At 50.8% G+C, this 69,963-nt stretch overlaps 3 protein-coding genes across 5 annotated transcripts in view; 1 reads left to right on the top strand and 2 right to left on the bottom strand.

Moving 5' to 3' along the window:
* Window positions 1-8,517, top strand: part of TMEM240 (transmembrane protein 240) — a 17,452-nt gene extending 8,935 nt beyond the window's left edge. For all 3 annotated transcript variants that reach the window (XM_065696650.1, XM_065696649.1, XM_065696647.1), the window contains 2 exons: window positions 2,835-3,043; window positions 5,864-8,517. In XM_065696650.1, the coding sequence (XP_065552722.1) occupies window positions 2,835-3,043; window positions 5,864-6,012 (358 nt within the window). In that variant the 3' untranslated portion in view covers window positions 6,013-8,517. The remainder of the gene's footprint in view (window positions 1-2,834; window positions 3,044-5,863) is intronic.
* Window positions 8,518-14,985: 6,468 nt separating this feature from the next.
* On the bottom strand, window positions 14,986-36,810 carry LOC136022696 (ATPase family AAA domain-containing protein 3). Its single transcript, XM_065696323.1, has 16 exons — window positions 36,516-36,810; window positions 35,975-36,051; window positions 35,743-35,844; window positions 34,456-34,515; window positions 34,119-34,188; window positions 33,139-33,304; window positions 32,339-32,408; window positions 30,300-30,455; window positions 30,016-30,072; window positions 29,022-29,147; window positions 28,140-28,264; window positions 25,821-25,872; window positions 24,888-24,958; window positions 22,069-22,236; window positions 21,380-21,488; window positions 14,986-15,394 (listed from the first exon to the last, which is right to left on the bottom strand). The coding sequence occupies exons 1-16, from the start codon at window positions 36,736-36,738 to the stop codon at window positions 15,215-15,217; spliced, it is 1,812 nt and encodes a 603-aa protein (XP_065552395.1). The 5' UTR covers window positions 36,739-36,810; the 3' UTR covers window positions 14,986-15,214.
* A 2,107-nt stretch (window positions 36,811-38,917) lies between these two features.
* VWA1 (von Willebrand factor A domain containing 1) lies at window positions 38,918-54,945 on the bottom strand. Its single transcript, XM_065696506.1, has 6 exons — window positions 54,784-54,945; window positions 48,346-48,909; window positions 43,812-44,090; window positions 42,773-43,045; window positions 41,819-42,088; window positions 38,918-41,181 (listed from the first exon to the last, which is right to left on the bottom strand). The coding sequence occupies exons 1-6, from the start codon at window positions 54,854-54,856 to the stop codon at window positions 41,141-41,143; spliced, it is 1,500 nt and encodes a 499-aa protein (XP_065552578.1). The 5' UTR covers window positions 54,857-54,945; the 3' UTR covers window positions 38,918-41,140.
* Window positions 54,946-69,963: the final 15,018 nt, after the last annotated feature.

Raw genomic sequence — 69,963 nt, 5'->3', positions numbered from 1 at the left:
GCCTCTGGGACAGTTCCCTGTGCATGGGAAGGGTGCCACAGACACAGAACAAGCGTCAGCCCCTCGCTGCTGCCCTCAAGGTGCCATTCAGCCCAGTGGTGACCAGAGGAAGCCAGGAGAGCTGGAGGAGATCCCACTGCAGTGTGCAGAGTCAGCCCGCACCGGGCAGAGGAACGAGGCAGGGAAGAGGTGACTGTGTCCCTTCCCTCAGTGCCCTGCAAGCAAAGAACAAGAGCTGTGAAGGAAACAGGGTGTGTGGTAGGAAAAACCTCTTGTGAAGCATGTGAGGAGAGTGCTATGGCCCATGGCACTTGCATGTGTGTGTGTCTGCACGTGTACGAGTGCTACAGGCACATCCCTGCTCCCCAGTACTGGGGGAGGCTCGGCAATGGGAGAACTGTGCTCCAGGGCTCTCTTCTGGTACAGACCCTCCATGACAACACCTCATATGGAGGGAGGTCTCACACACTTCCTAGGAATGGGTCTGTCCTGGATGTGTGGGAAGTGTTGCTCTCTCAGCCCCAGCGATGCTCTGCCCGGGGAGGCTTTAGCTTGCGCTGTGGGTTGTGATGCAGCGATACAGAGGAGATGCATCCGGCTCCTGCTCATTTCAGTCTTGTTTTCTGGAGGTGTTTGTGGACTCAGCCCTTAGGCTCTTTCTGTACTGCAAGAAGCAAAAAGGATTCAGTTCAGTTATCCCTGGCGGTGATGGGAAGCATGGCACATGGGAGGTATGTGTGAGGCTTGCCTTCTCCCCTTCCGCGGAGCTGCTTGGCTGTGTTCATTAAACTAATGGGAGCCCTCCCATTCATGAATAAGTGCTCCCTTTTGGGGAGCCTCCCTCACAGAGCCTCTAGATTGTTCCCTACCCAAATTAAGTTAAGAAATCCCTGGTTATAAACCAACCAGCAAGACCAGGGCCTGCCCTAAGCCTCTGAGATCACTTTGAGATGCCATCAGAGCATCTCCTTCCTGCTACTGCCTCGATCTGGTGCCTTGTACTGGGGCCTTTGCTGAATGCAATGGGGAGCAGTACGAGGCAGGCAGGGATGGGTTCCCATCCACACTCCATGGCACCACGTCGTCCCCCAGGCCTGCTCTGCTGGGAGCTGGTGCCTCTGGTGCAGGTGGCCTCCATGAAGTCACTGCTGAGATGAGGGCTGTTTTCAGTAGGTTCCTTTGAGGGGAGGTTTGTTTGTGTAAATATTTGGACGTTCCTCGGGATGATTATGGAGCAACCTGCACCTCATGCATATTCAGAGCCCTCCAGCGATCGCCTCCTCTCCTGCATGTGGGAGCAAGGCTGGGTCCGTGGATGTGGGAGAGGTGTGTGTGTAGGTGATGCTGGTATGGGCGATGCTGGGGGAGCCCATGTCAATGTGCCCTGTCCTTGAGCCAGCCCCTGCCCCGGCAGTGCTGTCCCCAAAGCAGGCAGTGGGAGGAGGTACAAGGGCTGAGCACAGAACCTGGGCAGCCTCATGGCTCCTCAGGGAAGGTTAAGAGCCATTTAAAGCAGATGCAGAAGCTCCAGAGCAGCTTGCTTCCATCATGCTTTGCATCATGCATCCCCCGTCATCTGGGATCCTCCTATCCCCCATGTTCAGCCCACACGGACCTGTCTCACTTTTTCTACTCTACAACTCCCCCACTCCATCCCTGCCATTTCCCTGCTTTTCCCGAGTTAACCAGGGTCTTTCAAGCAGTTCAGCATCATCACAAGCTCGGTCTCCATCACCTCATTGCACAAATGAACCCAAGGGAGGCTTCTCGCTGCTCCTGTGCTGAGATTTCTTGCTGTCTATCTGCTACAGGCAGTAACAGCTGCCTGTTGCTTGACAAGGGTAAGGGACCCACATCCCATCTCTGCTATCTGCTCCCTGAGGATGAGTTCAAGGCATGCTTTTAGGTACTACTTCCATGGCTGTAGACATGTTCTGCTTTAATATAGAGTCGTAGAATCCCAGCCTGGTTTGGGTTGGAGAAGACCTGGACATCACCCAGCTCCAACCCCTGCCACGGGCAGGGACCCCTTCCACTGGAGCAGCTTGCTCCAAGCCCCTGTGTCCAACCTGGCCTTGAGCACTGCCAGGGATGGGGCAGCCACAGCTTCTCTGGGCACCCTGTGCCAGCGCCTCAGCACCCTCACAGGGAAGAGCTTCTGCCTAAGAGCTCCCCTGTTTCAGTCTGAACCCATCACCCCTCGTCCTATCACTGCAGTCCCTGATGAAGATCCCTCTCCAGCATCCTTGTATGTGAAACAGTAGTTAAAAGTGTGTGAAATAACATGTGGAAGACGTGATTCTTGTTTTACCCTGAGGGATGGGACACGAAGCAAAGCAGCACCCACTGGAGCAGCACCGTGAAGTCACCAGCATGGGCAGTGCTGCAGAGAGGACTTCTCTCTTGTGAGGCACCACGTTCCGATGGCACTTGGTGCACGGCTGCCCTCGAGCCTGTCTGTGCTCACGGGAGCAGAGCGTTCCTGACCTCCGCCTACGGACATGAAAGCATTTGTGCCCTTTACATCTCTGCGGAGTGACAGCTCCAGCCTCACGCTGCCCTTAATATTATTTCCCATTTCACAGATGATGGGCTTAGGCACAGGGATGTGTCCGGAATGCGGCACGAGTCCCAGCCGTGATTTCAGGTTTCTGTACTTCTCTGCCTCACTCTTTGCCAATTCCTCGGCTGATTTAAGCACAAAAAAGCCCTTCTGCTCGCAGGGATGCTGGTAGGAACTCGACGGAATGGTGTTAAAGCAGCCCCAGCTGCTGGATGGACAAACTCCGCTCTTCTCCACTGATGCTTTTCCCTCTTTCTGTTCCCCGCAACAGGCATCATGTCCATTATGTTATCCCATACGACGGGGATCAGTCAGTGGTGGACTCCTCGGAGAATTACTTTGTGACTGACAATGTAACCAAGCAAGAGATTGATCTGATGCTGGGACTTTTGCTGGGCTTTTGTATAAGCTGGTTTCTGGTGTGGATGGATGGGGTTCTCCATTACGCAGTGCGAGCCTGGAGAACCAGCCGACGGTATGGTAAGTGCATCCGTGTGGGCTCCCTTCTCCTCCCTCGGTCCCTTGCCCTGTCCTCTGAGGCTGGTGGGAAGGGAGGAGGTCGTCTTGTTCCATGGGGATTTTCCTGGGCAGCCACAACCCAGCCCTCTTTATCCAAGCGGGAATATTTCCATGGATATAGCCAGATCCTCGCTTTGGGAAGTGTGAAGTTTGTGTTGGTGCAAAGGGGGTTTGATGGAAACCAACATCAGCCGGTTGGCAGATGGTGGCTGTGTGTGTCTGCACATGTGGGCAGGGTAGTTTCAGGCCAGACAAAACTTCCCTGAAGTGTGGATTTTTCCATGCATATGATTTGCAGCCAGGCACATCCTTATGGAGTGCAGTCTCTGGTTGTTTGTATAAACTGGGAACAATGTGCTGGCAATGACAGACACTGCTGTGTTGTGGCAGGAACACATCAGCTGTGGTTTTCCCATCCTCATTGCTGTTCCAGATACATCTTCTTTTAAGTAGTGACATCAGCCTCTGTGTTACTGTACTAACATACAGCGTTAGCTGTACTGGTTAGCCTTTGGACCAGTTAGTTGAGCTAACATCCTGGGAATAACCAACAGATGCTCCTTCAGAGGCCCTCTCTGCACCCGCAGCATCAACATCCCAGGGACTTCAATTGTTACAGGGGGAAAAAAGACAGAAAAACTATTAAAATAGCAAATTTCTTGTGATTCCATACGAGCGTACCTACAAATCTCAGCTTCTGACTGACTGATGGTGTCTGTCAAAGTACAACTGAGAGGAAAAGGAGAGTGAGCAAGAGAAAGATGTGTCTGTAGGAAATTCTCTTTATGGAAGGGGACAGTCTCTTTCTAAAACCCCAGCTCAAAACGCTATGAATTCCTCATTAGTCTTCCCAAATCCCCAGCAGCTTGAGCAGCTCCTGAGGCAGAGCTCTCTTGAGGCTGTGCTGCTGTTGTTGCCCAAGCAGAAGGCCCATTGCCAGGGTTTCCAGTGAGATCAAAGGTGTCGGAGCCAATCTTGAGGCCGTGATACCCGGTTGTCACCAGACCACCCATGGCTGTGACCTCATCCCCCTCGTGAAGTCAGTAGGGCCTTGGGTGAGATGCTACAGTGAGCGCAGTGATGCTGCTCCTAAAGACACTAAATGCCTTTCCTTATGGCTCCATCCGTGCTATCACCCTCTAACCTGCCTTCTTGTGAATGGATACTGCATAGACTTTTAGTTTTAATAATTAATGGTAACGCTAGTAATTTAGTGCTTAAGGTGAATGATCTTTCTTGCTTTCTCCCTGTGCGTGCAGGGTTTAAGGGTTTAAGAAGAGGTTGCCCAGTATGCCGCGCAGATACAGCTTTACACAAAGAGAATGCGGTTTCACTTTGCACCCAGCTCTTTCCTCCCTTAACAACCCCGTTGGCAGTGCCCCTGCCATGATGCAGAAGGCTGACACCCCTTCTGCCCTGAGACATTGCCTCTGAGTGCTGTTTTAGGGGTGTTGCACCAGCCACATGGGCCCAGTCTGCTTAAACCACGTTGGTTGTTCCCCAGCTGTGTGCTTGCACTGTCCCCGCCTCTGTTGACAACCCTGTGTCCTCACAATCAAATATGTGGCAGAGGAGACCCAGGAAGCCCTCCTCATCTGATCTGATGGTGAGGTTTCCAGTGGGACATGATGGTTTTTCCCAGTAAAGGGTTTTTAAGGTGCATTTCACTAAAGACAGGCTGAAAAACCACTGGGGAATTTCAAGATAAATAATGAACATTGAAGCATTTAGGCGTTGCCTATTCATTCAGATCAACTACATAAATCCAGCCATTTTAAAGGCAATAAGCAGGAAGGATAACTACTTCTTTGTTGCACAAGTACCTAAGCCAAGATTTCCCTTTAAAGGATGCTTGTGACTGTGAGAGCTTGGGGTAGGGGGAGCACAGAGCACAGTGCTGGTACAGGATGGAGAGCCCTCCCTGAAAGATGTGAGTAGCACTTAGCAATGACTCAAAGTCACATTGTGGCCTCATCAGCTTAAATTTTGGTGTGTTCAAATAACTTATAGCTCCTTCCTGATGGAAGAGATGGCTTAAAATAGAAAATATTCCATAGAAACTTGGGTGTCAGGTTGTACCTCCCAGTAACTGCAGCGCTGGTCCGAGCAGGCACATACCACCTCTTGCTAGTTGAAATAGTTCAGCTTTACACAATCTTTTGCTCTTTGGGACTTGCAAATTCTCCTTTGTGGGTGTATTCCTGGGTGGAATGACCCAAAGCTCTCATGGCACTGAATGGCAGCTGAAACATTGCTATAGGGAAGGGTTTGTAGGCTGAGAGCTGACACAGGCCCTGGGACAGGGGGTTTGTGCTGCTGTTGGGTGAAATCGGCCCATGTTTCAGAGGCCAGAAGCAAAGAGCTGGGGTGGAACAGGGATGCTGATGTGTGTGCTCCCTGCCAGCTACAGCGGTGAGCAGCGATCACTGTGAGGTTCCTGCCTCTGCTGAAGCTCGTTCTTGCTGTCAGCCTGGCGCGCAGAGTGCGAGTGAGGCACGAAGAGGGCTGGAGAACAGGGCTCAATGCAAGGGGTTGGTTCCTACCAAGAGCAGGAAGCTGGGGTTCACCTCTTCTAACTCCCACCCTCCCTGTCCTGATGGGGCCCTTGAAACAAGCTGCTCCTACAGCGGGCACAGCCGTGGCGTGCTCTGCCTGCTCAGGGTCATGTCTGAGGTGTGGATGTGATCATGTTCAGGGCTCCAGCCAAGGCATGAAGCCTGGCTGGAGAAAAGGACCTTGCCATTCCCGTCATCCCTCACCTCCCTTCTTTCTGCCTTCCAGACAATTCCTGGTCTTGGATTCCCAAATTTTGTAACTTAAAGGAGTTCAGGAAACGTCACCACAGGCAGTACGAGGAGGCGACCGGGAACATGGTGCACATCAAACAGAAGCTGTACCACAACGGGCACCCCAGCCCACGGCACCTCTGAGGAATGCCTTCCCCTCCAGAGACTGCAGTGAGCTTTTGAAGAGGACTTTGCTCTTTTTGCAGGGGAACAGCTACAGGTTTGCTCGGCTGTGGAAGCCAGCTGAGAACACGGTTTGACTCATCCAGCCCGTGTGTCCCTGTGGCACACCAGGATGCACAACTGAGCCGGTCCCGGATGCTACGCAGCCAAGACATTGCACTGTGTTCCACGTTTTATTGTCAGACTTGTGTATATATGTAAAAAGCAAACAGACACAAAAGAGAAAAGAGATTTGCATTATACTTTCAGCCCCCCTTTCCTGCCATTCACGGCTGCCCTGCACATCCAGCTACCCGACAAGGAATGTTGGCTGAGGGTATGGAGCTGGGACAACATGAAGAAGATGCAGAGTTTCTCATCCAGGAGTTCGAGTCCCCCCGTTCCTTTGGTCCTTCAGCTTGGTTTTGCTCTGCTCTGTTCCTTCCCTTGCTAGAATGGCTTGGCTGGGCCCGGGTTTGGAAGGGGACTGCTGCCTGCTGGTTGTGGAGGCACAGTGTCCCTGTCGCTTTGGTTCCTGGTCTGGGGAGTTGCTGTAGGGGGGGGAGGAAGTCCTGGGAATATATAACTGATCTGTTGTTTGCATTGCCGTACACTGAAACCTGCCTTAAGCAATCCAAGACATCTCAGTACCAGGGGAACAGCACTATAAGGGATCAGTCTGTCTAATGGGGCTGGTGCTGGCTGGTCTCCACCACTTTTATACTGGTGGTACCTGGCTGATGCCAGTGCTGTTCTTAACCAGTGCTGCAGAGGAGATGCTCCTGATACGGGGGGAGAAGTGTATTGAGTTGAACAATGTTAGATCTGACTCACACCCTGACCGTACCCCTCTGCTCTTTAAACCACCAGCCACCCCTTGCCTGGAGGAAAGGAGCTGCTCTCCCCTCTGCTTAGAGGGTGAGCCCGAGGCCCTGGTTCATACCACCCTAGGAATGAGGATAGAGAGGGTCCTGTTACCAGTCTTCACTCTTCCCGCACATGAACAGCCCCCTTCTTCTTGTGTTACTGCTCCGAGCTGAAATAACCTCAGCACCAGGCTGGGCTTGGCTTGAGGAACAGAGAGAGATGTGGGCCTGGAGCTAAACCCATCCACAGAGCCCAACATCCCCATTATGGGTGGAATCAAAGTGCGAGGATGCTCTAACATGGTTTTGCCTTTGCTTCCCCTGGTCACAGCTTAGGTGTGGGTTTCAAGGTAGCTCTCAAGTGTCTGAAACCAACCTCAACATCTGGAGACCTCCTTCACTTGCAGTAGGAGTTGCCTGAATGTGTTGCTAAAGCCCGTGTGCACCAAGACAGTGTGGTGGTATCGGATTCCTGCAGCGGTCCTGTTCTGCTGGGGGACGGAAGCAATGCCCCCAGCCTGCATTGCTTTGGCACGGGCTGGGCAGCAGACAGCAGTATCCCTGCTGACTGCAGTGGGAAGAGAGGGATTTCATTGAGAGGAATAAGGGAGGGGGATGCTAGCCCCAAATATTGAAGGTGGTAGCCCTGAATCCCAACCATTTCTCCTTCATTCATCGTTCTGTATTGAGTGGGCTTGTGTTTAAATGGGGAAAACATTCAGAACAAAAGGATGATGAATACTACCAGAAACTGCTGTTTTCTTCTATGGATTCCTTGAATCTGTCAGTGGCCTCCTATTGTTGGATTGCTCTGCCCTGCTCTAGCAACTGGCCTTAGCTGAGTTACCCTTAAATACGAGATTTCCATGGTTAGGTCTGATCCACACCAGCACTGCAGAAGAACGGGAGGCTCTGGAATAGCGGGAAGAACATCTGACGCGATATTCCCATTGTTTCAGAACAGATTGGATTTAACCTGCTCTGCCTGCAGCTGTTACCCTCTCTCTTGGTTGCACGCAGTCAAAAAATCAACCGAAACATCCTCTCGGTGCGATTGGATTTACCGGGAGTAATTCACTGGTTCTACAGTCAAAGGAACCAGAAATATCCTCATAGGGCAAGGCTGTCCCAGCACACACTAAACCAATGGGATTAATCCTGGAGAACTGAATAGGGCTTTGAGTCTCATCCTTAATAAATAAGGGGGAAGTTCCTTCCTGTGCAGTAAGGTCAGGTCCTATTCCTGACCCAGAAGATCTGGTGCATCTTCTGTGCGGGGAGGCTGTCAAACAGCCCAATAGAGACCCAAGGTCAGATTCCTGGTGTGAGGTGCCCTTTCCTCTGAGCCTAGGACCCTGCTGTAGATGTGAGCCTCATCACAGAGATCAGAATATGCCTGTTGCTGGGATGGGGTAACCTTATACACCAAGTAAGGCTGCAGTGTTCAAGGCCAGGTTGGACGGGGCTTGGAGCAACCTGCTCTAGTGGAAGGTGTTGGGGTTGGATGAGCTTTAAGGTCTTTTTAACCCAAACCAGTGATTCTATGAGCTCTCCCTGCACAGGGGCAGCCCAGGTCCACCCGTGGTGGTGTGCAGGAGACTGTTGTTCCCAACAGCCAAGTGTCTGCCAATGCCTTCTCCTTGGGGAGCAAAGCCCATGGAGCAGTCGTGTTGGGTACGGCAGAGCCCCAGTACCAGCACTGCATCCTGCTCTCTGCTTCACATCGGCACTGCTGCCCCTAACCCCGTCCTGCTCGAGGTGTGAGCCTCCCCAGCCCTCTCTGACGTGTGGCCTCTTGTGCCTCTGTCCAGGTGAGGCTGCTCCTGTCGCTCGCAGTGCGGTTGTCTGTAGTCTGCCGTCTTCTCCTGTGCATGTGTTCGTCTTGCTTCTGTCTGGTCGTGGGGGTGTTCTCTCCTTGTTTAATTGTCTGAGATGTTCTAGTGTTGACTCGTTTGTTGTCCTCCTGCCTCTGATCCAGTCTTCACACTCGCTCGAAGAGAACATCGACTGAAACGACAACAACCCCCGACCCCAGCAACAACCCCAGACAAGCAGGGTTCAGCTGGGAGGACGTGACTTTGGCATCAGGGAGTTGACACAACAAGGTCAGGGCTAGGCAAGCGCATGGTCAGAACCTGGGCAAGAGACAGCGCAGGGATGCAAAGCATCCAGCTGGCAGCTGTGTCTGCAAAGGCAGCTCCATAGGGACAAAGGAGTGGGAAGCGTGCGCCACGTCTCAGCACTCATCCAACCAGATGCTTTGAGGGAGGCTTCTGCAGCCTCGGGTAGTGGGGGGGGGTTTGTGCCGCCTCAGGAGGGGCTATTTTTAGAGCAGAGATGGAGCTCAGAGCCGCATCCAGAGCTGGGATTGGCACTGGGAATGTTCTCCTGCATGTTCGGTGTGAGGAGCCCAGGTTCGGCTGCCTGCACCCCGGATGGGATGAGCTGCATAGGAGAGGTGTGGGAAGGGAAGCCCATCCTATCAAGCTGTAGATCCTTTTTACCAGCACTGCTGAATGACGCCTTTACCCCTTGGTGCGACCCCTGAGGGCATCATGGAGCTAAACCCATTCCACACCAGCCTCTTTGTGTTCCTGCCACCTCCTTTCCTCCCAGTCCCACTCCGGTGTGTGTGTCCGTGTGTCCAGATCCATGTGTGTCCTCACGTGTTCGCTGCATGGGGCCCATTCCTCCTCTTTAGAGCCTCCCCTTCATTTCACCCATGTCTTTCCCAGCGGGGTTGCCAGTTTCCATCCCCTCTCCAAGCTGAGCCCCAGGACTTCCATGGAGGGGGGCACTGGAGGGATGGCTGCGAGGCACTGAGCACCCGCAGCTCACAGTGACCAAGGCAGTGGGAACCCTTGCAGGGCAGAGCACGTAGATCAGGAATAGGCGTCAATAGTGCTCTGCAGCGGGAATACAAGGACGGGACTCGGGAATGCTGTTTTCCTTGATCCTTCTTTACTTTGCTCTGCGCTCAGACCAGGTTTGCATGCATCAGACAGGAAGAGCTACAACGCACGCTGGTCCTAACAGAGACGGGAGATGATGCTCTGCTCCAAGTCTAATCACAGCATGACCTTTGCTGTGATTGAAAAGCAATAATGGCCAATTTCTCTTACTCAATACACTTGCCCAGGCAAGGGTCACCCGCAGCAGCCTGTGCTGGGGAGGGGGTGAGTGCTGTGCCGAGGCGAAGGGGAGCAGCGGAGAGCTCGGGGTGGCAGGAGGCAATAGGAAAAGCACACTGTGATTTCCCTTGGGTCAACGGGCGAGCGTGTTGGAGCCGTTCCTTCCCTTCCCGTCGGGTTGTGCCATAGAGGAACCGTTCAGCGCCGGAACCTTCAGCCCCGTCCTTCGCTGTTTGTCAGTAAAATCGTTTTTTGCATGTTTTGCATCTGAGTGGTTTTTTCCAGCCCTTTGGGGGGGGAATGGAGGCTCCTGGGGGGGGGGGGGGGTGCTCGGGGCACTGCGGGGCTTTGGGGCAGGGGGGCAGGAGAGGAGGAGGCCCCAGCAGGGCTGGGCTGGTGCAGGGAGAAGCTGTGCCCAGGCGTGCGCGGTGTGCGGGCTCCCAGGTTACGTACGTGACGTTCCGGGACGCTGCCGCAGGTTTTCACCTCACTGGGAGCACCGGGGAGCTCCGAGGTCCGGAACGGATCTAAAAGGAAGGTTTTGCTGTTAAAAGCAGTTCTGGGTGCAGGCTGCCTCCAGAGGAGCGTGGCTCCTCCTGCCTGTTGCGCGCAAGGGCAAGCATGGAAGAAAGGTGCAGGAAACCTGCGAGGGGTTGGGCTCATTTCCCGTTCTATCAGTACCAAAATCTGCCACCAGGAAGCCGTCCTTTAGCATCCTTCATCCTGCTCCTTCCTCCCCTGGAAGGGGACCTCACGTGCACAAACGGATCAAGTCTGACACCGAGGTGAGCTTCAGTCCTTACGCACAAAGATGCTGACGGACGACTCGTTCCACTTGTGGAGATGCTACATGAAAGCAGAGCAGCAACAACCACCCCAAACCCAAGCAAAGCACCCCCCGAACAAGCATAAACCCCACAGCAGCAGCAGGGTGATGAAAGCACCCAGGCAGGGAGCTGTTGTGATGGAACTCATTGACAGCGGCAGAGATGGCATCTCAGATTGTGGCTGGGGGCGAGACATGGCCAGCAAGAGACGATCTGATCCGCTCAGGTCGGACAATGAGAGGGGGGCAGAGGCAGCCTGGGGACTCTGAGCCACCCACGTGCTGCTCCCCTTACAAAGCTGACAACGTCTCACAGGCCGGTGATGCTGCAGGAGCTTCATCGCGGGAGATGTCATTTATCAGGAGGGATCGCCGAGACTGGGGAAGGCTGAGCTGCCTCGAGGAATGAGGGGAAAGAGAAGGAAAAGCAGCCCGGCTGTCCCAGGTCATTCAAAGCAAGATCTGACCCTACCGACCCTTCACCACGCACCCAACCTCTGCTGCTGGAGCTTGGTAGGAAGAGGCGATGGTGGCACCTCCTGAGCATCCGGTTGAGTGAAGTCCTTTGGGTCCTCTTCTGCCGCAGCTCAGGCGGGCAAACGTTGCCTTATCCCAATGCCCGAGTGAATCCAGAGCTCCAGCAGAGCACTGGCTCAGGGATGCCCATCAGGAGAGGCCCGGAGGCCGCAGGAGAAGCAGGGTGGGAAGGGGCGTCCCCGGGCAGAGGACGCACGGAGCTGGCAGGCTGCTCGGGGGAACACGGGGATGAGCACCCCCAGGACATGGAATCTCTGCCATGTTCTTGTTGGGATCCCTCCAGCAGAGCCCCATCGCTCGCATCCGGGTGCCAGCAGTAGATGGGCTTCCATCCGTCAGCAAAGAGCCTCCTGGTGCAGCAAGGGCAGGGGCTGTTACAGAGTGCACAAAGTCACCAAATTTGCCACTTTTAACATAAAAAACCACATGGGGAGAATAATAACATAGCAATACAACGGGAGCAGGCACAGAGAGAGGGTCATAAAAGCATCTGAGTGGTTCTTCTCCATCCAAAACACAAACACGGGCTGACAGTGCGCAGCGGAACCTCCCTCCCAGCCAGAAGTAAATAGCTCAGCGATGGCACGGGAGGATGGATAAATGTCCCCGCTGTAAACCTGCCTCCCAGCTGCAGCGCTGGAGCCCAGAGCACGCTGGCAGTGCAGGGATGGGGGCGAGGGGCACTTCCTCATCCCTCTGCCCTCGGATTTGCTCTCCCATAGAAATCACTGTTCCAGTAAAGTGCTATCAGCTCGTAGCTCAGCGGCTGCCATGGAGAGAGCTTCAGCCTAGGCTTGCTCCTCTGCATCCCTGCGTGGAGCTCGCTGGGTGCCACCTCCACAGGGACATCCTCGATGCCGTGGGCTGACAGCAAAGCGAATGCACTGAGGAGGCTGGCAGGGGAGGCAGGGCCCCGCGCTGAAACCGGTGCTGAGGCCGGAGCAGCGCCGGGTTCTTCCCTGCTGCATTCCATGGGCAGCGGCACTGGCGGTGCCTGGCACAGCCACTCAGCAGGGCATGAACCCCCCCAGCGAGAGGGGCAAGGATTCAGGGCGGGCTTCATCAGCCCAGCGTGGCACAGGATGCGGAGGAAGGAGGAGGGATGCACAAGCAGGGAGAGAATGGATGGAGAACTTCGTTCCCTGTCACCCCTGATTGAAGCAGCGCTTTGAAGCCTGACACCTACGGTAGTTCCAGGCTGTAGAGGTGCAGAGCGCATCAGCTACCCCTTGTTACCAACATTCCCTGCGCCACGAAGCAGAGCACGAGGCTGTGAAGCTCCAACAATGGGGTTATTTGGCTGGAACCAATCCCACCAGCTCCCAAAACACTGTCAGGGAAGAAACGGCACCAGCTTGTACAAGCAGGAGCCACTCCGTGCAGTGGGAAGAGATGGAGACAACAGGGCTGGAGGATGGGACCCGAGCAGAAGTTCTCCGCACAACCTCTGCCGCTCCTTCACCACCGGGGTTTGATGAGGGATGCATCCATAGTGCCGGGCTGGTGCAAACAGGCGTCTCCTGCTGCCAGCGGGAGAACACAAGGCACGAGGAGCACGGACGTGCAAAGCTGGTTGAGGAGGCTGAGGGAGAAGGGAGGCTGAGGCGCACAGCAGCAGCTCCGTGCGTTACAGGCCTGTTCCGAGCAGTGAGCTCCAAGCAGGAAGCACAGAAATGCCTCTGCTCATCCCTGCCCTGCTTTTAAAGGGAAATAAAGAACCCGGGTTTCAGTCAGGAGGGAGCAGCATCCCCCGGGGTGCCCAAGATGGGGAAAGAACTTGACCCCTTGGGATACAAACAGCACCAGGTACCGAGCATCCCATCACATGCCAGAGCCACCGAAGCATCCACGCGCTCCCCAGAGCACCCGGGTGCCTGTCTTTGACGCACCCAATCCCATCCATCACAAGGCCATGAGCAAAGCTCATGTGAGGGCAGCGCCATCCACCCTTAGGAGTGGCCATTGAAAGCCCTTGAAGCCCCATTGGAGAGCAGAGAGCAGCCCTGAGGGCAGCCCCTGCTCCCGCTGTGCTCCCTGCAGGAGCCTGCTTGGCGCTGGTTCCATTCCCGGAGCCGCAGCAGGACCAGCACCGCGCTCCCTTTGCTTCCGCGCCGGGCCCTGGGGCAGGGTGAAGGAAGCATCGTGAGGGACAGCGGAGCCAGGGCTGCCTCTCCCGCAGCTTTCCAGCAGGATTCTCCTTCCCAGCTACCCGCAGGCGCAGCACAGGCGAAGGCCAAGACACCGCTCCCCTCCCTCCAGCTCCTTCTGTGCTCATGGAGATGATTACGGAAGAGAAGGGAACGGTACTGGAGGTGTGCGTCACAATTAGAGGTTTCAATCACATGAATCAAGCTGCTCCCTCGTATAACGCATTAGGAAGGGGTTTTTAGCAGAGAGGGCTTCTGCTTCCCTCCCTTCCATCGCTCGGGGCTTAACAGCAATGTAATTCCAGTAAGATCCCAACAGCAAAGGGGAAGCCTAGAATCCTCTAGTACATCCGTGGAGCGAAGGCCAACTACCCTTCGGCTGAAGGGCAGGGGAATAAAAGGGCATTCAGGTTTATTTCAGCCATTCAGAACGTAACGGGAGCACACCCAGGCTGGGGGATGCCCCCCTAACACAGGGGCAGCTTCAAGGCACAGAACATCACAGCTCTGCCTGGAGGGGTGGTAGCCGGGGACAGTGACCATCGGCAGCCTCAGGGGTTGTTTCATCCTGCCTGTTGTGACCAGCCCTGGTCCGCTGCTGCCAGCGAGCATCCCCCAAGGCTCTGGAGCAGCCACCAGTGGAAGAGCCGCAGCAGAGGCTGCTGTGGGCTCCTGTGGGAGGAGAGCATCTCAGCAGGGTACCCAAGGGCAGGGACCGGGGTCAGGCAAATGTGCTCGCACAGGGGGGTTAATGGCAGACATGGAGATGCCAGAGGCTCACTGAGCACTGCCCCCCCAGCTCCTTCCAGAGAGACATCATTTATGGAGGGAATAAAACACCCAGGGCCATTCCCCGGCTGCGGCAGCAAGGACCAAGCCAACAAAGCCCAGTGGCTTTGTCTGACCCATCGCAGCCCGGGGAGCCACGGCTCCTGCTGCAGCTCAGCAGCGGCTGCAGGGCTACGCAGCATCCTGAGCACTGGGAAGAGCCAGGTCCCCCTTTACGAGACCCAAGCTCACAGAAGGGAAAAGGCAGCGGCCAGGCCCCACCAGGAGCAGCCCCAGCACAAGGGAAGTCCCAATGTGCATCAGCCAAGCCACTGCACAGCTCCAGCAGCTCCCAAGTGCTGAGTCCAAGTGAAGCAGGTGGAGCTGACACCTCCGTAACACAAAGCAGGTCCTGAGTCCGTGAAGGGGCAACAACCAAAGAGCAGGAAGTGATGCTGTACAGAGATGTGAGCAAGGAGGTGGCCATGGGCAGAGAGAAACGGATCTGCTGGAGCCTAAACCCTGCAAAGCTCAATATATGGGAATGAGAGGATTGCACACAACCCCGGCTCCCACAGACCCATGGCACTGGGACACTTCAGTGTCAGACAGCTGAAGAGGATTTGGAGTTCTGGCCTCTTTAGCTGGAAAAGCCACACAGACTAACACAGGCACTGGTATTCCAGCAAGGGGGTCCTTTAATACGCTTCCTTCTGCTCACTGAAACCCTTTTGTTTTCTGGTGCCCTTTAAAACCACGGGTCAGAGGCAGACCAAGGCAGTGCCCCCCTTGCCCCAAGGGACACATTTATCTCACCAATGATTCCACCAAACACTTGCCCCAAAGCCCCTCCCGGGTTTCTCCCATGCCCACGGCCCCACACGTGCTGGTCTGAAGCCTGCAGCCTTCTCACACGGGTGACCCCTGGGGGAAAGGCAGGAGGGGGTTTCTGCCAGGCCCTTTGCTTGCTTCAGCACCCTCTGTTTTCAGCCACTCCATCTTCTGTTTGTGCTGCTGCACAGCATCAGCTACCCGGGCATCGATCATGGCCTCTGTAAGAACCCCATCCTCTGATGCATAAGCTGCAGCCTGCAGAGGCAAAGGCAGAGACACACAAGTTAGTGATGGGACCAGCAATGAGTTCCTGGGATCAGTGAAGAGCTGACGCTGGTCCCTCTCTTGTCTCCTCCATGCACATTTGTCCCCACACGACCCAGCACAACATCCAGTCTTGTTCCAGGTCAGTGCTGGTACCCAGAGTACCCGGCCCATCATGGGAAAGGTGTTCCTTGATGCACTCAAGTCTCTGTCTCTGCGCTACTAACAAGCACTTTTCCCTGCCTCTGGACTTCCTGGGAGACAAGATCTTTGCATTTGGAAGAGACAAGGCCACAGGTTCACGCTGCTGAACGTTGCCAGCATGGGTAGGTTGCAGCCACACTTGGCTTGCTTCAGTTTCCTCTCCTGCTTTAAAAGCACTGCACGTACAAAGCCAAGAAGGTAAAGAGCAATAGGGGCATGTGGTGAGTGAGTGACTCCATCCAAGACAATGGAAAATACTTAAACACTTACACAGGAGAGGTAACATCAGTGCCAGGGGGAGCATGGGCAATGTGGCACCTCTAAAGCGAGGTCTCAGATGCACTCACCTTGGTTTCCTGGCTCATTCTGCTAGGAACCAACCCTGCACCACTTCTTGTGCTGTGTCAGCTCCCACCCCACACTTACCTATCTGTGGGACCTTCCCTTTCCTCCCTGCCCCATTCATACCCCAGCTCCTGTCTCTCCAGTGCTGTTGCCAAATCAACACTGGGTTGAGAGGCAGCACAAATTCATCACAGTCCCTTGCAGAACGGGCTGAGAGCTCCCTCCGTCCTTGCCAAGCAGCCACAGCACTGCCAGTGGCAGCTCAGGGGAAACAGGACTGGTGCCATTGCTCTTGAGCTGCAGCAAAAGGGTTGTCACCATCGTCCAGACGCACAGGACAGGCAGGGCTCAGCCCATGGCCATTCTGCAGATGCCAACACAAGCAGCAGTACCCTCCAGGCAAGGGAGGATGCTTACGCTGTGAGCTGTTGCCCATCTCCAAGGTAACACAGCAACTCCAAGCTACAGATTGCTAAATCTGGTTCCTCCCTGCGCAAGGGCTCCTGAGCAGCTCAGTCCTGTGGTTCCCTCTGCAGCTACGCTAAGGAGGGAGCTTGATGCTCATCAGGGTGGGATCCCCTGCAGCTTCTCTCACCCATGCTGCCTGCACCAAGCAGCCCCACACTTCTGTCCACAGCTCCATCACATCCCAGACTGGTTTGGGTTGGAAGGGACCTTAAAGCTCATCCAGCTCCAACCCCTGCCATGGGCAGGGACCCCTTCCACTGGAGCAGCTTGCTCCAAGCCCCTGTGTCCAACCTGGCCTTGAGCACTGCCAGGGATGGGGCAGCCACAGCTTCTCTGGGCACCCTGTGCCAGCGCCTCAGCACCCTCACAGGGAAGAGCTTCTGCCTAAGATCCCATCTAAATCACGGACTGTCACAGGCTGACCCTCCTGTCTGCAGGGCATTCCCCAAATCCCAGCTGGGAATATGAACTGTGGCTTTCATGACAGGCTGAAGTGTGCTTCTAAGGGCTCCATAAATCATTAATGGTGCAAAGCATCAATTACACCAAGCAATGAGGTTTCCTGCAACTGCTCCACAGAAGGAAACTGTAGTGTGACCATTTTATGCACCAGCTGATGCAGATGGAAGACAAACCCAGGGTAAGCTCTTGCACTGACCTGTAGCATCATGGTACTGACTAGCCCAGCACAGTGGGTTATATCTGCCTGTTAGATCAGTGCTGCCTCACTGCAGGAGGGATAATCACGTCAAGAAAGGAGTAAAGGGTTACCCTGGTTGGTTTCCAGCCTCCTTTCCAGCCCCTGCTTGGTTAAATCACAAGGGGTCTCATTGCACAAGCCACACAGACCCACAGAGCTGGCAAGCACTGGTTTTTACTGCAAGCAGCATCACATCCTCTGCCCAGATCTTTCCCTTTCTAATCCTTCCCTAAGGCAGAAGTGACAAGTTAAGCTAATGCTCACACTTCAAGTTCAGAGCAAACACTGGCTGCAGGCAAGGAGAGCAGAGAAATAGGTCTGCAAATAGAGAATTCACTTTGCATAAAGACACTTGTCCTCTGTAGGCAGCAGCAGAGCAGGAGGCATCCTGAATGCAATGAGGCAGTTGGTCCCCCAAGCAGCAGAACACTGTTTCCATCACCTGCCTGCTGCCACCAGCATTCAACACAACACGACCTGCCTGCCCTCACCACAGTACAAATGGCAGGGTGGAAAGGTCCTGTTCAGCTGAAGCATCCTCTCTGACCGACCACCATAACCCACCCGGTCCCCTTTGTGTGTTATTTCTTCTTCAGGGCATGACTGGGCACTTCAAACTAAAAGCATCCGGCACCCTTTTGTCAATGCATCCCTCCAGCCAGCAGGATTTGGTGGTTTATAACGGAGCGAGCGCTTTCCTGGGATGTGTTATGTGGCTCCATGGAACAGAGACGATATCTTCCCTTCCTCCTCCCACTGCATAGCCCATAAATTCCACTGTGGAAACTCCTGCAAAGCTGTGCAGTTCACGCTCTGTTGATTTTCTCAATGACTTTCTATTTATAGCAAGCCTTAGGCCCTCGCTGTCAAGAAAGCAAATGGGAGAAGCAGCTGCCCCTTCTGGGAGTAGCTGCACACACAGAGAAATGGTTCTGAGCTTCATTTGTATTCGGACCTACACCTTCTGCACGGCCACATTTTAACCCATCTCCTCCAGTGCAACTCTTCATGGTTTATAACTGAATCCAATGATGAAATAAGCTGAAAGCAAAGAGGGAATAGAGGGTTGGAGCAGAGATGAGATGTCCGGTCACTGAGGCTGGACTTGTCATTTCAGCCAGGAGCCATGGTTTGGTTTAACTTGGCCAACTGATCTGTATCATTTGAACCACATTTATAATGAAACCAGCCTGCTCCAACCCCTCACTTATCTATGCTGCCCTTCAGCTCAGCCCACTGCAGGAACATTAAATTCTTCCCATAGCTTGCTCAGGCAGGTGAATTGTTAAGTACAAGCAACGTTCAGGGAGCAAAAAGGCATCCGAGTCAGTGGCACAAAAGGCAAAGCCTGGCAGGAAACTCACCTCTGGCATTAACACTGGGCCATAAAACTCCTGGGAATTCTCTTCAAGTGTTGCCAAAACAGTTTTCCAGAGATTATAGCTCGGAACAGGGAAAAGTTGCTTTTCTGGTGTTTTATCTAAAGCATATCAATGGGTTTAAGGACAAGGTGCAGAACTAGGAAGTCTGCACATGACTATGAACAGATCTGAAGGGAATGTTTAAGTGTGTAAATACATCTAATCCATGCTGTATTCATAAAGGATTAGATATGGGAAATGGAAAAGCACAAGGACAAAAGGGAATGCTCAGTCTTCCACAGAAGGGATTAAAATGGATTTCCAGCACACAGACTCTGAGCTCTGCCAGGCAGTGATGTTCTCCTCAGCACTGGAGGTTACACCCTCTGCTTTCCTGCTCCTTCTGTTTTCTGGTTGGTAAATCCAGGACAAACTGAGCCAGACTGAAACGACAGTGAACTGAACCTCATGGTAATGACAAGCCACTGATTTCAAACCCAGCTCAGAGTGGAATTAGGCCTCTGAAAGCTGCAGCTATTGCTCAGGCTTCTACTTTAACTGAGATGCTTTTGTTAAGAGCAATACAGGCAGAGCACTCAAACACCTTCATGGGAAAGGATGTGAGGCCATGGGACAGCAGAGTGGCTGTACGCTGCCATTCCAGGTTACTCTGGCAAGAGCCAAGAGCCGTGGTGGCTTCTCCTCCTGCTGTTTCAGCACTTTGCTTTTCCCCATACCACCTCTGAGGTTCAGCTCGGGCCATAAGAGATGACCCCAGGCAGGCTGAGCAGAGCTGATGAGGATCCTAGCACCAAAAATCTCCATCAAGCCAACACCTTCCTGAATTCCCTGCCTGTTCCCCCCAGCAATCCTGCAGATTCAGGAATGGAAGTAGGAGTAGCAATGCAGATTCCCCACCGCTTTCCCCACTACTACCTGTGCTTCATGGGTGATCTGATTAGCTTTCATCTCACAGAGGTTTAGGGCTAAAACTGCAAGCAACAAGGCTCCAGTCAGCTTGAGGTAACAGGACAGACATCACAGATGAAGCCTGCCCCTCTGCATTTGTGGCCGTGACACAATGTTCCTGACACTGGCTGAAGAGTTGGTCCAAGATGTGTCTACAGAGGTACAATGCACACAGACAGCAGCACTGCAAATGGCTGTTGGAAGAATAAACTAATTAAGCAAACACATTCAAAGCTGAGGGGAGTTAAGTGACAGGCATGTTGCAATTAAGCCTACACTTGGAGGATGAGCTCCAAGTCATGCCAGGGCACTGTGCAAACTGTGAATGCTCCAGCATTCCCCGCCTGTGGTTTTCATCAGGCCTTTGTGCTGTGATCTTCCTCAGAATGGGTCAGCCAAATTCATTTATTAGGCAGAGACCTCAGGCACATTGCACTGCAGCAGCTGTAGTGATGAGCCTACCTAGAACAATGTTGGAAGCTTGAATATCTCTAGACATAGTTGTTTCAAGTCTGCTTTAAGAACTTCTAAAGCACACTGAGCTCACAACATCTCCTGTTTACCTGCTCTGCAAAGGGCCACTAAGATCAGAAACAGACTGTTAAAGAGATACCATGTTTATCCCTGCCCTTCATCTCGACTTACATACACATCATCTCTTAACTCTTCCTGTGTTGTTAACTTGACATAATGCTTTGGGTGGAGAGAGGTGGGGGAAAAAGAAATTGCAAGCAGGGAACTGAGCAGGAAGTCCTGATGTCCACCTTAACTAGAGCCACAGAAGAGGCTCCCTAAATCCTCAGGTTAAGCCCTTTTGTAGCTTCCTTATAGCTCTGCAAACAAGGTGGACCAAACTGTAGCTTACAAACTGATTACAACGCAAGCGTGCCCTCATAAAGGTGCTGCTCACATCCGGTTATTGCCCACATCAGCCACCTTTGGCATGCAGCATCTTGAATCAAAAAGTTTAAGAGGAGTTTAAAAGACCAACAACTCAAGAGTTAACAGTCCTATCTGCAGGATGTAACCACTTAGAGCTGTTGCATCCAGCTGAGGGAAGGCTGATAAGCATTTTCTTGCGCCGGTTATGCTGGTTCATACAGCCCCTACCTCTCCTGATCCACCCCTCTGATGTGCCAGCCCAGCAGTGCAGCTCTGCAGTTAATGTGTCTTGCCAAGCTATTTTTAACTCTGACCAGCCCCCTGACCCAGTTCATACTCCAGCCATACAAAGAGGTGTACCAGTGCAACAAAAGCATAGCAGCAAGGCAGGAATATGAGGCAGGACTGATACTGGTAGAAATGCTTGTCGAACTGCAGCATTAATCCTCCCCTGATCAGAAGGATCACTGCATCAGCTACAAAGCTACACACAACAAGCTGTTAGTGCTGATCCAGACACAAAACACCAGTACCACTCAAGAGATCAACCTGGGTTAAGAGTACTTAAAACCTATGTGCTTACAGAGAGGCTCTTAACCACACCTACTGAAGTACCATTCCCTTACTGCTTTACATAGGCAAAACCAAAAGCCATTGTTAACAAGTCTTGCTACAGTTGAAAGGCAGCGAGATAAAGATGTTCTAGTATCCTAATGCTGACATTCCTAGGGGCAACATCAGGCATCAATTCTACTGAGCTTCCTGGGCTGGAACATGAGTAACGGCCAGAATTGATTTGCCCAAACCCATTCCTAACTCACTTGCTCTACTTAAATTCCATAAGGGATTTCCCATTAGTGCTGATAAAAACTGCTCCTATTTGTGAGATGAGGAATTATGCTGATATTCTGACCCCCACCTCAGAGCAAGCAGCATCCTAATACCACACTATGGACGTAATGAAACTTCCAAAGTGAGACAAGATCACTCAAACCTTTGAGGAAGGGAGTAAGAACCAAGAAGCCCTGTGATAAAAGCCCTGCTTACCTGCCATGCCACAGCAAGCTGAGAGATCTCTCGGCCAGACATGCCCTCTGTCAACCTGGCAATCTCTGAGCACTTCTTCCCATAGTCAAACTGGGCCAGCTTCAAACGTCTGGAGAGCAGAACAAGGACTGGTTTACATGGCAGGACAGGAGGGTGAGGGAGTCAGGAGTAGGCGTTGTAAAGACCAACACTTACAATGAAATCAGAGATCAGATTGGATCAATCTCTGCAGAAAAGATCCAGTCTGAGCAGAAAAGTTGCTCTCCTGGGCCCAGAAAGCCCAATTCAGTGGCACAAAGAAATGTGCATACCTGGGTTAAGACCGAAAAGTACACCACTGCACAGCAAGAAGGAAATGAGTCACTGTCTGATTTGTCTCTGTTAAGCCAAGCAAAGACAAGCGCTTGGATATGTGGAGTTCCAAGTGTTCCTACTTGCATCATTGCCTCCAGTACAGTAACTGGTCTCCTAAATTTTAAGGGCACAATAAAGCATGGCATGCAATTCTAGGACGGCATCGCATCCTGTTACAGGATAGCCAGAGGCATCTCTCCAACTCTCATCTGTACTATTTGTTTAAAGTGGGTTTATAGATGACGTGGCAGAGTACACAGAAAAGGAGATGAAGAAAAACCATAAAGGAAAGAGAACCCTATGTGGTGGGAGAGCTGTGCAGGGGGTATACTCACTGTTTGCCCTCTGTGGCTGGCTTCAAGACATGCTTATCAAAATACATCCTCACAAGCCGCTCTCGCTCTTCTAACTGGGGCAGATCGAAGTTCACCATCTCATCTATCCGGTCATTGATGGCCCAGTCAAACTGCTCAGGCTGGTTGCTTGCTAAAACAAGCATAAACCTGGAAGCAAGAAATGAGGGAAAGACTGAAACCCCATAAAAATAAAATCCATCAACCAGTCTGAACACTGGGAATTGCCATGGCCAGTACCAATGACATTTCATCACCAAAGACTCCTTAGAAACAGCTTTGTAAAAGCTTCACAAGCGACATGCAGCGCTGATAAAGCTGTTTAGAACTGAAATAAGTTTAACTCAGTACTTAGCTTTCCATTATCAGCCTTCCCCAGTCTGCCATAGAAGCCTGATTTACCACCTTACCCATTATCTTCCTCAAGTTAGGAATATCACAAACATGTACCAAGAGTCCCCCCAGAGACCTCTGAATCCAAAACCTTGGAACAAGGCAGGACAATATGGAGAATGTTCTCTGGCACATATGTAACCCCAGTTTAGATCCCAGTTTGGGGAACTGACATCAAGCTGCTAACTGCACAGCACCCTGGAATCCTGAGGGGCTCTCTTAGCCCTGCTCTGAAGGTATGAATGGCTGCCAAACAAAGCCAACAGCACTACTAAAGCCTCAGCCAGCAAAAAGAGCTGTGGAGCCTTGAATGGACCCACCCTGGTCCAAGAACAAGGGGAATGTCTGCTGGGTCTGTGCATGGGAAGGTCATTCTTCATCAGCTGGAAAATTTGACTTGTTTCCTTCAAGCCAGACTGAAATCACGTTCCTGCTACCTAATGTGTGCAGAAAGACACATTCACAGTGGGTACCATTAAACAAAGGTGGTTTGTTTTACCAAGGTTTGCTCCATGGTACAGATATGCCAGCTTCCAGGTCCTGCTCTCTCCTGCTGCATTTTGAAGCCAGAAACCCTTTCTTTTGCTTTTTAGTGATGCTTCTTCCCCATGCCATCCTACTTTAATGCTTTAATTGATGTTACCAGCTTAATAGTGCATCAGAATTTGAAATGGGCTTTTAACCACAGCTATTGGAATACTGACATTCTTGCAGCCTATTTAAATCCCAGTCTACAGGGGGCTGTGTTCTTTGCTGTCGTTTCCGAAGAGAACTCTGCCAACTCAAGAGCCACCCAGGCATGAAACTAATCCTTTTCTACCAACAAGGGCTTCCCCTAAGCCCCTGCAGAAACAGAGCTTGGATCAAGGACGGACACACAACCTGGCATTCAGGCCTTGAACATTTCCATCATGAACATGATACAGTCAGCAATCAATCCAGCAAGATGCAGAAAGTTCTTTGGGAAGCTGAAGCCAGCAATTCACAACACTTGACAATTCACTGGTAAAGTAACTGCTCCTCAGGGTCTCACCAAACCAGCTAGATTTACATGCATGATTAGACTTCTTCAAATGAGCTCCCACTCATGGATATAGGAATCCTTACTGCCCAAAGCAGCAATAAGGCTGTTCAGAAGTTAAACAGCAGTGCATGACTCACAGGGACATCTTCAGCCTCCTAGGATGGCTCACAGCTGAAATTAGAGTTGAATTCAACATCTGACAAAATGAGAGCCCAACTGTTTGAGTGAAGGCATTGCACCCACCAGCATCAAGCAAGCGTGCCCAGAGCTTTGCTAAAGCAATTTAACATGAGGGCAAAGAACTGTCCCCCTCACCACTCCCTACCAGTCACTGCCCTGCAGCGTGATTATAAACTGGGTCAAAACCATCACTAGATCTACAGTAACCAGACATCACAAGTGTAAAATAGGCTATTTCCTAGAAAAAGGGAACTATCTAAAGCTAAAACATACATGTTATTCTTAAAAGGGCTGCAGCTCCATCTTAGCATCTTCATCACCTTTTGCAGGTACAGGGTAAAAGACTGAGGAGCTCAGGATATCCAGTTATCACCTTGGAAAAGTGGATTTCTATCTTAAGCACCACTTGTCCTGGGTCCTGCACAACATATTTTGCCAGTATGTATTTATTATACTTATTCTTGCAGACAGCAAGTACAACATTGTTTAATAATTATACTCAACGCAGCATTTATAGAGCAATACCAGATCTCATTCCAGAAGAGCTTTGCTATTCTCCCAAAGGGAAAACCAAGGATCTTCCAAGGTTGTTGCAGGCTCAACAATTTGCTTCCTAGCAATCTATACTCATTTTGGACAGGCATCTCAGTGTGACAGAGGAGGGTACAGAGAAGCTACACACAAGCAACTATCAGTTATAGCTGCAGTGGTTTTAACAACTCCCCACACATGTACGCATCTGTCAAGCCAGCTCTGCAGTCATCTGTGTTTAGTAAATCTATTAACAGCCATGAGGGAACCAGCTCTGGGATTCCTACATTTATGTGCAACGCTGCACACAGACATTCCAAGCAGACAGCTCAGGCAAAAGAAATGGAACCAGATTTAAACTCGCTTGTCTCAAGGTCTGAAACCCACCCTCAGCATGCCCAACACGGACAGGAACAGCAGCTCAAACAAGCACCAGCTGAAGCATTTTGGAAGACAACATGAAACATCGAACATCAATCCTGCATTGCTTTTGTGACATCGATTTTCATGGGCCAAACACTGTTCCCCTTTGTTCTACTGAAAAGGGTTATTCTATGAAGAGCTTTTCAAGTCCTTAGCACAGATCATGTTTCCAACTTTTATTTGCATACCACAGACCCTTTAGACTTCCCTCAACTCAGAGAAACATCAAGGGCTGACACGGGATACTTACTTGTTGCTGTGCTGCCCTGTTCTGTGCAGGAATGCATTTAAAGTTGCTCTGAGATCTTCACTGATTTTCTCCTGCAAAGATGAAATCCCAAGGAAAATCAACTGCTTGGGGACCTAAGACAGGTCACAGCTTTAAGCTTTGTCAATATTGTCAAGCCTTTGCACTACAGCAGAACCCAAAGCACTGTAATACCATGGGGGAAAAGGATCAATTTATACACCCAGGAGAAAGGTTATGAATTAAAGCTCCCAGCAGAGACATTAAATATTTACCCAGTGATTCTCTTGATTTCAGGCCCCAGGCTCTAACCACTGGCCCAGGTGCCTTTCCCTGCTAGACACTATTTTTGCTGGGAATTCCAGTAAGGTACTTACAGGAAGATAAGCCACAGCAAAGAATTCACTTACAGATTCAAAGTAATCTTCTAGGGACAGCTCTTTAAACAGACCACTAGGGTTCAAATAGCAGGTCCAGATTTAATGTACAATATAGTGACTGACTTTGAAAACATAAATCACTTATATAGGGGAAGATGCTACTGTAGCTTTGTTAATGTAGTGAAAAGCAGTTCTGTTCTGAAAACCTCCCCAGGTACATGAGCCCTGCAGGGTACCAGCTCTGCAGAGTGAACAACCATCTCTTGTTTTCAAGATACGCCTCTTTCCTACTGCCCAGTCACCTGCAAACCTCCAAAAAGATTATGTCACCCATCCTTTGCAGGGAGGAATTCTCAAGTCAGTCTTGAGATGCTCATTCCATTCAGCTGAAAGATGCTAATGTCTTGTCTCTGCATCACTTCACTGGACAAGTAGTTAGGCACCTGCCAGTTTTAATCTTATGCTTCTTGAAGCTAGCTGATCATGTTAAGCACAAAGGCTGTTGGCTGACTAACTCTGCAGCATGGACAGCTAACAGACAAGAGAAAGCACTTACTGTTGCCCTCTTCCGCAGAAATGCATCTGCTTCATCCACAAACAGCAAGAGGCTGTAAAAGAAAAGCACTACACAGTAATAGGAGACAGGTAAGTGAGGCTCAAATGGCTCAAGAATTCTCTTGTACCACTACCAGGCACACAGAGCTGTGACCAGATGTCAACCCAAAGGATCACACAAGCAAATTCATTTCCTAAGGCAGCATTTCTCAGTTAAGCTATAGCAATTTTCCAATTGCATGCACTTAGCCCATCCCAACAGTTAAGAGAGCAGTATTAGCTTAAGACACCTCCGGCCATAAAACCAACTCCAAGCCTCTGGAGTTTTGTTTCCTGCTGTTCAGCAGCAGAATGAACACAAGCAATTCCAGGGCACACAACCTTAACCTCCTTCAGGGTTTTAAATATAGATGGGACTGTTCATAGGCATGGTTTGGCAACAGGCTCGTGTCTAACAGTGCTGGCATGCTGCTGCCAACTTGGAGTGGATCTTGGAAATGCACATCTGCTCCCCAAGAATTTGTGAGGGCTTATTTTAGCATTCCCTCCTATTTATAGAGTGCGTGCAAGGGCAACAAGACCACAAGCAGACAAGAAATCTTGGTGACAACAGCATCTTCCTGCCATTATTCTTCCCTGTACCATCCTGAAAGCCTCAAACCAGAGTCCTCCCCTGTGATGTGGTGGGGCTTTTCCTTTCCAAACCACACCAGCAATAAGGTGATGGGTTTACTACTGTGGAGAAGTGAATTAATAAAGTCAATGAATAATTCACACAAATAAATTCACTTCTAACCCAGGGGTTGTGCTTTTCCCAAGGGACAAAGCACAGGGAGATGTTTATCAGTAACAGAACCAAGCTGCTCATAAAGCTGTCACAATTTGTATTACCTTCTTGCCTAGCTTCAAAACCAGTTTTCTGTTGAGGCATTTCAGGGACTATTAACATCTTTTGCTCAACTCTAGCTTGTCTGATAACACGATCGGCTGCAGTCTCTGCAGAGAAGTGTCTTCTATCACGAGGGCTTTCAGCTAATAAAGCCAACACAGTACTAACAGCTAACACTGCTGGATATCCAGGATAAAACCTGCTCTAATACTCCAATGTTACTGGAAGTTAGAACACTGATGTATATGGACACATGTAATCTTTGATCATGACTTTCATAAGATGGCTATTTTAAGTGTATGAAATTCAAATGCCAGAATATGAGGACAGAGAATACATCCAGACCCAGACAGTGTTGTGAAAGAGAATTCTTTAGTGGAAACATGCAGTTGAGTATCCTCATATCAATTCCTACTTTTTTTTCTAAGCTCACCTAAAGTTCTTACCGCTTTCTACAGCTCCTCAGGGCTGGAGAAACTTAAAGAGTTTAAACCCTTAGGACATTTACTCTGCATATTTCTGGGGATTTTAAAGGCGAAATAGAAACACTTTCCTGATGAATGCAGCAAAGATTAAAACAGACACTGACAGATAATGTCCATCTAAAGCAATCAGAGAACACATAAATCACCCATTAGCCACATTTACAGAAAACCTAGGATGAAAACAGCACAAAACCCCAAAGTGACACCCACTGCAAGCTCTCTATTGAATTTTAATATCCTGGCTGGACAAGCAACTCCTTGGGTACGCCTGCACTGCAAAAATCCATTTACACTAGTGTGAACAGATTAACTGCGTACTCTTAGAAAATGAAGGAGTCAAGATTAGCCTCAACATGAATGCTTTTCTGCAGATGAAAGTTTGCTTTAAAAGGTGACTGAAAACGCACAGCAGCTTGTGACTTTTACACCTACCTAATACCTGTAGGATCTGTCTCCCCCTTACCTTCTTATTTCTTATAATTCACTACTTCTGCTTAAGACTCAGAAGTAAACCAAAAGCAAGATCCAAACACTATCAGAGCCTAAAATATGAGCAAGTGCAACAGGGAACATAATACACAGAGAGCATAAACACTTGGTTGCGCCTCCATTCATGCTATGTCTTCTAACTACAGTCAGAAAACTGATCACCATGAAAGCGATGTGCCCCAGCCTTTAAAAGGACAATATCTGCACATGCCTCCTGAGATCAGCAGAGTTAAGCTATGAATTAAAACCTTTCAGTCTTTTAAATATTACTAAGCAGCGAGAACTCACTCATTCTAGGAAAACTAGGAGATATGATGCCTGGTTAGCATTGTATGATACACCTCATCTGTGCAGGAGTATCATATAATAATAGAGAATAGGCATCTGAAAGACATCACTGCAGTGAGTTTCTCTGAGCAAGAAACCACATTCAGGGTTCAGAGGAACCTCTACTTACCCTCTCCTACTGGTGTTTGCCCAGTCGAAGAGTTTATGCATGGCAGTAACTCCTTCCCGCCCCATGGGGGCAACATCGCCACCCGTCATGATGGCATAATCCATGCCCGAGTGCACGGCTAATTTCTGGGAAGAAACAAAACCAGGGAATTGAACACTCCAAGATGAGGATAGAAATACAAATAGATTCTTCCTATCAGCATGTTTCTTTGCAGAGGGTAAGTATGCTCTTAGAGAATGCTAATTTAGTCACCGAAAGACTCCGAAGTGGAAGATTCCGTGTTGCTCTGAATGGGAATGAAAGATGGAAGTTTAGATTTCTGGAAATTCATGAAACCTTAATGCTCTCAGCAGTGCTTAAACCTTCATCTTTAACTTGTGTATTACTTACTCCTCCCATTGTTTTCCTCATGGTCTAGTGTGTAACAGGATTCTACCCGCTACAAGACACTTCACCAGCACAACTCAAAATATTATTTGCTTAAAAAGAAGTTCAAAGCCTGGAGTTAAGTGGTCAGTGAGCCAGTGAGCATTCAGACAAAATCAGACTTTTCCCTTTGTGTTTTAAGTCTTGTTTAGACAAGAGCACAAAATTAACAGAGGTGGGAATGAGACTGCAGGCTGGTGCTGGGATTTCACAAGTGGCAGTTGCCAAATGCCTTTCCCAGATGGAAGGGTTCTTCTGCCCACGCTTAGCACTGGAATCCAAGAGACTGCACTAAGTTAGAGTTGATGCCCTTTCCTCCTTTCCCAACAGACACAGGAACACAGTGTTTATGCAATACTACAGCAATAGACTTCAGACTAGAGGAGGTGCTTAGACCATGATGTTTTCAGAGCCCCCTGCAACATGCAGGTTGTCAGAACCCTGGCAAGGTTTTACCTTGGCAAAGAGCGTCTTCCCAGTGCCAGGGGGACCATACATAAGAATATTCCTGTATAGGCTTTTGTTCTTTTTTGTATTTCTTGTTGCTATGGCGATGTCTCTCACACGTGCTTCTAACTGCGGCTGCAAGAAAAGAGTTAAACTTAACGAACAGAAGTACCCAGAGATGTGCATCTATCAGCTTCACAGATCAGTACCAGTGAGAAGCAGGCAGCACTTCCACAGTCTCAAGCTTTAAGCCTTAACTTCAGCTGCTTATTACTTCAGACCAGGGCCATTTCCTGGGTCAGGATTTACTCAAAGTTCTGTCCACTTGGCTACAATTCCTTCATAAGAAGGAGCAGCAGTGCAGGAAGCAGTGCAGTAACTACTATCAGAAATAGTAACGCCTAAATATTCACTTCCTATTGGATGCCCTGGGAGGGATATGTCAAAACATAAGTTACTATTTGCAGTACTAATTCTTTCTTAAGTCACAAACATGTTCATACTTATTACTGCATTTGTGAAGATACTGGAGAAATCTATTCCTGCAGAAGCATCTTCAAGCAGCACTTATAGCCAGGATATCCAGGAATCCAATTCAGAAGCAGCCCTCATTAGCAAGTGAAGAACCATTCACAAGACGGGCTAATGCATCTGCTTCTTGGCTTTTTGGCTTACAAGCAGATCTAGGTTCAGTAATCCTAGATCATATGAGACAAGAGGAATTCTGTATATTAACATGCTGACTACAGAGAAAAACTGCAGCACAGCAATGACTGAACTAAGGCTTCCAGCTGCTTTCCGCAGAGGATAAAAGGTTAACAGTGTGCTTAATGCATGTCACAGCGAACACAGGAGTTTATTTATAGTCTCAGTGCCCCAAGGGTGCTATGACTCCAGAATTACTGGAATTACAGCTTTTGAACTGAGAGTGAGGAAACAGCCATTCTTATTTGGATTCTGAAGACATCCTTCACAGAGCAAGACAGCAAAACAGAGTACTCACACTGAGAACAACTCCTTCAAGGGCATCCTGAGCCTTGCTGGTAAGACGCTTACCCACCTGGAGAGGACAAATTCAATTACTGACATATAGGAATCAAACACAGATTTGACAACTCACCTGGACATGAAGGTCATATGAAATGACAATGAGCTCAGCCCACCTAGGCTCTAATAGCACGTTTATTCACAGACCCATCAACAGCTCCCTGCCCGACACAAAGAGCTGCTGAAGGAGCTGTGCATCCTCACAGCTGAGTGCAACACAATGCCAAAGCTAAACCTTACCATGAGGGGATGCTTCAGTGCCTCTAGCACAGTAATGCGTGAGGTTTCTCGCACCAGGGAGGGTTTGCCCAAACGTGCTTCTAAGTATCTCCCTGCTACTGCTGTGGCATTCTTGGCAGAGTAAACCCCCACTGCCAGCAGGGTTAGGCCAGCCACCTGCAGAGAAAGGGAGAAGGATTAGGAAAAACACTTGGCAAGGAAGCTCAGTTGTGCGTAGCATGGCCTGTGGTAGGGAATTAAGATTCAGGACAGATGCTGACCAGTCAGGGTTCATTTCTGATAAGGTGTTTTATCCCTGTTCAGACAGTCAAGGTCTCACAGTCCCTATTCATAAAGCATTCAGTGCTCCTGCAGCATGAAAGGCAGAGGAAGCACAGTAATGCATACAGTCATGTGTCCAGGAGTATGTACTCTCTAATCAAATGTGTGTGGCTTTGCAGACATTTAACTGAGTATATATATAGTATATAAATAACCATCAGGTTTTGCTACAAGCCAAAGGTATAAAGCTCCTATGAGAAAATACTATCTCCCATCATGCTGAAGCTTTAGCTTCCAGTGTTACGAACAAAAGAGACAAAAGAGCAAGCTCCAGCAGTGGCTTTTGAAGTAAGCACACTTTTACAAGTGCAGACCAAGGTCAAAAGCCTCAAGGACAACAAGGATGGTGCTGCTCAATATGCCGTGAGACACCATCTGTTCAGTTTCACTCTGCTCAGATGTGCGACATGACCTTTGTTTTGGGTGGAAACATGAGCAGTTCAGAACTGTGAGCTTCAAGATGCAAAGAATAAGACCACCTGATTCATCTCAGTTTACACACACTTTAGAACACAAAAGAGACTCCACCTCTCTAGCAGCCTCCCTCTAAGAACAAGGTACCATGACAATGATCTCATGCACTCTTACACAGTCTGCTTTAGCAGCATCCGGTACTAAGCAGTTACAGGTTTATCCACCAGATCCATCCAGACAGAGATAAGTATTTCAGCCTTTTGGACTTCATTGATACTCATGTTACAAGATACAGGTTTAAGATTGTACCAAAAGAGGAAAACTACTTGACTTTCACACTCAGACCCACCCATTTACTATGCCAACTCCAAAATTCAGCCTGCTAACAGCGCCTATCTGTTTATCATGAAGTGTCTGGCAAAGGAATCAATTTCTGACTGTTAAGCAAAGTGATTTCCACTAAAACCCCCCCAAGAAACCAAAAAGCTTTAGGCAGAACCTCTGTGGGCAAAGAGGCAGGAAAAGAGCAGCCCTTGCAGCAGGCAGGAATGGCTGAAAAGCCAGGGCTAGTTTAGAGGAACCCTAAAATAGCTGGCCAATTCTTACCTTACAGTCATTTATCAAAGCAACAGAAAGCATAAGCTCCAGCTGTGCTATCTCCTTTCCAAAAATACACTTGCTTTTTAAGCTAAATGTCCCAAATTCACAAGACAAGAGCTTGTCAGAAGCAAAAATGACCATAATGCAGGAAACTGATATCTGGGTCAAGAGAATATGCAGGTAGAAGCACCAAGCACTGATCTGCAAAAGGCTCGGAGGGCTGCAGGCATTCCAGGTACAGCCCACAGATTACAAAAGGATCTGCTAAAAGCACGTCTTGCTCTCCCCAGGGCATTCAAGCAATGTGGCTTTTGCATCAGTCTGTGTGTCTAAAAGCAGAGGGTGGAGTAGATGGTGGTGACTGACTTAAAGCAGAATGTCCATTTTCATAAGCTAGGATACCAAAATGCATTTTCCCTATGAAGTTTGGGTGGAAGCAGTAAACTAAGAAACAACTTAATGTCTATAAGAAGTCAATACCACACTCTTTTGTCCCGTGAAGAGATGTTGGTCCAGCTTTTAATCAGCTTATTCAACAGTTCTCTAAATGCTCTCTAAGCTACATCAAAATCAGATGCAAAGTTGTGAGATGAGCAGCAAAGGGAGCTTTAGATCGTGTCCTGAAGTTCCAGAGATTGGGAGTTAGTTTTACACGTTTACAGACAGGCATTTCTGGAAGCCATGGACATAAGTCACTATCTTACCGTGGCTGTAACTTTATCCCAGTCTGTTACAAAAGCACGGAATCCTTCCCCAAAGAGCATCCCAGCTGTCCTGTGGTAAGCAACCAGCAAGGCAAGCAGAAGAGAAAGGGATTTCAAACACTGAATTGGAACAATTTACAGGACAACTTTATAATGATCTTCTTCAGAACCAGTCAAAGCTCATAGAGGGCTCAGCTGGGAACTGAAACATGAACAAGGATGGCAAATACATTTATAACCACCTGATGTCTACACCTGATCTGGGATTAAAGCCAGAAAATCACTTGGCATTAAGGTATCAATTTCTGTCTTTAATACATCATTGGTGCTGAGCTGTAATAAAAGCTATTCAACTCTAAAGCTGCTTCTTTTTAAATTAAAAGTCTCAAAGGATCTAACATGAACCAAATACAAACCTAAATGCCCACCCCTTTGGATATAAACTGCTTTATACCTTTATGGCACATGTTCAGAGACAGAACTCTGAATTTTCAGAGTAACTGAGTCTCAATCTCAGCAAATAAGGCTTGAAGTAATCTGTTAGAAAAACTGGGTAACATTTACAACACTAAGGGCCTCTTTGGTTCACATTCAGATGATGGTGTAGCAAGACAAGTGAGAGTGCTCTCTTATATTCCTGTTCTCTACAATTCCCATCATTCCAAGTACAAGAGCACCCAACCTAACTTTTACTGTTCCTCAGAGCTTACAGGAATAAAGAGCAAAGGTCTCTACAGGATGGCAGCAGTCTGCAGAGGCAGCAAGCCAACCCCAAGCTCTTCTCTCCTGCTTGCACATACCTGAGGGACTCCAGCACCGTCTGGCGATGCTCAGCAGCCTTGAGGCGGATCTGCTCCCGAATGATGTCCGCGTTCTCCCGCTCGGCCTTGGCCCGGGCTCTCGCCTCTGCCTCCACACGCAGCATCTCGTTCTTGTGCCGCAGCTCCATCTCTCGCTCTACAGTAGCTGTAGAAACCAAGGAAGGAGAGGAGAGGACAATCTTTTGGCCTGGCTTAATCCCAGGTGAAAGAGAAGCCTTGCTTCACCCTGGCCTCGCAACAGCCAGGGCAGCAGACTTCAAGATAGTAATGCCCTCCCTCAAAAGACAGCCAGGCAGTACAGTGTTACAGAAGACAGACAAGGAGTTTTCCCCTCTGTGCTCAGAGGGATCACACACCAGATAGATGGCCTGCTCCCGATGGCACACTGCAAGACAATAACCATGCTTCAGTTCTGGAAGTTCATGACCAGAAAAGCTGCTCAGGGCAAACTTTAGCCAGAGACAAGCTAGACAATGAGGGATAAAGCAACAGAGAGGGGGGAAACTCAGTGCTAGGCACAGCTGCTGCTCACCAACATCATTTCAGAGAGGAAGGGTGCCATGCTACAGACAATGAAGGACAACCCTGGGCAAGTAACTACAGAGCGTAACACGCACTGCTTGTAAGGAAGAGAAACAAAGTGGAGTTGCTATAAAACACCATCCCAAACAGGATTTTGGAAGCTCTGGAACTTCATGTACACAGAATTATGAGAGCCACATAAAGACTGATGTGAATGGAGAATGAACGAGAAAACTAAGAACAACCCAGGATATGAGATGAGAACTTCACAGTCAGCACCTCCATCTTCAGCATCACTGCAAGAAATCCTCACTGGGCCACCCAGCTACTTGATACCTTACCATTACTTGTCAGTATGATGTGAACACATACCCAAGGAGTCAAAGAGCAATACACTGAACTGATGTGCCCATCCACTTTGTAAATTGCCGTCTTACCTCGTCTCATGGCTTCCTGCTTCTGTACAGATTCTTCCTGCTTCCTCAGATTCTCTTCATTAGCAAGTTGCTGCAGGCAGAGATGACAGCAAAAGGTGTGCTAAAGTTGTAAGAACTCAGTCGAGGAGGTATCTGGGTAAGCTTAAGTACTACCAATGTTTCCAAGAAGCTACTAGTGCTCAGGTTGAAGTGCATTCATCCTCTTCCCATCTCCCAGATTGATACTCTTAATCCCACACTCCTCACTGGCCAGCATGCTAGGGCAGCTCCAGATCACCTCTTTGACTTAAGAAAGCTACTCTGCATCCCCAGCTGGGTTGGAGAAGGGAGTTCATACCTGCTGTCGCATCTGCTCATCATAGCGCTGCCTTGCCAACTTGTCCTGGTACTGGGCTCGCTTCAAAACAGAAAGGAGCATTCAGAATGTAAAGATTATGCATTTAAGAGAGAATCTAGTCCTGAGGGACACAAACTGAAAAATAATCCCAGGTTTGAATATGAACAGGGCAAAGATTGGGGCAAAACATCCTCAGCCAGCATCAAAAACTCCTTTATGATTAGAAATCAATAGTCTGACATCACTGTAAGATAACACACACATGAAAACAAAGAACAAGTGTTCCTTGGCCCAGCCAAAGAGACTTACTTTACCAGGAACAACATGCTTTTCATGTTCTAAAGCACATTATCTAGTCTGGTGATTGCATGCGATAGAACTGTCAAGATATGCTGCCTGTCAGATATTTCTGCTTGATTTTCATGTTCCTCAGTAATTTCTCCCATTGATTTTCCACTGAAACTGGCAAATAAACCTACATCACCTAAGCTCAGCTGAAAGTGTTCTGAGGGCCCATGTCCATCAGCAAGGAGGACTGTACAAGGGATGATATTATACTCTACTCCAAATACAGACTGCAGAACAGCTTGTGAGTTATCTCCTCAACAACTGTAAAGCATGGCACATCAGAAGGACATCAATAATCAAGTTTGCTCTGACTTCAAATGATGCCCTGTGAACCGTAAGAGTTCAAGAGGTAACTCAGGAACAAAGCAGATCCCTGTGAAGCCTGTTCCTGAGCCAGCCCCATCCAAAGTCCAAACTCTGAAGGGGTAAAAACCAACATGTGCCAAACAGCTTTACCTATCTTCATAAGCTAGATAATCAATGGGAATCAATCAATCCCTTAATTTCCTATGCTCTCAAAGTAGAAAGTCACCATACATGAACTGTTAGCATAAAAACTAGCTTATAACTCCCCAACTTCAGTGTTATTGTCACTTCAGTAACTCACGCTAAAACACAGCAAAAAGCACCAACATTGCACCATTCAGATTTGCATCACTTCTCCTCTTAAGCTACTTTTTCCAGTCTAAAAGATGAAACTTGGAAGAAAGGAGGTTGCAGGCTACTTAACTCTGCAATCCAAACAATTTAAGAGACATCTCATTGTCCAGGCTTACACATATACTTAATAACCCAGTAGTCTTCAACCTTTAACACTGTTAGACATGAGTGTATTTAACCACGTTCCACAGTGCCTCCCTAAAAGTTCAATTAATGCATTGTTGCCTTTTCCATAAGGGAGAACACAATCAAGGCCTGGCCTCTCCCTCATTCCCTTACTGCTTGATGCTGTTTTGTTTCTTCACTGAGTGTTTTCCGTCTCTCTTCTGCTTGTACCCGTATCTGCTCATTCTTCAATTGTTCTATGGCAGCTTCATACTCCTGTTAAGGTAAAGAGAGAATCATCACAACGGAGCTCAACAGGTCACCCTATGGAGAAATGCTGGTGACAACTACACACAAAATGCCCGGGGAGGGCTGGCTGTACAATGAATAATGAGTTCCAACATACCTTAAGCTTTGTTTGATGCTCCAGCTGCAGGGTCTGCTCTTGCATCTGGGCAAGACTAAGAGCATCTTTGGCATGGCCTGAAACCAACAACGGGAGGAGATAATATTGACAGTACAAAGGCATTTAATCAAATAAGAAAACACTCGGTCTAGTCAACCTTCAGCCCGGCCTCTCACAAGCCCAGGCTGCCCGATGCACAGCACAAGAGGCAGATGTCAACCCTCCCTGCTGACAGACGCTCACATAGACTGCCTTGGGTTTGAAGGCACCTCAAAGCTCATCCAGCTCCAACCCCTGCCACGGGCTGGGACACCTCCCACTAGAGCAGGGTGCTCCAAGCCCCCTCCAGCCCGTCCTCAGCACACCCCTGACCCAAAGCCAACAGGTCTGCCGCGCTGCCAAGGTGCCCCATCCCCATGCCCTCCCTTCCCACTCCCCGCATGCAGCCCAACACGCTGAGGGCCCACGCTCCGCTCCCGCACCCGGCAGGACGCGAGATGCCGCCTCCCAGCCCGCGGCCGCCCCACGTCCCCTCACGCACGGGACGCATCCAGCTCCCGCGCCGCCTTGGCCGCCCGCTCCAGGCCCGTGGGGTCGAAGTTGCTCCATTTGTCCTTGGGCTGCTGCCGGTCCCCGGCCGCTCCCCCCGCTGTCGCTCCAGCCCCGCCGGGGGCCGGCGGCAGGGACAGGCCGGAGCCACCGGGGGCTCCGTCCCCGCCGCCCGCGGGGGCCGCGCCGCGGTTCAGCCCGAACAGCCACGACATGAGGCCGGCGGCGGCGGCGGCGCGCACACACGCGGGAGGGGACACACGGACGCGCCGCTCTCAGTGCGCCTGCGCGGCGGCGGCACCGACGGATTCCTATTGGGCGAGTCACGCGCACGGAACTCGCCCACCTCCTGATTGGTCAGAGGGGGGAATTTGATTGGCTGTGGAGGAGGAGAGTGGGCGGGGCCGCTGGGCCGGTGGGGACGGAGGGCGGAGAAGGACAAACTAGGGCAGGGGTGCCCTCCCTAGCAACGGGCGCGCTGTGGCGTTGCTAAGGGTGGTGAAACGGACACGGGGCTGCGGCTGCGATGGCGGAAACAACGGGAAAACACCCAAATAATGGGGAAATACCCAAATAATGGGGCAATACAGGAGAAAGGAAGAGATGGAGCCGTAAAAGTCACGGCTCTAAAGCTCGTGTGTGAGATCCTGCGGCCCGAGATGGTGTAAAACATAGAACACAGCCCTGAGTGTGCTCGGCAGTGAGACACGGGCCAGGACAGTCAGGCGAGTGTCTGCCTTTAAATGTTCGTATTCCTTCCTAAATGTCCCTCAGAGAGTTCCTGCAGAATGCTTGGTGTTTATATCTGACTTATTATTGATAATAATATTGTCATAATTTACTGCCGGTGACCCAGGAGGCTCTTTTCTTGCCCCAAGTATATAAATAATAAATAAATCAGTGCTGTTTCTTGCTCTAAATATATATATATGTGTCTCTACATGTATCTTTATACATATGTGTATATATGTATATATACACACATATATACACACATGTATATGTATATATACATATATACACATATATATGCATATATACATATATACACACATGTGTATGCATATATACATATATACACACATGTATATGCATATATACATATATATATGTGTGTGTGTATATATATATATGTAAATAAATGACTCAGCAATTCCATACTGCCACATTTACCAATGCAGTGGCAGAAGCAGTCGATGGCCGCTACAGGCCTGTTCCTCACAATTCAATCATATTTTACCTGCGGTTTTCTCATTTCCATCTTTAGTTTCTCACCTTGGGTCAACGCGTGGGTATTGAATGGTTCGTAACGATTTGATGGCAGCACTGCAAAGTGCAAAAGGAAAACCAAGCACTAAACCACTGACAATTTGCCCTTGCGGGCTATTTATGAGCCCATTTTGCTGTCTAAGATCAGGCCCCCCTCTCAGCTTGTGCAGTCAGCACCAGTTCTGGATTGGGGCAATCTTTTCCTTCACCTTTCCTGTGTGATAAAGACATTCCCTGAGCTTCCACACCTTCGAGGTGCCCGCTGGCTTCTATTTCCTAGCGAAGCTGTCGGAGTTAAGGCAGTTTGTAGCAGGCAGGTATCCATTGCAGTCAATTAAACACCAAACACAGATAGAACCTTCCTCACATTGCTGTGAGCAATCAGCTCGTGCATCTGAACTGCAGCTGTGCTTGTACAGTACAGTGCAAGTACAGTCGTCCACACACATTAGAACCGAGCTCCGCCTGGGAGCCGCGATGGGTTGTGCTCTCACCCTATATAGGTGTTTGGGTGTCATACCCATGCTATCAGTAGTGCTCTCACCCTATATAAGTGTTTGGGTGTCATACCCATGCTATCGGTAGTGCTCTCACCCTATATAGGTGTTTGGGTGTCATACCCATGCTATCAGTAGTGCTCTCACCCTATATAAGTGTTTGGGTGTCATACCCATGCTATCGGTAGTGCTCTCACCCTATATAGGTGTTTGGGTGTCATACCCATGCTATCAGTAGTGCTCTCACCCTATATAGGTGTTTGGGTGTCATACCCATGCTATCAGTACAGAGATGCTCAAATAGCCCTAGAAATCATTAAGCTTAAATTAAAACAAAGTTAATTTAACTCACTTGTCCCCCTTCAATGTTCATGTTCACGCGTACCGCCAGTTCTGCCAAGATTTAAGGGGTATTTACTCTTTGGCTCCTTATTACTGAAGCTGAGACATCGAGACTGATATATTCCTACTTAGATATTTGACACCTTTATTCGGGGGAGTTCTGTGTAAAGCAGACTGTGAAATCCTGGGAGGAATGTTTTCCAGTGAGGAATACTTCTCATTAGAACACAATTGCTCAACAGGCTTGCCCTTGTTGCCATCAAGAACAAAGTTATCGTTCGGTAGCTCTTGTACTTTATATTTAATTGTCTTCAAAATGATGCATTACAATTGGGCGGATGACACGTTAATGCACGAGTAAACTACGCAGGGAGCTGTGCAGAATTACTTTGTCCTACAGCAAGAATGAACAGGATTATCTTATTGCATGAGTGATTCCAGAGCCTTTATCTTCCCCTCGACACGGGCTCCACACACATTAATCAGTCGCAAACACGCATACCAAAGGAGAACACAAATCATGGCAAATCTTCTTACCGAGTTAATGAATGACTTGCTTCCCTCCTATCCCTTCCTCCTCTACAAGAAGGCAGCCCTAGCAAAAGCTCCATAAACCTACACGTGATGAATTCAGCGCTCAGGAGACAAGGTCCTCACGGCTTGCAAAGGAGCTGCTTTAAGAAGTCCATAAGCAGAGCCAGCAGAGGGTTTGCAGGATGGAGACACGCTGTGTGTGGGCTCTCCAACATACAGCGCAGCTTAAAAACACAGTTCTATGCGTAGGACAAATACACAATAGAGTTAACATGGAGCAAGCATTGCTGAGGGAAGGTGTTCCCACTGATGTGGGGCTTGTTAGCAGAACTATGTACATGTCTTTACAGCCCTAAGCCCTCAGTTTTGGAACTATGCTGATCCAATGGCTTTGTTACTAGGTATGAAAATTGTCCTTTCTTTCCCCAACTCCCCTTTGCAAAGAGTAGCTTCATGACAACAAATTTGAGCCAGGGGCCAAAGGGGAAGAATGAGATTTACTCTTCTCCCCTAAAATCCCTGTTTTTAAGTATAGCTCAAGCTTAGCAGTGAGTGGAAGCCCAGAAAAAGACACTAATGGTGTGCTCTGTGTTTTCAGAGGCTAGAGCTTGGAATGATAGCACTGGGTACTTACTGTCCATACTTAGGCTAATTAACCTCCACATAGCTGCTCTGGTAGCAGGACTTGCATCCAGTTTGATTAAACTAGTTGCAGATACACCGCAGTAATGCAGCGGTCATGATCCAGGCAGCCCTGCACTGTGGCTGGGAGGTGTGTATCTGAGTGAGAAGCAAAACTGCCTCCTGTAGATGCTCTTGCTCTCTGGCTTTTCTTGACTCTCTGCTGCTCAATGAACTCAGCTGAAGACCAAGAGCTCTAGAGTGGAATAACCTGCAGGGGAGGCAAATTCCCGAGGTCTGGAGTTTCCTGCTCCCAGACTGACAGCAGACCCCAAGACAAAGGACTTGGGGAATTCGAACCTTTCACAGTCCCTCTGGGATCTGTATATCATTCCAGCCGATGAACCTAATACCAGTGCCATAGGGGGAAGTGGAACAGCGTTTATGAGACTCAAGAGCTCAGCAGGCAGTGCGTGAGCAAACTTCTCTGCTGGAGCCCCCTGACAGTGCTCAGCCACCCCAGCATAGCCTTGCCGTTCTGTTTGGCTGAGCTCACTGAGCTCTGCCATAAACCAAAGCCCAGCTGGGAACCCTGAACTGTCCTGGCACTCTATAAGAGGCAGGATGGTTTTTATGGTGTCTCCTCCATATCCCGGCCAAAGGCCAAGTGTGTTAACAACCGCTTTTCCTCCTCTTCCCAGAAATCCTGGTGGCTCTGACCCAATCTCCTCTGCATACTGTACATTTCTTTTCTCTTACTCCTCTTCCTCCTAATGCTTTTCCCTTCCATGCTATACTTTTGGGAGGCCTCATTTGAGCTACCTGTGCGGTCCAGTGGACAAGTTGAAGGGAAGCTGCTCTTTGTCAAGTTTCAGCTTCAAGGGCAGTTGACAGCAGGAATTGATTTGGCCATGTGTCACCTTTCTGAGGGCAGCTGCCTGCAGGGAAAGGGCCAGGCAGAAGCAGCCTGGTGTGAACGTGTTCCTAAGCTGCAGGAATAAAACGGCATCAACATTTAATAAATAGAGCATAGGCAGGAAGCAAGCGGGAGGGAGGATTCAGCACTTGCCCTTTGGTTTGTTATTGGTCAGGCATTGATATAGAAGAGGGTACAGATTTGGGATCTGTTGGTCGGATCGGCTGTTCCTTCCAGCCAAACCAAACCTTTAAGCTTTGGGAGCACTCGGCTTAGGCCAGCCTTGAGGCTTGACAACCAGGACACCTCAATGGACAGCGCAGGCTGGGAGACGATCTGGGAGCTTTCCAGCCTCCTTCCTGACCCCTCCTTTTTGTCCAAGTCTTTGTCCAAGCAGGAGTCCTTGCTCTGCTGGGAATCAGTTCGTTCCAGGTACTGTCACGCTTGCTGTCTGTGCTTATATCCTTGGGCCTCTGTAGCTGGAGAGAACACAAGAAATATAATGTCAGCTTTATCCATGCATTCTCCAACTGCGACTGGGTCACAGACCTCATCCCTGTGGTCATCATCACCACTCCAGCCACTTGCTGGGGAAAAGACTGTGCTCCTGCACTGTCACACAGCATTCGAGTTCTTACTTCACTTCAGCCTGTCGAGAATCCCTTCGTGTTTCATGACAGTAAGTGGCTTCTGGGCAGTGGGAGGAAGAAAGATGTGCTGTGCCTTAGTAGCTGTGTTCAATAGCGGCTAGTCCCTGCCACGTTGAAAAGTGAAGGGCAGCCAAGAGTTGAAGCGACTTTTAAACAGCACTTCCAATGCCCATGCCAGCTTTTAGCAGTCCTCCTTATCCCAAAGGAAAAGCAGCACTGCCTCCACCGCACCCCTTTTCTCCTGCGTGCAGATATAATGCCACTAGGAGGAGCATTGCTCTCAAGCATGGGGGCCAGACCCGGCTTTGGGCAGTCCCTTTGGGCCGGCAGCTGTGATGAAGCCCTGTTGGCAAGGTAGCACAGAGAACTGCAGCGACGGGGGCCCCTCTGTGCAGCACTTCAGTGCCCTTCAATGCCCTTTCCCTTGGCTAAAGTGCCCCAGGAGCGCGCCTTGCCCCCAGCTCACCTGGCTGCATGCGCACCGTGCGGCACAGCCCTTTGCCTGCCCGGCCCTTGTACATGGGCTTCACGCACACTCGGTTGGCGGTGCCCGCGGGCAGGTCCGTGAGCAGCACGCTGTGGATCCGGGCTGACACGCTGATGACAGACGAAGGGCCCGCTTGCCGCCGGCATCTCACCCTGTAACCCAGGACATTCCCATCGGCGGAGTCCCAGGAGGCTTTCAGGGTGTTGGGGCCCATGTCTTCAAAGCGAAGGTGCCTCACTGTGGAGCCCTCTGGAGACAAAGGATTCATGTTACTGGGGCTGTTTGTATGGAGTGATGCTCACTGCCCGACTCCTTGCTCCTCCTGAGGAGAGCAGCCAGCCTGGTCTTTGCAGTAGACAATAGCTCATTCCTCCTTAACTTTGCCCTGGTACCAGCATGAAATGCTTTTGGTGGCACTGTTAGGCACAGGCTGGCCACCTCCCAAGCCTTCAGCTCCTCACTCTTGAGACCTGAGAAGAGCTGGGTTTTACCTCCTGCAATACCTTTACAGGAACCCCTTCAGAGCAGAAGCTTCTGCTGGTGAAATGGCCACCCCTTTGATGCTCAATCACACCAAAGAGCAGACACTGAGGGGAAAAGAACACGGAAAGCTGCCTTTTTGTCCTTAGGAAGATTCAGGAACCTCCAAATCTGTTCTGGTTGTGACTACACCAGCAGCTTGGCAGCATGCGCCCTGTCATAGCAGTCATATTGGGCATGTCTCCTTTTGTTTCAGCCCTATGCCTTATACATCTGCTACATTCTAATGGCGTATCATGTGCTGCTCATCGGAAAGCTGCAGCTTTCCCTTTCCCTTGGGCTGAGTTCTCTGGCTTCACCTGAAGGCAAATGATCTGCATGAAGGAACGGGGATTTCAGAGGAGACCCCTTGTGCCCATATAGTTCCCTCTCAGCCCCGTGCTGCTGCCTCACCTTCCTGGGTGCATGCTTTGGCTGACAGGGATCTCTCCTTTCCCGACCTGTAGATCGCAGTCACTGTCACCAGGTAGGTCGTGTTGGCTGCCAGGTTCTCCACCATGGTGCCATTGTGCTCAGCACCCACCTCCAGCAGCTGCACCGAGTTCCCAGGCAATGGTCCATACAGCACCTGGTAGCTGACCACACTGTCCAGGGTAGGAGCCCAGCTCACACGGAAGCTGTGCGGCCCAGACTCTGAGATGAAAACCTGAGCAGGGCTTATTTCCTCTGAAAGCAATGGGTAAGGATGTGAATGAGTAGGCAATTCAAGGCATAAGAACACTGGTTGCTACCTAGCGTAAATCCAAGTTACTCTCCTGGCCCAAATGACTGCATGGAGTCTGCACAGAGGGGCTCGATTCTGCTCCAAGTATTCCCCCTTCCCTCTTGCACAGGGATTCCCCATCAGTGGACACACCTGCAGCCTCAGGTAGGAGACAGGCATCTCCTTGTGCCCACAGCAGCTGCTCAAGCCACAAGAGTCAAACTTCCCCTTTGGCAGCAACCCACACAAGGCAGCATTGCTTCTGCCTCACCAGCATGTCGGGGTAGTGAGTACATGCACCAGCCTGTGCTTTACCCCAGTGCGCTCTCCACTTGATGAATACTTACAAGTTGAAGCTCCTGCCTTCTTTGCCCAGGGCAACAGGCTCTGCTTTACTCTAGATTCATACATTAAGGTTGGAAGGGTTGGATCTTATGATCATCAGACCTGATCCCCTGTTCTGGACAGTCCAGAACATCTCTAAGTAAAAATCTGCTAGCTGAGCATCAGCATAAAGCAGCCTTTATGTTCTGTCCTGACCACAACCATCTGCCTCCTTCAATCCGACCATGAGGCTGTGGGATGCAGACCAAGGGCTGTCCCAGTTGCTTTATATATATAGATGTATTTATACATATATATTTTTATATATATATATATACATATATATATATATGAGGCTCAGCACAGAGGAGACTTCCCCCTTGGTCACAACTGTGCACGTTTTACCTGCCAGGGTAGTAACCCTTGTTGTCTGTGGAGGGAAGTAGTGGATGTTGGATTCAGGAATGAGTGCCACCTCGTACGCAGTTTCTGGTGCAAGGTTGCTTAGCATGAAGCTAGTGTGAGCCCCAGACACTTGATTTGCCCTCTTCCTTGCTAGATCATCTACTGGGGCATACTCCAGGGTGTAGTAGCCGGTTTCTTGGGAGAGGAGTTTGGGCCACACCAGGCGGAAGCTGCTTGAGGTGATATCTACTGCATGGAGCCGATTTGCTTGGATAACGTCTGGAAGAGAAAGAGAGGCAAGAAATCACTGCTGACATTAACAGCAGAACACAGCACATCTAAAACACAGGTCCTTCTGGAGGGAAGGCGCAGCCTCCGGCACCACTGGATCACAGCTGGACTCTCCTTGGTGTAGCCGAGCCTCTTCATAGCAACCCAGTCACTGCACAGAGCTCGCAAGGGAAATCCGTGCCCCAGCTGCCACGGGGCGGCCTTTGGCTAAATCCTGCTCAGATGTGTCTGCACAACAGGAGCACGCACGCTGCCTGCTGGGCATCTCCAGCCTCAAAGCAGTTTGCCACAAGCCTCCAAGCTGCTCTCTACAGCCCCACCTTTCTCTCCCTGCCTGTACGCAGTGGCCAGGAAGAAGGGGCAGGGGTTGGGCACGGTCCAGCTGCATTCATCTCGCCTGCAGTCGCTCCCGGCAGTGTTCCACAGAGCCCCATTGTTCTGGGACATTCAGTGTTCAGAGCTGCTCTTGCGCTATCTCACCTCTCCCCCCCTGCACCCAGGCTTGTGCTACCTCTGAGCTCCAGCCCCCAAGTACAGACAGCAACAGCTCTTCCGATGCTCCGCAGCTCCCCAGCTTCCTCTGCCACTTGACCCTCCTGACACACGTGAGCCCATCTCGGACAGAATTCCACTATTCCCTGGTCTTCCAGAGGGACAAACACACAGGAGGCTGTTTCTGGCTCCAGGGAAGTGGCGTATGAAGACAAAGATGCTCTTTTTCCTTTCTTTAAGATGCTTTAAAGCACCCTGAGCCTTAAAGAAGCGCATTTGCTCTGCACAGCCTCACTCCTGAAACATTATGATAGTCCCAAGCTTAAATACTTCACAGAGTACTCTAAATAGCTGTCACTCACAGAGTAAAGGAAGGCACAAAAGTCTTCCCAGACCTGCAAGAGAACAAGGGTTATCCCAGCACTCCCAGCCTTGTCCTGGAGCAGATCATCTCTCCTCCTCCAAGTCCCTGCCAGCTTCCCTGTACCAAACAGAGCAGCCTCACTTTTTCCTCTGAGCTGTTCCTTGGCTCTCCCAGGCAGGCAGGAACATTCCCCCTTCTCCTGCCTGCTCCCAGCCAGCCCCACTCCACCCAGGGAGAGCTTGGAGGAGGCAGCACCAAGGGGCCTGGGGTACTGCACCCCTCTCTGAGCCCCACAGCCACCAGTGGCCAAGCCGCAGAGGCACAGGGAGCAGAGCAAAGGCCTCAGCATCACAAGTCCTGCCAAAAGCTCCTGGAATGGGAATGAGGGAGTTTGGAGGCAGGGAATAACTGAGGCAGATTAAAGGGACACGGTGCGGCACCCAAGGGATGTGCAGCAGGAAGCCCACAACATAGCTCCATAGTCATTGCCAGAGAGTGGATGCCTTGAGCATGTAAACAGAGCAATAAACCCTAGAAAATAGATGCTCGTGGTGTGCTTCACAGCACCTCCTCATTCCCAGAGGGAAGCAGCAAGTTCATCTCTTGTAATAGACAGTCCCTTCCCAACAGTATTCAGAGACAGCCTGTGACACATTTGCCTTCTACCTTCTTGGTGACTTGAAGCACCAGTTTGAAGCCACATGAAGTAGGAATGCTGCTGCTTTCATGGTGAGTGTAATGGAGCCAGGCAGCAGAGGAGCCTGTTCCAGCTCCGGGGACATGATTCCCTCTTGCAGAAGCTTCAGCTAGAAACTGGGACAAATCACACCACTTCCTTGCTCTACGTCCATGCTTTAACATGGACAGGATCAAGGTTCTGATTCGGGGGGGTGGGGTGGATCACACTTCCCCATTACCAGGGTGGACATTCAAGGTCTGAGATTGCTCCCTGTAGTCACCCGCTTATGCTCTGCTCTAAGTGAGAATGTCAGAGGGTCGAGGCTCAGAGCCTTCACTGCAGCAGAAGCTATGCAGGACCCTGGTTCAGGTCAGGAATGTGTTGCCTTGGATAGGGATGGGAAGTGGCTGAAGTTTTGTGACTGCTCCCAGGTAGGCTCCTGCAGAACTTGGCTCAAAGATGGTGCCAAAGGACGGAACAAGTCAGCAGTTGTTAATTCAACAAGTGGATGCTAGCACAGACCCTGATGTCAGCTCCAAGGAATGCCTTGGGTTTACAGTGTTTGAAGGTCCTTCCCAAGAAGCCTGGGATCATTGTGTTGGAATATCTATGGAGCAGGCATGAAACACTGTTCCTGGATAGGAGGCGGAGGGAGGAGAGCAACTCTTGGCAAAGCTTGTCTGTGCATTACAAAAGGCTTTTCAACAGTAGCAAGAGATGAGGACAAGATAGCAGCGAAATAAAACCAGTCTGGGCCATTCCAGAGTTGGAAAGACCTAATGTCTGCCTGCTAAGGATCCTGGCTATCCCTGCTATCCCAGGGGCCAGAAGCAGGAAGGGAGTGATGGGGGCTGCCTCCTCCAGGAAGAGAAGAGTGGACACATGGGGCTTTATTCAGGCTAACTCAGGGGATGCTACCAGAGTCTGATGTTACCAAAATCCAGGCACCAGCCTCTGGATTCATGTGGGAATCTCTCCTCCCATTCAACTCCTAGACTAGTGACTTCTAGACCTGGTGGATGCACAGAATAGTGCCCTTGGACACAGCAGGGTGTTTATTACCTCTGCAGATCTTCAAGTCAACCTTGTGCTGCAAGGATGTGCAGGTGACTTCTCATTTTGGGATGCTCTTTTCCACCCCCTGGCCTCAGGATGCACCAGAAGCTAAAACAGCCACTTGAAACAAAGCATCTGGGGTTGTGTGGTGTCCGGTCCAGTGGCTAGTGCTGCCCTATGCTCACAGAGGGGAGATGTGGGTGGATGGAGAACATAGTCCCTGTCTGTGATTTGTTAAGTGATCACTGGAAATAGGAATGGCTCCATACAGAGGGTTTGTGGAAAGGGTTACTTGGACGCTCCAAAGCCAGCTCTAAGCAGCTCCCATAGAAGCCAAATGAGGAATTAAAACAGGGTTTCCAATGGAGAGAGAACCTCCAGAAAAAAAGTCAATGGAAAGTCTGCAGAGTCATAGGAACTCAGCTTTCCAAGCAAATCCAGAGGGATCTGGGAGGTAGAGGCAATCACAGGCACTCCCACCGTGCTGGCATTGAGGAGCTGCAAAGAGAACATGCTCTGTGCAGCGCAGCATGCAGATTAGCATGAGGTGCTCCTCTTGGCTTCCTAACGCCTGTCTTCTGGCCTGGATGAGGGCTTTGCGTCTCCTCAGAGCCTTTCCTGGATGCTTTAAAGAGCAGGATTGCTGAGGATCAGCTCTGTTCCTGCTCCCTGCACAGCAACGGCCACAACCACGTTAGCAACACAGAGGTGGTGGTTGGCCTGCTCAGCCTAACAAGTCAGGGCTGGGGTTTCCTTCCAAGGGCTGTGCTGGCCAAGTCAAGCTATAGATCTGGCAGATGTGGAACACGTTCCAACAGGGGAGCTATGGAACAAAACCATTCCCCTCCTACAGTCTTCATGCTGACAGCCAGCACCATCCCTAATTGCTCTCTGTAAGAGAGCAACTGCCAGATACTTGCAGGCAGGAGTCAGACATCTCAGTGTGTGCCAGCCACTGTGCCCACACACAATGGTGTATGTAGGACATCAGATCTATCCCAGACAAGAGTCTGAGGGAGCTGAGAGGACCAAATCCTTCCCAGGCACACGCATCCCATTTTGTGTGTGCATTTGTGACCTCCACCTCCATCAGATGGCTCATAACCAGACAGCACTATAGAGAACACAAATCACCCTGAACGGAAGAATCAAGTTCGAGGGACTTGGGTACCTTGATCCCAGCCTTTGCTCCAGCCTATTCATTGCCTGTTGGGGAAGACTCTGGTTAACAATTAACCTGTGCAGGTGGGGGCATTCCCATGCTGCGCTTGACTCACATGGATGCCTGAACAGTTTCAGTTCAAAGCCTTGTGGGGTTTTAAGGAATCCAGGTAATGCAATGCCTGAGCCTCCTTCCTCTCCTAACAACCGAACAGCGCACTACAAATACAAGTTCGTCTCACCAACAGAAGGGAATTTGTCCCAGTCAGTTATGGGACATTCCAAGAGGAACAGAGATACTTGTCCCAGACCTCCTAAAAGCCATGCTTTATATTTAGACTGTGGACAAAGCACCTCAGTTTGTGAGGGCAGCAGCTGTGGCTCAGGAGGACCACTGGGTTTAGGGGATCGCCTGCTCTGCAGAGCCGGGCATTAACTCCCATTCAGCCGCTCTTCAAGCTCCCATTGACCACAACCCAACCCCACTGTACCTAGGATGGAATCTCGCAGCTCCTTGGTGATGATGGTCAAATCATCCACATCCACAAAGTGCAGGTGCTTCTCCGGAGGCTGGCTGGCAGCAGCAGAGAGCTCCAGGTAGTTCCCTCGTCCCGTGCTGACGATGAACACCGTTACCCCCATGTCCTTCAGGAGCTGCATGGGTTCAGAGATGTCGTCAGTGGAGAAACCATCCGTCACCCAAACCAGTACCTTGGGCACATCAGGCCGGGCACCAGCTTCACCACTGAAGAGCTTCTCCTTGGCATAGGAGAGCGCTTTGCCTGTGTTGGTGTCACCCATGAGCTGCCGAGTGTCCCGGATGGCTTGATGTAGAGACCTGCTGGATTGGTACCGGTCAAAGGGGAACTCCATGGTGGGGGTAGTGCTGATGTGGATGATGCTGGCCTGGACATCTTTGGGGCCAAAAGTGAAAGGTTGCACAAGGTCCCACATGAATTCCTTCACCCTAGAAAACTCATAGTAGGAGACGCTGCCGGAGCTGTCCAGTAAGAAGAGGAGATCCCCCTCCGAGTTGGAAACAGAGGGCTGGGGACCTAGGCAGGAGAGAGCGGGAGGTGTGTCAGTGGAATGATGTGAACAGGCGTCTGCTTGGAAAGCTTGCTCGTCAAGTGCCAAATCTCAGGATTCAGTGGGAATTTTGCTAGGCAGAGACTTCGGGATTTGCTCCCTTTAATTATTATCATTATTTGCATGTAGTGTGAGGGCTCCCGGGCTTTATTCCAGGAGCTTCTCACCCCATCTCCCTGGCACCCTGTTTTCCCTCACTGGGAAGCTTTGCTTAGATTCTAACACTGAAGCATTACCCAGAGGTCTGCCTGTGGTTGCTCACCAGCTGTTCTCTTCACACCTTGGTTTTAAGGTACGTTGCCTATAGAGCTGTAGGAGAGATGCCCTGGACCTCACACTGCGGAGCATACTCCAGGCACTTCCACACCACAGTCGTGCGGGACCTGGAAGCACTGCACAAACCTACCCAGCCTCATGACAGGCTTTTCAGACACAGGTTGTCAAACCACCACACATAAACTGAAAGGCCAGGGCAGTGGAAAGAGGCAGGAGCTGAGGCACAGGAATCAGGGTAGAGTTAAAAGTACAACCCGTGTGTCCTAGATCCTGCTGAATGCCTCTGAGCTCCATCAGCTCGCACCGACACCTCTTGTTACACAACACCCCGCTGCCCCTCCGTGCTTTCTGCTCCAGGCTGGAGATGGCCATGTTCCAGGAGCTGGGAACATTCCTCACCAGCCCAAGCCAGCGGGACAGTGCCCAGTGCCAGGCAGCAGCCTCTGCCATCCCCTGCTGCTGCCCTGGGGCGATGAGCGGCAGCCCCAGAGCCAGCAGCAAACTGCTGGTCCCAAGCAATTGCCAAGGTCAGGAGCGATGTTAGAGCCTAACCCAGCTCCCAGGTTTATCCCATCTGATGGCAGTGGAAGTGCCTGGAACCGAGCTGTGTGTGGAGGAGAATGGGATGATAAAGAAGCTTGATGAGGAAACCTGCTGGCTCTGCTGTCCCGGGAGAGGCAGCTGCTTCTCAGAACTGGCTGCGGCTCGATCCACACAAGCCGGGCAGGAAGCTCCTGATTTATACCACTGGAATGGAGGGACTCCTCCCTACATCACTTGCTAAAAGCCAGGCGAATCGGATGTTTTCCTGCTCTTCTGAATGCACATTGACCTCCACTCCCAGACAGTCTCAGGAGCAGCATCCCAGAGAGGCTCAAGGTGTCTGGGATGGGGCTGCAAGACCCATTTGTGCCGAAGAATGCAGTGTGTCAAGAAGAGCGTGCTTTGAGGGTGTGACCTGGAATCCCACCCCGTTTCACTCATTTTCTTACCATTTCAGTTACTCTCTACATGGGGAGCACACACACACGGGGGACTCCTTCTGCTTCTCTTAGAGCTCGAGAGATTTACGATAGCTGGACTGCCAGTAGTGAATTTGGAACGCTATTCACCACCACCCAGCTTTGGAGGTGCAAGAAGGGAGAACAAGCTTTGGCCTAGAGATTCCTGCCTGCCCTTTTGAGCTCCTCTATCAGCGAAGGGATCAGGACTATGGAGTGGCCAAGCAATGTGGGCTATGGAGCACAGATGGAGCTGGTGCAGCACTCGAGCCATGTGGGAGCCAAACCCACAAGGCAGTAGAGAGCTGTATGGAAAGGCTCCCAAACTGTTGCTAGCTCCAGGGAGACCCCATGCAGACACTGCAGAAAGCCACAGCAAGGCAGGCACAGCGATGGCAATGAGCCTGGCAGAGATGGGCAGGGGTTGCTAAACCCTGTCTGGGGCACTGCTCCAGGCGGCAGATATGAGATGGCAAAGCCAAGAGGAGGGAAAGGACAGGGCAGGGGACAGTGAGGAGGTACAAGGGGTCTGTTACATGTCCTGGCTGCTGGGAAGTGGGACCTGCCATCTACATGGGTTACAGCCAGTTCTGCATGACCCAGCCCAGCTCAGCTCAGCCCTGTGTTACTCTCACACCCAGTAAGCAATCCTCCTTGCCCATAGCAACGTGCAGTTTCACCACCCCATCACATGGACGAGCTGAACCTGTGACTTGCAGGTCCCTGCCACTGGTTCCTGGAGCTCCCTACCTCCTAATGGCATTCCAGCAGGACATAGCAACAAGGGCTTCTGGCTGCATGAAGCAAGTCACGCACATGCAGACATGTCCCTATGCTTTCCCCTCCACTGGAAGTAGTACAAGCCACTTAGTTGGATTTCAAGCCATAAGGAGAGATCTGGGCACCAGGATCGCTGCCTCCCAGGAGGAAATCCCTGTTTCTCCTTGCTGGTTTGAGCAGTGACGCTGGGGTCCCTAATGTTGCACCAAGTGGCTGTGGAGGCTTCTGACCCTGGCAGGGCAGGGAGCAGTGGCCAAAGGACGTTCATTGATCACAACCAGTAAACTGGGTCACAGGCACCAACACCTGGAATTCACCACAAGCAGAAACCCATCACTGCCAGAGCTACCGGTACAGGGGAACATAGGGGTGAAAGCCAGCATGAGGAGGCTCTGGAGGAAAAGCCACTGCTTGACACAGTGTTCTGCCTGGAGGGTAGAAAGCATTGGTTAACAACCAGTTAACAACTGGATAACAACCGGTTAACAACCGGTTAGAAACTGGTTAACAACTGGTTAACAATCTGTTAACAACTGGATAACAACTGGTTAACAACTGGTTAACAACTGGATAACAACTAGTTAGCAACTGGTTAACAACCGGATAACAAACGGTTAACAACTGGCTAACAACTGGTTAGCAACCGGTTAGCAACCGGTTAACAACTGGTTAACAGCAGCAGCAGTTACACTTTCGGGCAGGTATGTGTTCTGGAGCTGAAGGACTGTCTGTGGGTGGAGCAGGAGGCTAATCCTTCATGCAAGCAAATACCACCACACTCACCTCTGCTCACCACGGCCCTGCCTAAGATGGGCCCAAATCCCTCCCGTTTAGGTTTTGTCAGCAGAAAGGATCCATAAAACACCCAGAGAAGGGATCTCACCGCAGCAGGAGTGTGGCAGCGCTCACAGGGAGACCGGCCACGCCACCATTCACGTTTAGCTTTTCAATTCCTCATCTTTCTCCCTGCTCTCTGTCCCCCATCCAACACAAACATGCCAGCCGTGCCAGAGGTGGGGCTGCTGAGGTTTGTTACCAGTAAATCCCTGCATTACGCAAGCAGATGCTGCTTTCAAGCCCTTTCCTTCGCTTTACAGAAGGAAGATGTGTGGAACAGAAGGAAGATGTGCTGCTGGGCAAGAGGACAAGGGCAGATTTCTCACCTGTGGTGAGATGTGGAGAGAAGGAGCATCCATTAGCAGAGGAATAGCCCTACAGAGCTCCTGTCATTGCTGCTGCTGTGCTCCAGTGCAGGGAACAGAGCACATGGCAGGATCCCGTTGTCACCCTCGAGCTGACACGCGAGCAATAGGCACAGATCAGACATGCCGAGAAGTGTTTTGAAGGGAGCAAAATGTCACCATGGAGTCACGGCATTGCCTATTGGAAGGCTTGGCTTTTCCAAGGGAGAAGCAGCTGGTCAGACTTCCCTGACACTGAGATGCTGACAGCAGGCATCCGCTTATAGAGATCCCTGCGCTCTTGGCTGGGGCCTGAGCACACGCCTGACTTCCATAGGGCTTGGAACTCACAGAGCATAAAGGGTCCAACAGCCCAAACCAGATCGCATCCTGTCCTGGTTAACTGTGCTTGAAATTCCCTTTGCCTTCTCTTCTCCCTGCTTGCCCATGCGAGGAAAAGAGTTCTCTCATGAACAGAGGCAGGTTTGGAGGCTGGAGAACACAATCTGTGCTTCCCTGTGGCCCCTTGGGATCACAGTGAGAGGCAGGAGGAGCAAGGCACTGCCTTCTCCAGAAAGAAAGGTATCCCACCATCCGGGAGGTGTTTTACACTGAAACCCACAGCGGGGAGGCCTGTGCCGTGATAAGCAGCTAGATAACCTGCCGTAGTTAGGGAGCTGAGCCCCGCCAAGCAACATATACTGGTGTGACTAAAAGCCCAAGCTGCCTGTGCAGGTTCCAGCTCGTCTGTGCCACAGATTACAGGCTGTATGTTGAGAAATGGCCCTTCAGACAAATTCCTCTGCAGGGAGGAAGCTGTGTTGCCATCTCCTATGATCTTTTCAGGAGTTTTGCTGTCTCTGCTGCCTTATTTAGAGCCTCAGAGTGCTGGAAGTGTGGAATTGTGCCGGGTACTGAGCTGTGCTTCAGAGCTCAGTAAGTGCACGGCCCTCTACGAAGTGCCTATGGATGGGCTGTGCCTGTTTTTCATTTGCTGCACCCACACAGACAGCATCATCCCCATCATTTACTGCTGGTGCTGGTCCAGGGTAACCAGGTAACAACAACTTGAGCTCCATTTATCAAAGCCCAGGCTACCAAATGTTCGTACTTTACACAGATGCAACAGGGATCTGAAGCTGTGATACAGGGTTAATAAATGTACAAGGGGGATCAGCTGGACCTAATAAGGAAAGTAGAACGGATTATGTGCCTTTGCACTAAGTCAGTGGCCACCATCCTGAAAAAGCCGGTCATTCCTGAGCACGTAGAAGCACCACTGGCCCCAGCTTCCTCGCTTGGTCCACTGCAGCTGAGAACAAAGCCACAATCATTCACACTCAGTCAAGACCTTAGGGAACAGCTATGAAGATGCTGCCCTGCCTCTCCAAGAGTTCCTGTCACCGTGTGCCCATGGCACAGCCCCACAGCACCTCCAGGCAAGGGCTGCCATGCCCGGGAGCCCTGCCAGCCCGGCTGTTTGCTCAGGGTGGCTTCAGGGAGCACCCGGCAGGAGCCCAGGAGGCCCCACATCAAAGCCGCTGGGGATGGCCCCTTGCCCACCAGCAGGTTCATTTCCTCTGAGGGTGCTTGGCAGCCTGCAAGCAGTCAGCACATCCATAACACCACACACAGAGCTTTGACCCTGGAGCAAGGCACAATCCCTCTGGAAAGCCTTGGCTCGCTTTTGCACGTGCTCTGAAGGTCCCAGCATTGCTTTTAGCCTGGGCTGGGCAGCGGCCACACACACCCCCACGGCAGCAGAAACGCAGGGCGATAGGAATGACTGCTGCCTGTGGGCTCATTGAGCATCCTGCCAACGCCAGAGGCAACGGCACCGTTCCTGAACCAGTCTGTGTCACCGAGGAACAGAATCCAGCACCCTGTAAGGGGATCTGAGCGATAGACACAGTCTGCTCTGCTCCCAAAAGCAAACCAGACCGTGCCTGAGCTGAGGACCTGCTGTCCAGACAGACCAGGGGTTCCCTTCTGCTTTCACGCTGGATTACATCGCCCAGGTGCAGGGAAAGGCAGATGCAGCCAGCAGTAGCCCTGCAGTCAAAGAACAGAACCTTCTTTTGCTTGTGAGCTCAGTAACTGCATCAGCTCAGCCCCCACTGGGCTGTGTGTTCTGCCCAGTGCCCCAGTGCAGGAACCACAAGTGGGACGTTCATCTCCCCTGTGTCCCTTTCCCCCCCATCAGTTCTGCAGTGCTGACCCACAGCCATTCTCCCTGAACAGCATCCAAAAGAAAGCATTTTAAAGAGGAAATGATGATTGAATGACAGAGATTAGCAACAGACCAACAAGACAGGTATCGGCTCAATCACTGTCTGTACCTCTCTTAACGTGCCTCGGCGCACAGGTAGCAGTGAGGGATGAGGACTTTTACCGTATGGTTGCACTAAAGTGCAAGTTTCTGAATCAGCTTTTTTCTGCTGGAAACAAGCAAGGTAACACACGAGTGCAAGCAGACACCTAAAGCAGCAATACAACTTCAGCTTTTATTCTGAAAAGGCTTAATGAGAAGCTCTTAAGGACCAGGAGGTATTAAAGGTGGGGGGAAGCACTAAGGAACCCCCTTGTCCTTCCAGGCACTCACCTCTCTCAGGTGTGTTCTGTCCCGCAGCCAACTGCAGCCACAGACCAAGAGAAAGCACTGCTTTGGCCAACATAGCAACGTCCGGTCCTGGGCAAACTACCTTAAATCCAAAAGCTCGGCTCTGGGAAGGCAGATGAAAGGCTTCAGATCGGTCATATTACATGCAAGGATCCACCAGATCCCAGGGTGCCACTTGTACGCTGCTCATGCCTCGGGATCCGACTGCTTCTTTATGTGTGTTTGGCCGGGCTGGGGTGGAAGCGCTGGCTCCGGTAGGCAATTTTCCTTCCCCCTCCCCTTTTAAAGTCATAAATCCATCCTGACAGGAATAGCTGGAGGAGAGGCACAAACAGCACCCCCGCTGCTGCTCCTCTCCCCACTGCAGCTTGCCCCAGGAGCGTGGATTCAGCCTGTGTGCAGCTGGGCTGCTCCGAGAAAGAGATCCCTATAGAGAAAACTTGGGCCCTGCAAGACCCTGGCAGCAATCCAGCTACTGGGAGGGAAAAAAGCAGCTCGGAGAAATCCAAAGCTGCTTTGCTCTGGAATGAACTGGAAGAAGGAAAACCACGTATATAGAGGAAAGAAGGAGACAGGCTGCGGAGCGTGCCCTGCCCTGGGAATAGTGGCTAATCCGCAGGGAGGAGGCAGGCTGAGCGCTCCCCAGGTCCTAGCGCTCCCCAGCGTGGGTCCCTGCCCCTGGGCTGCCCCATGGGGCTGAACGCGAGGGGTACAAGCCAACACTGTGTCCCGGGGAGAGCAGGAGGCACCGGGCAGCACGGAGCCTGCAGGAAGCACCCCTTGGGGAGCGTCAGTGCATCCAAAGGGGCATGGAGCAATGTTCTGTTGCAACCGGTGCGTACGGCAGCCTGCTGCGTCCTCACCCCTGCAGTGTGGCATTAAATATACCCCCAAGCCTGACTTCTGACTCAACGGGGATTCACAGGGCTGAAGATAAACCTGTGACCAATCTCTTACTGGATGGAGGGGCAGAAGAGCAGGGAGTGTGTACCAAAGACGCTCCACCTTCACTGGCATGCTGCTTCTCCATTCCTCTGTATGCAGGAGACATGCCAGAGCAAAAGATGGACCAAACTTAGTTCACCCAGTTCTGAAGACACTAATCAATTGTCCTCTCCCTTAATATGGGGAGTGACCAACAAGAGAGGCTAAAAAGTAGCCAAGAAGGAATGTTTAGAAGCCCGTAGGATTTCTGGAACCTGTGAGCAAGATTTCCCCCGCTTTGATTCTCTCTCTCCTGGAAAGAGTGAACCAAGGAGCTGTGCGGGGTGGGAAGAAAGTTGTATCCATCCTCATCAACTGAATGGAAAGTCAGAACAGGTCCAAGAAATCAGATCCCATTGAGAAACCATGGATTCTGTCAGCTTTCCTGGGCACTTGTCTGTGTTTCCCCTCCCAGTCTGGTACCCAGCCGCATCACTAAGGAGCCTCCCAACAGCAGGTTGTATGGTACCTCAATCTCATGTAACACAACCCTGCAAGAGGGACAGCCTCACCCACCCATTCATGCAGGCTGGGATAAGCATTGTCCCAGAGAATTAAGAGTAGGGTTACTCTCATACAAAGAGCATATAACTTGCGAGATCCTCCTTGTCAGAGTTGTGCTGATTTAGCAGCACTCATGGTGAAGTCTGTAGGAAGCGCAGGTTCTCTAGCAGTGAAGCCTCAGTCTGGAGTCTCATTTGGTAAGCAAGCTTCCAGGGAAGAGTTACACAGCACAGCAAAGCACACCATGGTCTAATTCACCAATGTAAGCAAATTCACTGATTCCCATTGCACAGAATCACATTCAGTGCAGCTGCTGATGTATTGCCCGTGACAGCAGCCAAGAAGGCAAAAGCCTTTCCAAGCCACTGCTGAGTGAAGTGCTTGCTCAGTCGCATCCTTGTTCTCTGCTGGCCAATGTGTCCTAGTTGCTGCTCTCACACTGGTTGTGTTCTGGGTCTGGGATGTGAAGGGGATGGGCTGGAGGAAGCAAGTGTTGCCCTGCTGCAAACCATCTGCTTCTCATCAACTAACCTAGATCTCCATCTGCCCCTGTCCTGTCCTATCCCCCTTCTGCCCCACTGCCCAACAACCAGTACAGAGAAGTGACAAAGACAGCGAGCTAGAGATGCTACAGGTCTGGTTTCCTGAGCTCCCAGACGCTTGTTCAGAGCCCCTTGGTGAGGCCTGGTAGGTACCTGGAGGTGATTTCTTTCCATTACTCACTTCCCGAGGAAGTCTTTCCACGGAAGGGTTGCTCATCTTAGAATAATTCCCCTTTCTGACAGTTTATCAATGTGAACACCATCACACCCTGCAGCCTGGAGACGTTTCAACCTTTATCTCCCTGCGAGCCCTGCTGGGATAGGTGGAAGCAGGAAAAAACAGCCTGGAAAATCATTAGATCTCACACAGTTTGGGTTTATTTTTACGCTTTCCTGTAACTGACAGATCCTGTTTCCAGTAAGGCTGGTGCATGCATGCGCTGCCTCTTGCCTGGTGGCATCCTGCCCTCTGAAGCCAGCTCTACCACTGCAGGTTTGCTCCTGTTCAGATGAGAGCAGAACCTGGATACAGGTCTCAGCTTGGGCTCGGCTCCCTCTCATGTTCTCTACCTTTCATTGCCTTGACTGGAATTCACTCAGATCATCCTCACGTCGCCATGGCCACGTTACAGAGCAGCTCAGGAACAATAAATCACTGCAAAAGTACAACCAAAGCTCAACTGAAAGCAGCCACCACCCAATCCACTCTATTTCGAGTGTGGTATCATCAAGACCCAGACATGTCCACATGCATCCTGCACAGCACAAACCTCAGCACCACGGTTCTGAGCTCTGCAGCTGCCCTGACATTCAGGGGATGTCAACAATACGCAGCTTCTGAAGAGAGGCAATATCCTCTTGGAGACAAATCCCTGCCGCTGGAACAAAGAGGCTTTTGGGAACACAGCCTTTATTCAGCTCTACACAACAGTTTTTGTTTGGAGGGGCCGTTCTATATAAGGCCATTTGGAAAATCCCTGTTTGGAAAGGAAGCAAAGCAGCACTGGGAGAACGATGAAGGAAGTTTCCTCTTGAACTCCAGGCAAAGTCGGTGCGGCCCAACACGGTGCTCGTAACCCAACCTGAACGCATGCACCTGGGTCTTATGCTGGAAGGCAAGACCCTGCCAGCTCACGGTGACACAGGAGATGCAGACAGGGACTGACCCATGCAGGTTTCCCTCCAAACACTGACCAGGGGTGGCTCATCTGCCTGCCCCACCGTGTCACACAGCATGAAACAGCTCCGGGCTGCGTGGGCTGCCCTGACTCCAGAAATGCCTCTGTGTAAGGCAGCAGAGGGGCTCCGGCCCCGTGTTGTCAGGTCTCAGTTAACATCTCACATCTCCAGCCTCAAGTCAGCTCTTATTTTGGTTTCACTTGGAAGACAACCTACAAAAATAGACATGTTTACTCGCTGCGTTCACCAACGCCGCCCGATGACTGGGAATGGCTCCGCAGTGAGGTAAGGTCTAGCTTATAGATGATCTCTTGCAGCCCAAAGCATCCTAAAAGTCACCCGACGCAAATACCCAGCCGCTGCTGGGGTGCGGTGCGGGCGCTTGCGGCAGTGTTACCCTGAACCTTAGGCTATGTGAGAGAAACTTACTCTGGAGTAAAGCAACCACCCAGGTTAGTGTCAGTATACTGAGAAAGGCTGCTTCCCGTGTGAACATTGAAGGACTGGATGCAGGATTATCAGGACCCTCTTAAAAATAGCCTGATAACAGCCAGCAGCAATAGAGCTCCTCAGAAACAGTGCCGGGGGGGGGCATTCCTGCTGTTTCCCCTGCAGCACGGGCTCAGCCAGCGCACAGCATCCCCCTCTTCTCCCATCCACATTTGCAGCAGCCTGTTTCAAAATGAAGGCACACACAGATGTGTCTAATGCACAAGAGTGTCTCTAAGTCTCTAAGCAGTCGCCTGCTCATGTGAAGGGCTTCGGTTCCCTCTGGCTCTTGGGCAGCAGACACTTTGCTCCTCAGGTTTTATGAGACCTGGACAACGCGTGCTTGGGTGAGCTCTGACGGAGTCAGCTTCAGCGCTGCCCCTTGTCATTTCAAACCTGCATTGGAGCCGTGGGTAGTGTTATTGCAGAGAAACGCAACGCAAAAGGAAACAGCAATAATGCTGTGCCAACTTACCCTGAGAGTTCGCATCACTTTAAGTGGGGAGGGAGCAGTTTGAGCAGGATACCGGAGAACCCTGGTAAACCCGAGGTAAATGGTGTCTCTTTACTGCATGATTCATGCCAGATTCACCAGCTGTGCAGCTGGCATCGCTCTTGGGACTCAGTCCCATTTGTCTGGTCCCTTCCTATGTTTTCATCCCTGCTTTGGTTCTGCTAACATTGGAGACAACTGTAGCAGCCCACTAGCTCTTTGCAATGGCATTTCTAAAGAGCATCAGAGAATGAGTGAAAGGGCACACATTTGAGTCATACCCCAGCCTTTCAGTAGTGGAGGAGCATTTAGAAGTGAAATGCCTTTTCCTTTATAAATAGAGCTGTGTTTTCCACTTTTCTCTGGGATGATGCAGTGGCTGTTCAGTGCTGGAACATGTGAGCAAGCTGCTGAAGAACATCTTGATGTAAAGAGCATCTTGACTGCAGGTTTATAGCTGGGGAGGGCTGTGTGATGCGCTGACCCCAGCCAGCAGCTGAGCACCCACCAGCAGCAAAGAACTCATGGGTTAAAGTAAGGGCAGTTTAATAAAGCAAAGCAAACTAAGGACCTTCTTTAGTACTTCCCATAGCAAACAGATGTTTAGCCACTGCCTGGAAAGCAGAGCCCCAACACAAAGGTACTTGGGAAGATAAATGTCTTCCCACTTCCATTTTCCCATAGTTCTTGCTGCTAAACACACCATATGTTAAGGAATATCCCTGCTGTCAGTTCAGGCCAGCTGTCCCAGCTGCAGCCCTTCCAGCCTCTTGCACACTCAGTGGAGGGGGTATTGGATAGAGATGGAAAAAGAAAGCATTAACACTGTGCAAGCAAATCAGGAGACTGCCGAGTGCAATAAAGAGCCTGCACAGGATGTTGAATGGAAGGTGATGCCTCTGCATCCTTTTCCTCACAGCATCCATAGTGCCAGGCAAGAAGAGCAGGACTTCAGGTCCTGTAACAGCAGTAGTTCAGCAAGAAGACCATCTTCAAGGCAAGTCCAGAGGGAAAGCACTGGCCTTGACTCTCCTCTATCTAATCACCTGTCCAGGACCAGAACACTCCGAGTGCTGCCCCAAAAGTGGGCTTATGATGCTACAATTATAGTGAGCACTTCTCCTTTACCACTGCGTTTGTTTGATCACCTCAGTGAATATGAGCAAGAACCAGAGGGAGATAGGACTGGAAAGAAGAGACAGGGCCAGCTCCAGCTGGTAGGTCTTGGTGCTGCTGCATTGCTTTAGAGCTGATGCAGAGCTGTGACCCTGCAAACTCCATCTGCTGACATTGTCCCAGCACAGCCTGTGGAGCAAAGCTGCTGATAGCAGGTAGCTGTTCTGCACACCAGCTCCCATCACTGGTCACTAACGTTGTCCCAGGCCTGAGAAAGCGTGTTCTGAATGAGTGGACCATTCCAAGCCTGAGCTGCATCTCATGTGATCCATACAACAGGGCAAGAGATCACACGGTTATACTGTAGGATGTACAGAACCATGTTTTAATGGTACAATGCTCTTATTGTCTTCAGGACAACTGGCCCAGAGCTAACAGCAGCTGCTGCTTCTTTCCCATTTGTAAAGGCATTTACAGCCCTTTAAGAACTGCACTGATGGACAGGTATGGGGCTTTGCACTGTTACTTTGAGCCAGGTACAAAACCAGACATAACTGTTAAGAGGTAATACACACAGTGTCCTCATGGGCTGAAAGGGATGAGAGCAGGGAAAACAGACAGCTGGATGCAGCACTTTGAGTTTCTGACGGAGCTGTGCAGCAGCCGGACTCCGGCCTGCAGCTGGGCCAGCTTCGCTTACAAGCTCACAAACTCCCACGGAGTTCAAGGAGCTTCTTGCTCTCACCTTTCCTCTGGGCTCTGAACTGGCTTAAATCTGTAGGAACAAATGAGGTCATTTGCAGAGTCCCAGGAGCAGGGCAAAGAGCAACCTGATACAGAGAGAGGGGCAAAGCAGGAGGGCTGGATGCCAGCAGTGTAAAGCAGAGATGGAGCCTCAGGCTCTCTTACCCATCTGAGCCAGGCTACCACAGGCCCAGAGACTGCTTCTTCTCCTTGCTCCTGGCTGTAATTCACAGCTGAGATGGGCAGTAGTGAAGGGGTAAACCAGGAGAAACAGCAAAAGGCGATGTAAGTGGTTCACTGCTCATTGAGAGGCTTCTGGATTGCTCCTTTTGTCAGGTAGGTCAGACACGGATAAATCTCTGGCCTCTTCTGTCCCGGTTACTGCAGAGGCTCCTCTTGTGTGCAGCAGGCTGAGTTAATATCTGTTGGGTTGTCATAAAGCATCCCCCGTCCCACTGCCAGAGATAGTAGTGGCTGTCCACATGCATCAGCTTCCCTGCCAAGGAAAGGCTGACAGAGAGAGCTCTCTGCTTCACTGCTTCAGTCCTGTGCATTCAGCTCACATTGGAAGTGCCTTTCATTCCAGATCCAGCACTTGCAATAAGTGGACCCTGGAGGACAGAGCTCTCTATATCGAAGCACAATCCGGTTTTCCCCACAGCCGGGCTGCACTGCAGCCTTTTGGTCAAATCCAAACCAGCATCCTCACCAATGGGACACACTGACTGAAGTGCTAATAGGACTTGGGGCTAGCTCTACAGGACTTGCCAGCACTCAGACTCAGCTTTACATGCGGAATCACAACCCAGGAGCCTCTAAGACCAGATTCCTGCCTCCTTTTTCCCAGCTGGCTCAGACTATAGCTCACTTTGTTTGCCAGGAAGCAGAGTAGCTCTGAAAACTGGAGCCACTTCTAAGCAGTACAAACAGGGTCTGGATGTAATGGTCAGCTTTTAAACCAAAGGATATTCTTTGGAGTGGATCCTTTTCCTTATTGCTTGACTTCCATCCTCTATCTCTATCCTGCTGGGAAAGCCCAGACAACTGGGAAAAGCCAAATTGAAGAGAGCCGGCCTGAGGAATTTCCTGAGGAATTTCCAGCTACGCAATAAGCTGCTGGTTTGCACTGACCAGCAAGTTCTCTGCCTCCCTGTGTGCTTGTAGTCTCCGACATGTCAGCCCGAGAGAGAAGACAACGTGGAAGCCTGCGGGCACACACGGGAGAGCAAGGCACAGCAGAGGCAGCGTTCTGCACGCACGCAGAGGAGGCTCATGGCTCTGGGCAGTGCTCCTGGGCTAGTTTGTCTGCAGGGTGTCTAAGGGAGGAGCCGGTAAAGACACAGCCAAGCCAAAGGCTCATCTCCTCCTCACCAGGAGGCTGTTTTGCTCGCTTCACCTTCTGTACCCAGTGTCTTTGAGTTGCCCCAGGAGTCAAGGCTGTTTTACAGCCCAGTACCCCAGGCAGCCCCGCAGGCTCTGCCACTGCTGTGTGGTCTGAGTTAACTCTGTCATGACTTACTGCAGCTAACTGGGACAGCAGCACTGTGCCAGCCCATTCACGGTACGGAACCAGCACAGGATGGTTTCTGTTCCTGTCAGCTGTGGCTGTGTTTCAGGTGTGCTCTATATTTAGAGGCTTGTCTGTATCTTGCCAGGTTCTTACTTCTGTGGGTGGGGGAAGCAGGTGAAGGTGTTGCTGAGCACCCAGCCGACCCACATCCAGTCACAACAGGAAAGGGAAGCAGCACATGGCTTGTAAGTTCCTATCAGGAGGAACTGCTGGCCCCCGCTCCAGGCACAGCTGCAGCAGTGCTGGCCAAGCTGTGCTCTCTGCTCACAGCCTGGGGCCAGGGGGGTGAGCCTCATTTTCCACCAGCCTCAACACCCAGGTGACAGCCAGAGCCTCTCCACTCCCTTCTCTGCTGGAGGAAGAGGAGCAGAGGTACCAGGCTTTTTGCCCTCGTGTCAACAGCTGAGAACAGAGCAGCTTAGCTCCAGAAGGAGCAGTCTGGACGCTGGTGTGCTGGATGGAACAGGTTCAGCATGTCTGTGGCTGCAGCCAAAGAGCAAAGCTGGGACTCTCACTGTAGATGTTATTTCTCCGGTCCAGGAACATCAGACCTTTGCTTTTAGGGTTTAGGACTGGGCTCTGAGCCGGGCTTTGCTGAGGGCTCACTTTTCATCTGCAGCTTTTCACCCCCTCTCAGTAATAAAGCACAAACACGCGAGCAGGAACAAAGCCTCAAGCACAAAACACAATCCCCCTTTTTGTGTGAACCCAGCAAGGCAGCTGGCGTGGCAGTGGGAGGGAATGAGTCCTGCACCGTCAGCAGGCCTCCTCCAGCCCAGCTGACCCTGGCCGGGTCACTCCTGTGACTTGTCCCCCCCACGCTGGGCAGTGTCAGAGCAGAGCACGGGATGAGCCCTGAGTCAGGCCTGAGTCTCTCCTTCAGGGCACTGATTCTTCATTTCCCACGTGTTCAGCAAGTTCTTGGGATGTCATGCCCGGAGGATGCAGGCTTTGGTGCGTGCAAGTAACAGATGGGATGAGGCAGGCAACACACTGCCCCACACAGCGGATGCTGGAGAAAAGCAGTATCTGCCGTCACACGAACACCACGCTGAGCATGTGGGCTTCAGCAGAGCCCATCACCATCTCCCACTCTTTCCACATGGAAACCTGAAGGAGCAGAGCTGGTCAGGCTCCTGGAGCAAAGGAAGATTTAACATCAGCACGTTGCTGTTTACAGCCGCGAGAAGGCAGCTGGGGCATGGGGTCCTAGGTTGGAAACCCTGCCAGCCTGATATTCCTCCCATGTCACACTAGGGGCATAGCTGCAATTCCAGTAGTCCATAAGGGAAGAGGTGACTTGACACATGCAAAGCAATCGAGACAATTCCCATCTGTTTGGGGGATAAGATGCTTCTGTTCTAAAGATGAGTGCTCCAATGATGGAAGAACAATGAGAGCAAAAATGTTCCCCTGCAGGTAACTGGTACTATTAGACAGAAACAACCCTCTCTGCCCTCCATCCTTCCACGGAAGCACAGGCTCCCTCTGCAGACAGGGATTTGTTTCTTCAAACAAGAAAGGAGAGAGGTGATGTGGATGCAGAGTCCCATCGGTGAGGACATCGCTGCAAGTATTAAGCCAAGGCTGCTCTTGTTTAGCTCTCTCCTTTGAGCTTCACATCTCACACCCTGGCCTGGTCCCTGCAGCAAAGACAGCCAGCACAGAGGGCTGCACCATGGGCTTTTCATAAGCCCCCAGTCCTGCACATAAGTCTATGGATACTGAATTTAAGAGCAGAGGATAACTGTCATTGCTCAGCCGTTTTCCTATGGAATCCTTGCAAACACTTGGGCACACATTAACATGAACACTTGGCCCTCACATGGGTTGCAAGAACCAGCACTGGGATTGCAATGTGTAGCACTGAGGGCTGTGCCAAGCCTGCTTGTAAGTAACAGTAAATCATCTACATTTCCAGGGCTTTCCAGTTTAGTTTTGGGCAGGGATATCCAGCCCTAGGCACACCCCTTACATCCATAACCAGACCTTGCATATAGTCAGCTTTCCCAGCAAATGACCTAAAGCTCTGCCACAGGTAACACTATCTCCATGCCTTGGACTGGGGCATGGAGAGCTAGAAGAGTGCTGCAGATACTTCTCACTAGATTAGTCAGTAAATAGATGCTCAGAGCCACCCCAGATCACCCTGGAATGAGCGTATTTGTCTTGGCAGCCTCCCTGGGTGAGCACTGGCTCACTGCTTTAGCCTTTGCATTTAAACAGCTACACCTTGCTTTCTACATCATCGTCTGCTGAAGTTACCTGGGACTGCCACTGTCAGCTTCTGTCTCAATAGGTGCATGAAGCAGCATCAAGGGGCACTAAGTAACAGGTTCACGCTGACGTCTGGATCTGTGACTCCGCTCCTCACCGCCCTACAGGAGAGGAAAGAGGAGTCAATCAAATAAGAAGCATTACTCAGGTTGGACATGAGCTGAAGCCCATTGTGGGGTTTCTGAAGAGATGAGCCTCGGGGAAATCTGCCACTGCAGCAAATTCCTGGAGGATGGTCCCTAGGAACCCCCCCCAAAGGTGACAGGTCACTGGGAATGCCACTGAACATTCCGAGAACCAGTATACCAGGACCAGTTAAACACACACTGACACAGACCCACATCTCCGTGCACACCTGTACCAGAGCCTGGGCTCTACTGAAAACATGGAAAACACAATTCCAGCTGCTCCCCCCCTTCCCAGTTGCAGAACTGAACCAAGTAAGAAGTGAAATAATGCTTACCACTGCCACAGCCAGTTTCACTCCCAGTTCTCAAAGGATGGGGCTAACCAAAGCTGCATAGATATATATATTATATATATAATATCTAGATAGAGATAGATAGATAGAGAGATAGATAGATAGATAGATAGATAGATAGATAGATAGATAGATAGATAGATAGATAGATGGATAGATAGATGGATAGACAGACGGATGGATGGATGGATGGATGGATGGATGGATGGATGGATGGATGGATGGATGGATAGGCAGATAGATAGCTAGATAAATGGATAGATGGATAGATAGGTAGATAGGTAGATAGATAGACAGATAGACGGGATGTAGGGTGGAAAAAAGGGAGGAAGTTCTCACCCTTAGGCACATCCAGCTGGTAACTTGGGTGCTGCTGTGCAAGCAGCAGGGAGGTTCTGCTCCCATTGAGCTGCTCTAAGCGTGGGTCTGCCCTCATCCCTCGACCTGCGTGTCTGTCACACAGAGGAAGGCTGGCAGAGCCTGCTCAGCAGACTTCTCCCACACATGGGGCTTTTCTGCCCCGGCACCACATCCTGGCACCTGTTGAGGATGTCTCTGTTCTGGTACATCCCCTATAAAAGACACCCAGGAGCCAGTTCGAGCTCCTCCTTTCATGCGCTGTCTCTTCCCTCGCTTCTGCGACTGACAAGCTTTAGAGAGGCCATTGCAAGCTTGTCAGACAGGGAATGATGCATTAAACACGATAGAGACATGGCACAGAGGGGGAAGCAAGGAAAACAGATGCAGGCTTGAATGGGGAAGCTGAAAAACAAGGGCCTTTTGTGTGCAGTCTCCCCCCCGCCCCGAGGCTGTTGATGTTATCACTTGCATCATTAAGCATGTGGGCAACCTTCTGTCCTTGTACAGAATTCCCTGCACATCCCCAAAGCAGAGGCGAAGTTCTGGGAGCTCTTTGCTCTTCTCTCCTGGGCCTTCTGATCAGTCCCTGGCTCCATGTGAGGAGGCAGTGCTTCACTCCTCATCAGGCTCTGCTAGCTGGAGACCACAGCAAACCGCATTCTTTTCACTCCTATACGTTAGGCCTCTGATTCCAGCCGGAATCAAACATCTGCCAGGATTGCAGATCAAAAAGCAGTGTTAGTGCAGGGATTCCTGGGCTCTTTCTTGCTCCAATTGCTCATTCATCAGTCACGACAACACTTTCCTGTGTTGCAGTTCTGGAAGGAGCACGAAAGCTGGAGCCTGTACGTTGTGTACGCTGCAACACACATCCTGAATGCTTCTGTAGCAGATATAACCATGCTAAAGAGGATGCCAGCAGGAATGCAGGGACAGATACATCCTATGGCAGATCACAGTAAGGCTCCCTGCACACGACGGGGCTCAAGCCCAAAGAGAAAGCTTTTCATTTCTGGTTGGGAATGATGCAGACAGCGGGAGGAACTCCCAACAGTGACCTCATGCGAATGTCTTGTGGCAGAGAAACACTTGGCCGGGCTTTGGAGAGCATTTCTGTGTCTCCAGAACGTTCATAGGGTTTTGCTGAGGAGCCCGTGTGAGCAGGACTGACAGTGAGATGGAGCATCTGCTCCGAACACAGAGTTACCCAGGAGAGCAGCCTCAGCCCTGGGGCTTTCTTATACCCTTCCAGTCTGTGTTGGGACAAGAAAGGGGACTCGCTGCTCTCCTGGTTTCCACAGGACCATGGAATGGTTTGTGTTGGACAGGAGCTTGAAGCTCGTGCAGTTTGTACTCTGAGAAACCCCAACCTGTAGTTTTCCAGCTCACGTGCCATAACAAACCCTGTTCTCCGTCTGCCTTGATGAGACAACCCCAAAGGGGCAGCGCGCCCTTTGGCGACCACATTCATGTGGTTAAAACCATGGCAAGGAGCAGCAAGAAGTGAAGGGATGAAGGCAAGCACCAAAAAGCCCCATCAACAGAAGGCCCTTGCTGAGAGCAGGGGTGAGTTCCACCCGCAGCACCTTTGTGAATCCCAAGGAAAGCTGCTTTGCCAAGGCAGGAACGGTCTCGCCCATGCAGACAGGCAGGCACGGAGCCTGTCCGAGAGCACACTAGGAAACAACAGGGTGATTTTATCACACTCTTACCCAACTGCTTGACAGCCTTAATTGCAACAAGGCGAAAGGGTTTCTGCCTTACCCTGCTCCCTCTATTTGTGCAGGATATGGAGTATTGCATTATTAATAGGGAGTTAATCAGAAGGTTGAATGAACTCCTTCCTTCTAACCCGCGCTAAAAGCCTCCTGTGGTCTGAAGCAGCCTGACTCATTGATTTTCTGTCTATGCTTCTTTCTTCCCCCCTGGATTTCGAGGTGTCTGGAGCCCAGTTGTGACCAGAAAGCCAATGTCAGAGTATCACACATGGTGCCTGCCTGGTGCCTTTGGCTCCGGCGGAGCCAGGAAGCAGGAGCAAATCAAATGGCAACTCCATGGCAGCAGCAGCAGCAGCAGCGTGAAGAGCCTGCAGGAAAAGGTGCTGGTGCCTGCAGGAAAAGGGGGCTTTGGAAAAGCATCTGGCCCCATGAGCTGGTCCAGTTCTACATTTCCAGAGATAAGGATGTTAACTTTCCCTTCGGACTCAGCTAACGCTTGTTCCTTTGACACCCAGTGGGTGCTGTGCGAGCGGAGGGACTGCATCTCAGCAGCAGGCGATGTAGGAAAGCTCTGGGATCCAGGGTAGCTGAACGGGGGGACCCTAAGGGCTGGAAGCCAACACAGGATCATGGTCCCCAGAGCCAAGCTCTCCCTGCTGCCAGGCTGGGTCACAGCGGTGTGAGGGCTTCCTAAAGCTGTTGGTGTGGAGGGGCTGATCCAGGCGCTCAGGTGCCCTTTCAGGACAAGCATTTCTCTGTTTTCCCCAGCTGCAGAGGCTTCAAGGAAGCTTCCCCTGCTCCTCACACATGCAGTAAAGCGCTGCTGCAGACCACGCGCTGTATCTGTCACCGCCAAACCAACGCGGTCCTATCAAAACCACATCCAGAAGCTGCTTGAATATCTCCATGTACATCCCCACTCAGATCCACACACAGCAGGAGGGAGACTCGGAGAAACCCAGTTTAACGCTTGATTATAGGGCACCAAAGCTTTCAAACTGGGCGACAAACCCTTCCCTCCCTCCTGGGATCTGTGGGAATAGGCTGTGAACTCTGGCTCAGCAGGTCCGTCCAAGGCAGACCCCCAGCATCACTGCTGCTGCTGAAACAGCCTGGGGGAAGCCAGTGAAGGACTCAGGAGGACTTCCCAGGAGCCAAGCGGATATTCCTGGCTTCCAGCAGCACGATGCCGATGTCTGGGAGGAAGTCTGCTCCCCTGGCTTCTATTTTTACCTCTGCTCATCAGTTTAGGGCCCAGGGCTCGGTTTCCTTAGCTCTCTGCTCTGCACTTGGGAAACAAAGCGAGCAGGCGCAAGCGAAACTGGCAGCGTGCGAAAGCAGAGAAGCGAAGCAGACAGCACCGCTTTTCCTGACTGGGCTGTTTGGGGGTTGTTTTCTTGGCCTTGCTTCTTATCTGTCCTTGAGCTTCACACAACCCATTGAAAGCCAGCTCCAGCCCTGCACATCCTGTCTGCTTTATACCTGCTGGAGCATCGCCCACCGAGTCCCCGGGGGGCAGAAGCACGTCAGTAGCTTCTGGTTTGACTCCTTCCCAGTATGGTTTGACCTTTATGATGCTGAGCCCACCATTTGTGTCGGGAATGGAACAAATTGCTTCATGCAGTGATGTCCTGTCTTACAAAGCAGCCCCAGAGACAGGATGTCAACTCCAGCACCTAAAAGGGTTGGGAATGGCTCTTTAGCTCTTCCCTATATATCCAGATAGGTAACTTGTGCCAGCAGATCTGGTCCAAGCCGCAGGTTTCCAGAGCCTGACGTGCATATGCTGAAACACCACAGGGGAAGAAATAGGACATCTCTTGGTTTCCCTTCCTCCTCCCCAAGAAGTTACCTTCAGCAGTACTAAGGGTAAGCAGAATTAAAGGTGGGCAATAACTGGTCTATGCCTATGGGACATCCTCCCCAGCCTCTACTTCTATCCCCTCAGTCTCACGCCGTGGAGATGCCAGGGATCTGCTACGCAGCTCACCAGCAGCCAGGCTGTTACGAACACCAGATCCCAAGTGCAGATTGCTTTCATAGTGATACCCACTAAAGCCAACTGCGTTCCCATGTTTTCTCCTGCAGACAGCGGACTCGGAGCCAGCTCCCTTCACACTCTTGGCCACCGGCCCTTTCAGCTCCCAAGCCAGGCCCAGTCACTTTCTATTTGCAGTTTTCACTGTGTTATCTAAACCCATCTCCCTTAGGGACGTTCTCACTCCTTTACGCTCACTGGAGAGGGACGAGGTAGCTGCAGGGGCTTGGAAGCCGTGCTCCCCCCCTCGCACTGGAAATCAGATGGGCAGAACAGTCACAAAGGCTGCGATGGGGATTGCGACACTTCACAAAGGCTTCAGCACACTGCAGCAGCCTCCTGCTTGGTGCCGTGCAGATGGAAAGTGTTCATAAAAGAGTAATTTGACCACATTGGTTTATTAATCCTGCTGCTGAAGAGCAGGAACAGAGCAGCGCTTGCGGATGAGCAGCAGGAATTAACCCTCCTGTTCAGTTCCGTGTCTCGGCTGCCGTGGACTTATAGAGCTTCCATGCTGGTTGGAAGCTGAGTATAACCCCATAATGCTCATCAGGTGGCGCGGCTCGATGTTGGGATGCTCTCAGCACGGCTCTCATGGATGCAGGGAATGTCCTGGGCAAACAGCTTTTCGCTCCTCCTCGCAGCTGGCTCAGGGAGAAGGAGTCCT

This window comes from Lathamus discolor, chromosome 16 (genome assembly GCF_037157495.1).
Source record: "Lathamus discolor isolate bLatDis1 chromosome 16, bLatDis1.hap1, whole genome shotgun sequence".
Lineage (NCBI taxonomy): Eukaryota > Metazoa > Chordata > Aves > Psittaciformes > Psittacidae > Lathamus > Lathamus discolor.
Note: the sequence above shows the minus strand (reverse complement) of the source record. Positions and strands in the feature narration are given on the sequence as shown.

Excerpts from the sequence above, each read along its gene's own strand:
- LOC136022696 (XM_065696323.1), bottom strand. The coding sequence starts at position 36,738 with ATGTCGTGGCTGTTCGGGCTGAACCGCGGCGCGGCCCCCGCGGGCGGC. Across the intron at positions 24,959-25,820 it reads TTCTGCGGAAGAGGGCAACA|GAGAAAATCAGTGAAGATCT; the intron begins GTAAGTGCTTTC and ends TCATCTTTGCAG. Across the intron at positions 22,237-24,887 it reads ACAGGGCAGCACAGCAACAA|GTTTATGCTTGTTTTAGCAA; the intron begins GTAAGTATCCCG and ends TCTTGCTTCCAG.
- VWA1 (XM_065696506.1), bottom strand. The coding sequence starts at position 54,856 with ATGTTGGCCAAAGCAGTGCTTTCTCTTGGTCTGTGGCTGCAGTTGGCT. Across the intron at positions 43,046-43,811 it reads AAGGGTTACTACCCTGGCAG|AGGAAATAAGCCCTGCTCAG; the intron begins GTAAAACGTGCA and ends CATTGCTTTCAG. Across the intron at positions 42,089-42,772 it reads CAAAGCATGCACCCAGGAAG|AGGGCTCCACAGTGAGGCAC; the intron begins GTGAGGCAGCAG and ends CTTTGTCTCCAG.